Source organism: Bos grunniens, chromosome 11, assembly GCF_055505025.1.
Source record: "Bos grunniens cultivar Pamir isolate PY7600 chromosome 11, Bosgru_T2T1.0, whole genome shotgun sequence".
Lineage (NCBI taxonomy): Eukaryota > Metazoa > Chordata > Mammalia > Artiodactyla > Bovidae > Bos > Bos grunniens.
In genome coordinates this window covers 58,405,378-58,475,705 of record NC_141175.1, presented here as the reverse complement: position 1 = coordinate 58,475,705, position 70,328 = coordinate 58,405,378, and the positions used below count along the sequence as shown (strand labels likewise).

Here is a 70,328-nt window from a genome sequence, read left to right as displayed (position 1 = left end):
ATAAAAGAAATGCACGTTTGGAAAGGATCCTGATGCTGGGAAAGACTGAGGCCGAGAGGAGAGAAGAGGACAACAGAGAATGAGAAAGTTGGATGGCATCACTGACTTAACAGACATGAGTCTGAGCAAACTCAGGGATATAGTGAAGGACAGGGAAGCCTGGTGTGCTGCAGTTCATGGGGTCGGACACGACTTAGCGACTGAGCAACAATAACCACATGTTTATTGTAGAAAATTCAGAAACTGCAGATGAAAAAAGGGTAGAAATCACCCACAATCCTACCAGTCCCAGGAGACAGCTATAGCAGATGGAGACTTTGCCCCTGAACTACAGACTTTTTCAGTCCATCTGGCTATACTCTGGCTCTACCCTGAATGGCTCCACTGTTCAAGCAGGGAAAGCTTATTATACAACCTGCTGTTGAGGCAGGGATGATGGACACAAACCCTTGGCCTCCGAATTTGAAGTTTTAAAGAAGTCTTTTTGTAAATCTATAGTGGACTTTTGTCTTGAATGCCATCACTTAAATTACAAGTTTGATCTCTCTGAGACAAAGAGTGTTTTACATTTTGAAAAAAGCTTGGTTGGGAAGATGAAGATCTACAGCCTGGAGGAGAGGAGGCATTAACTGTTAACCCTGAAAACAAGCATAAGAATGAGCTCCTGATAACCGAAGAGGAGGCTTCATTCAAAAGGTCAGGAACTGGGACTTTCCTGGTGGCCCAGTGGTTAATAATCTGCCTTGCAATTCAGGGGATGCAGGTTCGATCCCTCATCAGGGAACTAAGATCCTACATGCCATGGAGTAACTAAGCCTATACACTGCAGCTACTGAGCCCACACACTCTGGAGCCCATGTGCCATGACAAAAGATCCCACATGATGCAATGAAAATCCCACGTGCCACAACTAAGACCCAATGCAGCCAAATAAATAAATGTTTAAGATCAGGAGCTGATCAGCTGTGGGAGGAGAGAATTGGCAGGAAGAGCCTACAGCTGAGACGCAGGAGTCTCTGAGGTGTGTTCAGCACCCTGCACTCCAAAAGAAGGTGGGAAGGAGAAGCCCTAGGAGGGGTTAGGGCCCCAGTGCATGGGGGTCTTGTTCTTCAGTTGCCAGGGTATGGCCTGAGGAGGACACATCAGAGTGGACTCTGGGAGGGACCTAGGTAGGAGGGCTTGGGAGCCACCTCAGAGGGAGCCCCTCAGTCAGTCAGTTCAGTTTAGTCACTCAGTCATGTCTGACTCTTTGCAACCGCATGGACTGTAGCATGCCAGGCTTCCCTGTCCATCACCAACTCCAACACATCGCTGCTAATTGCTCCATGCTTTTTTTTTTATAAAACATTTTTGTTTTTTAAAGCAACTATTATCAACAATGTTGTGAAGAATAAAAATCCTGGCAGTAACGTCTTTGTTTACCAGTCCAATTATTTCATTAGAATCAATTCCAACTCCAGGAGCCTGCTCAAACTTATGAGGTGATGCCATCCAACCATCTCATCCTCTGTTGCCCCCTTCTCCTCCTGCTTTCAATCTTTCCCAGCATCAAGCAAGGTCTTTTCCAATGAGTTGGCTCTTCACATCAGGTGGCCAGAGTATTGGAGTTTCAGCTTCAGCATCAGTCCTTCCAATGAATATTCAGGACTGATTTCCTTAAGGATTGACTGGCTTGATCTCCTTGCAGTCCAAGGGACTCTAAAGAGTCTTATCCAACACCACCATTCAAAAGCATTAATTCTTCAGAGCTCAGTTTTCTTTATAGTCCAACTCTCACATCCATACATGACCACTGGAAAAACCATAGCTTTGACTAGATGGACATTTATCAGCAAAGTAATGTCTCTGCTTTTTAATATGCTGTCTAGGTTGGTTCATAACTTTTCTTCCAAGGAGCAAGTGTCTTTTAATTTCATGGCTGCAGTCATCATCTGTAGTGATTTTGGAGCCCAAGAAAATAAAGTCTGTCATTGTTTCCATTGTTTCCCCACCTACTTGCCATGAAGTGATGGGGCAGATGCAATCATCTTTGACTTGATACAGAAGAGCAGCACACCCCACAGCCCAGAGGCCATCAGGATGGGCTCTATGCTTTTTTCCTAACAAGAAGGATGGGCTCACAAGAGCCCACCGTTGGCGACGAAGCAGTGAATGTTTCAAAGACCTGGAGAGGATTAGAAGCCATACTTGTGCAGCCAACACGAGATAGCAAAGATAGGCAAGATGAGTGACATTTGGTGGGAGGGACCTGGAGGGCCCAGGAGAGCACAGTTGCCAACATTTCTCCTCAAGACAGTGTAATCTGTCAACCAGTCTCAGGGGAAACATAAGGAGGGCTCAGTGGGTAGTCACCCAAGATGAGCTGGCTGCATTTTAAACAAGAAGGGACTGGGTTGTTTTCAAATGGGAATATTAAGTGTGAGGAACTTACAAGCCAAAACGAGTTCAGTTATAGAGAAATAAAGACAATTATGGTTATGTCCCCCTGCTTAATAACTGAAGTTTTAAATCTATAACACAATCATTGTAACATTTATAACATATATAACATATTATTCCAAACCTTTCTCCACACGTGCAAAGATAGATATAACAGATTTACAAATATGGGAATACCCTATACACACGGTTTTGTAAACTGCTTTGCTCATTTAAAATAATCTTTCCTATAAAATTAACAACAAAGACCTACTATATAGTACAGGGAACTATATTCAATATCTTATAATAACCTAGAATGGAAATATGAAAGAGTATATATATATATGTGTGTGTGTGTGTGTGAAACTAGCACAACATTGTAAATCAACTATACATCAATCAAGGAAAGTAAACAATTTTTTAAATTAAAAAAAAAAATCTTTTCATGTTAATAAATATAGATACCTATCATCACTGCTCCATGCTTTTTTTGACAAAAACTCCTTGTTTTTTAAAACAACTATTATCAACAATGTTGTGAAGAATAAAAATCCTGGAAGTAATATCTTTGTTTACCAGTCCAATTACTTCCTTAGAATCAATGCCAAGACATGAAATTCTGGGGACAAAAACCATGTACATCTTTACTTCTAATATAGTCTGTGTTATCAGTCTGGCTCTGTGCCAGCCATACCAATTTCTGCCTCAACAGTAAACGAGTGCCTTTTTTCCACTCTCATCAACCCTGAATATTAGCAATCTTTCAAATCTTTGCTAAAGTTTAAAAGACCTCTAGTTATTCTAATTTGCATTTCTTTGGTTACTAAGTAAACTATTTTTAGCATGTTTTTTGGCCATTTATATTTCATCTTTCATGAAATGCCTATTTGGGTTTTTGGCCTGGTTTTCTTTTTTTTTAATTAATTGGTTAATTCTTGGCTGCACTGGGTCTTCGTTGATTCCACTTGCTTTCTCCAGTTGCTATGAGCAGGGGCTACTCTTCGTTGCGTGCACAGGCTGCTCGTTGTGGTGGCTTCTCTTGTTCCGGAGCGCAGGGCTTCAGTAGTTGTGGCTCATGGGCTCTAGAGCACAGGCTCAGTGGTTGTGGTGCACGGGCTTAGTAGCTCTGTGACATGTGGGATCTTCCCAGACCAGGGATCAAACCCATGTTGCCTCTATGGCAAGCGGACTCTCATCCACTGCGCCACCAGGGAAGTCCCTTGCCTGATTTTATACCAGGATATTCTTTTTATTATCTTGCCAGTAAAAATATATCAGGTATATTTATTTATTTATTGTCCCGTGCACTGCAAATTTTTCCCTTGTATAGATCTTTCAAATTTGGGATGCGTTTTCCACATGTTGTGACATCCAGCTAAGAAAGCATGGATTTCACTTCTTTCCCATCTGCAATTCCAACTGGCCAGAGTTTGAGGTCTCCAAACAAGAAGCATCTGCTGAAATCACAGCTGTAAAGACACATGAGCCCAGACCCCTGTTCAGACAGTCGTGGTGGAAGCCTACCACATATCCCCCACAAAGGACTGCAAGCTACGGCACACAGGACATGACAGTCAGCCTGAACAGTGGTCCCCAGCATTTCAGACACCTGCATCTACTGTCAACACCTTTGTTGCTGTTGTTCAGTTGCTAAGTCGTGTCCGACTCTTTGTGACCCCATGGACTGCAGCACCCCAGGCTTCCTTGTCCTTCAGTATCTCCTGGAGCTTGCTCAAACTCATGTCTATTGAGTCGGTGATGCCATTCAACATCTCATCAACACCTTGGGAGGGGTGTAAAGAGACCAGAAAAAAAAAAAAAAATCATCTGTGCAAAAGAAGGCTACAGAGAACACACACTCAGCACTATGCCATTTGCTTAATGGACACTATTAGTCATTGACTCCAAGATGTCAAGCATTTCCCTAGAAAGTGAAAGTGTTCTCAGTCATGTCCGACCCTTTGCGACCCCATGGATTGTAGTCCACCAGGCTCTTCTGTCCACAGAATTCTCCAGCCAAGAAAACTGGAGTGGATGGCCATTTCCCTTCTCCAGGGATATTCCTGACCCAGGAATCAAAGCCAGGTCTTTCTGCATCAAAGGCAGATTCTTTACAGCCTGAGCCACCTATGACTAGGCACAAAAGAAAGTTTCTGTCTGCTTTTTTGGAAGTTAGAGTCTAGTTGAGGACGCAGACATTAATCGCAGAATCACAGAAAACAAAATGGGAAACTTCAGGTGCCATCAATTAGAGCTATGCAGGGTATTGAGCAGACACAAGGGCCAGAGAGGTGAATGAAGAGTGGCAAAAAGAGAGCACCCCACGCAGAGGAAGCAGATGGCACAAAGGCCTGGTATCTGGTGGTACATTTGAGCAACAGGATGAAAGCCAGTGAGTCTGGGAATTAAGATCAGGATAAAAGTCCCGAGAGGTGAGACTAGAGAGGCTAAGGATTTCAGTCTGTATTGTAAAAGCCAAGAAGTGTCTTAAGAGGGAGATCAGGGTATGGGGAACAAATGATTTAGTTAGACTTGTGCTTTAAAAGATTACCCTAAGTGCATGTGGGGAGAAATTTGGCAATCACAAACTTCAGACAATCATAAACTTAATCAGATGCTGACTCCAGTGGAAGATGTTGTCCCAGACGTATCAGCATCTTTACTGACCCAGCATCATCTTTGCTGATACTGCATATCTACTGATTTGGCATCTTTACTGATACAGCACAGCCTCTGCCACTTTGTATGCCTCATCCTCCATGCTAGTTTATAAAGGTCCTCAGAAGTCATGTGCTTCTCCCTGGTGGAGCCAACAGTGTACCTTCACATTTGTGCATAAGAATGATGTCAATTTTCCCACTCTCTATCATCAAAAGTCTACAGACATCTTGATCATCTTGATACCCCACAAAACTTAACAGAAGTCCACTATATTGATGACACGGGATGTCATAACATCCAAGAAGCAGGAAGTATCAAGTATTTTATTATTTATTTCAATTTTATTTATTTTTGGCTGTACTGGGTCTTTGGCTACACACAGGCTTTCTCCAGTTGTGGCGAGCAGGGGCTACTCTCTGGTTGCGGTGAACAGCATGGACTCTAGAATGCAGGACCAGCAGTTGTGGCAGGTGGGCTCAATAGTTGCAGCTCAAGGGGTTAGGTGTCCCATATGGAATATTACCAGGCCAGGGAACGAATCCATGTCCCCTGCATTGGCAGGTGGATCCTCAACCATCCTGTATCAAGTATTTTTAAATGTCTTGGTGAGACATACACAATGGCAAAAACCCACACAATATTGTAAAGCAATTTATCCTCCAATTAAAAATAAAATTTAAAAAATAAGACACACACAAACAAGAGAATGGGATTTAACCCCAATACAATTCAGGGACGGTCACCTCAGTGAAGTTTCTTGGGGTCAGTGGTTGAAAGTATGCAAAGCAGCTCCACAAAGGTGCTGGACCTCATGTGACCTAACACACAGACACACACACAGGCGATTCAGTAGGACATTTGAGTTTTGGAGACAACATATATCACATTTGAGTGTGCTATTTTGATCGATCTAGGAGTCACTTGCAGCTGTATAACTATAGCTTCATGGAGACCAGAAAAAGAGAAGATTCTGCAGTAAATTTAGGTGGCAGAACAGATACTCCAGTACTTGGGCCTTATTACCCAGGAAATCTATGATATCTTGAAGTGTTCATGGCAAGCAGGAATGCTGTATGGAGCCTCCAGCAAGGACCAGTAGGAGAATCACAGTGCAGAACTCCAGGATTTTGGAGCAAGGCTATGCCCTTTTCTGCAAATACTTATTCTCCTTTAAGAAATAGTTTATGGCAAGTGGTGGAGATGGAGCACCTAACAACAGGACATCAAGTGGTCATGGAGCCTGGCCCTCCCATCATGAACTGTCAGGCTGCCGTCTGACACCTTGCCACGCTGGGCATGTGCCAACCTAGCACACAAGACCAAGCTCAGACAGGGCCAAGGCCCAAGTTAACATGAGAAGAGCCCTTAAAAAAAAAATTTCTGCGCTGGTCTCCATTGCTGTTGCACAGGCTTCTCACTGTGGCAGCTTTTCTTGTTGCAGAGCACAGGTTCTAGGGTGCCCAGGCTCAGCAGCTGTGGTACACTGGCTTAGTTGCCCGGCAGCACATGGAATCTTCCCAGACCAAGGATCAAACCCATGTCCTCTGCATTGGCAAGTGGATTCTTATCCACTGAGCCACCAGAGAAATCCTTGAGCAGATTCCTGATACAACTCCTGTTCCATTGCCTCCTGGGGTGTTCCTTCAGGTCAGTTGGCCAAGAAAAGACAAAACTCAAGCCAGGTTTATGGATGGATCTGTACATTATGCTGGTACAACCAGTAAGCGGACAGTTACAGCACTTCATCCCCACTCAGGGTGACACTGAAAGACAGAAATAAAGGAAAATCCTCTAGTGGCCACACCTCAAGCAATATATTTGGTTGTTCACTGTTTGGAGTGTGAGATGGCCAGAAGAACAGATCTAGACTAATTCAGAGGCATTTGCCAATGATTTGGCTGGATGATCAGAATTCAGAAGGCATAGGATTATAACATTAGTGAAAAAGAAGACTGGGGAAGAGGTATATGGACGGACAACTTGAGTAAGACTATTCACAATAATAGTTGTGTTCCATATGAATGCCCACCAAAAGGCATCTGCTGCATTAGAGATCCGTAATAGTCAGGGGTACACAAGTGAGATGCTTCGTGGATGTCACCAGCACTTCTTCCTCCAGCCGTCCCTAGCACTTGCTCAATGACCTCATGAGCTATGGTGGCAAGGACAGAGACTATGCATGGGCTCAACAATACAGGCTATTGTGATCTGAGTTGTACTTGTATTGTTGTTCAGTCACTCAGTTGTGTCTGACTCTTTGCGACCCCATGGACTGCAGCATGCCAGGCTTCCCTGTCCTTCATGTCCTGGAGTTTGCTCAAACCCACGTCCATTGAGTTGATGATGCCATCCAACCATCTCATCCTCTGTTGTCCCCTTCTCCTCCTGCCCTCAATCTTTCTTTCCCAGCATCAGGGTCTTTTCCAATGAGTCAGTTCTTCACATCAGGTGGCCAAATTATTGGAGCTTTAGCTTCAGCAACAGCCCTTCCAATGAATATTCAGGGTTGATTTCCTTTAAGATTGATTGGTTTGATCTCCTTGCAGTCCAAGGGACTCTCAAGAGTCTTCTCCAGCACCACAGTTCAAAAGCATCAATCCTTCAGCGCTCAGCCTTCTTTATGGTTCATCCTTCACATAACTACTGTGAATACATGACTACTGGAAAAAACCATAGCTTTGACTATATCGACCTTCGTTGGTGAAGTGATATCTCAGCTTTTTAATATGCTGTCTAGGTCCGCAGATCTGGATCTAATTTGCAAGTCCAACGATTAACACTGAGTGCCCAGTATGGCCACTATTCCTTATGGGGATTGGCCAGCCACCTGGTGCCAGGCTGATTACCATCTTCCATTATTGAAGGAGCAGAGGTCCAACCTCAGAGGAATAGAAATGTTGTTTTGGATACGGATTTACCTTCCCTGCCCATGTTTCTACCAGCACCACCATCTATGGACTCTCAGAATGCCTTATCATCATGACATTCCACACAGCATTGTATGTGATCAAAGAATTCTTCTTTATAACAAAGCAAGCACAGCAATGGGCTCATACCCATAGGATTAACTGGACTTACCACATACATGTCATCTGAAAGTGGGTAGCCTAATTGAAAGAATCACCAGAGAATTGCCTGGCGGTCCAGTGGTTTAGGACTTAGTGCTTTTACTGCCAAAAGCCTGGGTTCAATCCCCAGTTGTGGAACTAAGATCCCACAAGCCACACAGCACAGCCAATTAAAAATAAATGAGCAAATAGGTCCTAAAACAAACAAACAAAAAAGTTATAGTACCGTAGTGCTTGTTCTGGAGAAGGCAATGGCACCCCACTCTAGTACTCTAGCCTGGAAAATCCCATGGATGGAGGGGCCTGGTAGGCTGCAGTCCATGGGGTTGCGGAGAGTCAAACACAACTGAGCAGCTTCACTTTCACTTTTCACTTTCATGCATTGGAGAAGGAAATGGCAACCCACTCCAGTGTTCTTGCCTGGAGAATCCCAGGGATGGCGGAGCCTGGTGGGCTGCCGTCTATGGGGTCGCACAGAGTCGGACACGACTAAAGTGATTTAGCAGCAGCAGCAGCAGCAGTGCTTGTTATACGGGATGTAATATGTGCTTTGAATCAGAGACCACTGTATGGTGTTCTTTCCCCTGTAGCCAAAATATTAATACATGGGCCTAGAAAATACATGGGTGTCAGAGTGACTCCTCTACTGCTCCTAATAGACTTCTCACTGAATTTTTGCTTCCAGTCCCAACAATTGAAAGCCCCACTGGTTTGGGGATCTTAGTTCCCAAAGAAGGAGTTCCCCACTAGAACATGCAATGGTTCCACTGAATTGGAAGATGAGATGACCACCTGGACATTTTAAGCTCTTTATGCTAGTGAACCAACAGATGGCCAGGGGGTGGGGGGAGTACAGTGGGAGAGTATAACCTGTATTTGTCTGAATGACTGATCCTGATTACCAAAGGGAAACTGAGTTGCTTCTACACAACGGAGGTAAGATGGACTATGTTAAATGTGCCTGCATGCTCAATTGCTAGGTCATGTCCAACTCTTTGCGACCCCATGGACTGTAACCCACCAGGCTCCTCTCCCCATGGGATTTCCCAGGCAAGAATACAGGAGTTGCCAGTTTCTTCTCCAGGGGATCTTCCCAACCCAGGGATTGACTGGAGTCTCCTGCATTGGCAGATGAATTCTTTACCACTAAAACACCAGGGAAGCCCATGTACAATAGCAAAGGTTAATGAAAAACTACAACAAGCAAAATGGGGGTTGGGGGGGGTGGGCCGGATGATTAAGGAGCCAGGCCCTTAGAGACTGATGATTCCGGTCATTGCACCAGGTAAATAACCTAAATAGCTGCGGTTTGAACTAAGAGCAGAGTAAACACAGAGGTGTGGTGGAAGAAGCAAGCATTGGTATCAATCACGGCATGGTGACCACTTACAGAAATGAGGACTCTAAGTAGCTTTACTCATTTTCTAATTGCTTGTTACATGTACATGACAATCTGTATGTACTAACCATTTTTTCTCTTCTTCCCATTTTTAAGTTACCTTGTTAACTCTACAACCAAAGTCTTTAGGGAACATAATATTCAGTGTGGCTGTGACTGATTTGTGCAGTAATATATATAACTAGCCCCTTCATGGATCACAGCCTTGGTGGGGCAAAGGGGCTTGCATAACTCATTGAAGCTATAAGCCATGAGACGCAGGGCCACCTAAGACAGATGGGTCATAAAGAAGAGTTCTGACAAAATGTGGCCCACTGGAGGAGGGAGTGGAAAGATTGAAGACAAAAGGAGAAGGGAGTGGCAGAGGATGAGATGGTTAGATAGCATCACTGACTCAATGGACACGAATTCAAGCAAACTCAGGAAACAGCAGAGGCCAGAGGAGCCTGGTGTGCTGCAGTTCATGGGGTCGCAGAGTCGGAGGTGACTTAGTGACTGAACAACAACAAATATGTAACTATCAACGGATACATGACTCTTGGAGCTGCATCTCAGTTTGAGAAAGGTTGGTAACTGTTCTCTTGTAAGAAGGGCAGCTGGTTTTGTAAGGCATAAAGACAGTTGTCTTCTTCATTGCGGTGGTAGTAGTATGCGAGTTCAAGGGTATGCCAAAGCACATATGGTGGCTGAGTCATCAAAGGGATGGGCTGGGCCACTTATCAATGTAGTGGCCCTCAGCTCCAAATTCACCCCTTTTGCCTGCTCTGTGAATGGACTGGAGCCTTTAGATTTTCTCCCCCAGCTGCCACTGAGGCTCTGTCAGGAGAGGGTGGTGGAGACACAGCACTGGAAGAAAGGGCTTGGCTTCCTGGTTCCTGTGGGCTCCCTTGCAGGCATCATGCACAGCTTTCTCAGCAGCAGGCTCTTGCTGTGCTCAGTCTCCAGTGCCTGGATTCAGTGGTGCACGGCAGCCAGCAGCTTCACTGGGCATGTCCCTCCTCCCCAAGCAGTTCGGTAGCACAGCAAGAGGCCTCGCTGTAAAGTTTCCCTTATTGCACTAAAGAGAGCATTCCTGACAGGTTCCAGTGGACAGATTTTCAGAAAAGTCTGGATTTCAGCCTTGGACACTCCACGTCACCCCTAGGGGCAGTAGCTGTTCCTTCTATCTGCTATTCCTATTCTTTTGTGGTGCGTACTAAGTCACTTCAGTCATGTCCAACTCTTTGCGACCCTATGGACTATAGCCCACCAGGCTCCTCTGTCCATGGACTTATCCAGGCAAGAATACTGGAGTGGGTTGCCATGCCCTCCTCCAGGGGATCTTCCTGACCCAGGGATAGAACCCACATCTCTTATGTTTCTTCATTGGCAGGAGGGTTCTTTACCACTAGCCCCACCTGTGAAGCCCTCCTATTCTCTTACTGCTACTGCTAAGTCACTTCGGTCGTGTCCAACTCTGTGCGACCCCATAGACGGCAGCCACCAGGCTCCCCATCCCTGGGATTCTCCAGGCAAGAACACTGGAGTGGGCTGCCATTTCCCTCTCCAATGCATGAAAGTGAAAAGTTAAAGTGAAGTCGCTCAGTCGTGTCCAACTCTCAGCGACCCTATGGACTGCAGCCTACCAGGCTCCTCCATCCATGGGATTCTCCAGGCAAGAGTACTGGAGTGGGGTGCCATCGCCTTCTCCGTCCTATTCTCTTATTTCTAGCCAATTCTTCATTACTCCAGTCCCATTAGTTAATAATTCCTGAAATCAAACTTCCCCTGATCAAATTTTTACACTGTTTCTCTCTCCTGATTGGACCTAGATTAAGCTGGGGCTTGCTGTGACTGCTGCTGCTATCACTTCAGTCGTGTCTGAGTCTGTGCAACCCCATAGATGGCAGCCCATCAGGCTCCTCTGTCCCTGGGATTCTCCAGGCAAGAACACTGGAGTGGGTTGCTATTTCCTTCTCCAATGCATGCTCGCATGCTAAGTTGCTTCAGTCGTGTCCGACTCTGTGCGACCCTGTGGACAGCAGCCCACCAGGCTCCTCTGTCCACAGGATTCTCTAGGCAAGAATATTGGAGTGGGTTGCCATTTCCTTCTCCATAGTTGTGACTAAACAGTGGGGAAAATGGAAAGAAGTGGGGAGATTCAAGAGATACAAGAGAAGTAGGGAGATTCAAGAGATACAAAGTAAAAGACAAGACTTTGTAATGGATTAGACAAGGGAAGTAGGGGTAGACGGAGGATGACTCCTGGGAAAATAACCAGTTTATAGACTAGATGAACAGGGGAACCCTTCACCTACATACAGACTTTCAGAAAGGGGTCACAATTGAGGAGAAAACTTACAAGCTCAGTTTTGAACAATGTTGAGCTGAGTTGTTCCTTTGGTATCTCTGATTTTCTTGAAGAGATCTCTAGTCTTTCCCATTCTGTTGTTTTCCTCTATTTCTTTGCATTGATCGCTGAGGAAGGCTTTCTTATCTCTTCTTGCTATTCTTTGGAACTCTGCATTCAGATGTTTATCTCTGCATTCAGATGTTTATATCTTTCCTTTTCTCCTTTGCTTTTCACTTCTTTTCACAGCTATTTGTAAGGCCTCCCCAGACAGCCATTTTGCTTTTTTGCATTTCTTTTCCATGGGGATGGTCTTGATCCCTGTCTCCTGTACAATGTCACGAACCTCATTCCATAGCTCATCAGGCACTCTATCTATCAGATCTAGGCCCTTAAATCTATTTCTCACTTCCACTGTATAGTCATAAGGGACTTGATTTAGGTCATACCTGTATGGTCTAGTGGTTTTCCCTACTTTCTTCAATTTAAGTCTGAATTTGGCAATAAGGAGTTCATGGTCTGAGCCACAGTCAGCTCCTGGTCTTGTTTTTGCTGACTGTATAGAGCTTCTCCATCTTTGGCTGCAAAGAATATAATCAATCTGATTTCAGTGTTGACCATCTGGTGATGTCCATGTATAGAGTCTTCTCTTGTGTTGTTGGAAGAGGGTGTTTGTTATGACCAGTGCATTTTCTTGGCAAAACTCTTAGTCTTTGCCCTGCTTCATTCCGTATTCCAAGGCCAAATTTGCCTGTTACTTCAGGTGTTTCTTGACTTCCTACTTTTGCATTCCAGTCCCCTATAATGAAAAGGACATCTTTTTTGGGTGTTAGTTCTAAAAGGTCTTGTAGGTCTTCATAGAACCGTTCAACTTCAGCTTCTTCAGCGTTACTGTTGGGGCATAGACTTGGATTACTGTGATATTGAATGGTTTGCCTTGGAAACGAACAGAGATCATTCTGTCGTTTTTGAGATTGTATCCAAGTACTGCATTTCAGACTCTTTTGTTGACATGAAAAGAAAATCAGAGATACCAAAGGAACATTTCATGCAAAGACAGGCTCGATAAAGGACAGAAATGGTATGGACCTAACAGAGGCATAAGATATTAAGAAGAGATGGCAAGAATACACAGAAGAACTGTACAAAAGAGATTTTCACGACCCAGATAATCACGATGGTGTGATCACTCACCTAGAGCCAGACATCCGGGAATGTGAAGTCAAGTGGGCCTTAGAAAGCATCACTATGAACAAAGCTAGTGGAGATGATGGAATTCCAGTTGAGCTATTCCAAATCCTGAAAGATGATGCTGTGAAAGTGCTGCACTCAATATGCCAGCAAATTTGGAAAACTCAGCAGTGGCCACAAGACTGGAAAAGGTCAGTTTTCATTCCAATCCCAAAGAAAGGCAATGCCAAAGAATGCTCAAACTACCGCACAATTGCGCTCATCTCACACGCTAGTAAAGTAATGCTCAAAATTCTCCAAGCCAGGCTTCAGCAATATGTGAACCATGAACTTCCTGATGTTCAAGCTGGTTTTAAAAAAGGCAGAGGAACCAGAGATCAAATTGCCAACATCCGCTGGATCATCGAAAAAGCAAGAGAGTTCCAGAAAAACGTCTATTTCTGCTTTATTGACTATGCCAAAACCTTTGACTGTGTGGATCACAATAACCTGTGGAAAATTCTGAAAGAGATGGGAATACCAGACCACCTGATCTGCCTCTTGAGAAATTTGTATGCAGGTCAGGAAGCAACAGTTAGAACTGGACATGGAACAACAGACTGGTTCCAAATAGGAAAAGGAGTTATGTCAAGGCTATATATTTTCACCCTGTTTATTTAACTTATATGCAGGGTACATCATGAGAAACGCTGGGCTAGAAGCACAAGCTGGAATCAAGATTGCTGGGAGAAATATCAATAACCTCAGATATGCAGATGACACCACCCTTATGGCAGAAAGTGAAGAGGAACTAAAAAGCCTCTTGATGAAGGTGAAAGTGGAGAGTGAAAAAGTTGGCTTAAAGCTCAACATGTAGAAAACAAAGATCATGGCATCCGGTCCCATCACTTCATGGGAAACAGTGTCAGACTTTATTTTTCTGGGCTCCAAAGTCACTGCAGATGGTGACTGCAGCCATGAAATTAAAAGACGCTTAGTCCTTGGAAGCAAAGTTATGACCAACTTAGATAGTATATTCAAAAGCAGAGACATTACTTTACCAACAAAGGTTCATCTAGTCAAGGCTATGGTTTTTCCTGTGGTCATGTATGGATGTGAGAGTTGGACTGTGAAGAAGGCTGAGCACCGAAGAATTGATGCTTTTGAACTGTGGTGTTGGAGAAGACTCTTGAGAGTCCCTTGGACTGTAAGGAGATCCAACCAGTCCATTCTGAAAGAGATCAGCCCTGGGATTTCTTTGGAAGGAATGATAATAAAGCTGAAACTCCAGCACTTTGGCCACCTCATGCGAAGAGTTGACTCATTGGAAAAGACTCTGATGCTGGGAGGGATTGGGGGCAAGAGGAGAAGGGGACGACAGAGGATGAGATGGCTGGATGGCATCACTGACTCGATGGACACGAGTCTAAGTGAACTCCGGGAGTTGGTGATGGACAGGGAGGCCTGGCGTGCTGTGATTTATGGGGTCGCAAAGAGTCAGACACGACTGAGCGACTGATCTGATCTGATCTGAACTCAGTTGACATTAAGACACCCAAAACATACCAAGTAGGCAGTTGGCTCCAAAGTTCAAGAATTTAGTGGAGTCTAAGATTAAGAATGGGTTTCAATGCTGGCTCAGACAGTGAAGAATCCAACTGCAATGTGGGAGCCCTGGGTTCAATCCCTGAGTTGGGAAGATCTCCTGGACAAAGAAATGGCTACCCACTCCAATATTCTGGCCTGGAGAATTGCATGGACAGAGAAGCCTGGCGGGCTACAGTCCATGGGGTTGCAAAGAGTTGGACATGACACTCCAGTACTCTTGCCTGGAAAATCCCATGGATGGAGGAGCCTGGTGGGCTGCAGTCCATGGGGTCGCTAAGAGTTGGGCAGGACTCAGCGACTTCACTTTCAATGTTCACTTTCCTGCATTGGAGAAGACAATGGCAACCCACTCGTGTTCTTGCCTGGAGAATCCCAGGGACGGGGGAGCCTCGTGGGCTGCTGTCTATGGGGCCGCACAGTCAGACACGACTGAAGTGACTTAGCAGCAGCAGCAGCAGAGTGACTTTCACTTTACACTTACTTTAAGATTAAGAGTACAGTCATCTGGAGTTTCCTGGTATTCCAGTGGTTAAGACTCCATGCTTCCACTACAGAAGGCATGGGTTAGATCCCTGGTCAGGGAAGTTCCACATGCTGTGAGGTGCAGCCAAAAAGAAAAAAAGAAAAGACTGGGATCATCTCCCTTAAATTGGTAAATAAAGCCACAGGCATAGCTGAAATGGCCCAGGGAAAAAGTAAACAGTGAGAAGAGAGGGCCTGGTGAACCTGCAAAGGGTTGCTGGAGCTATAGGAGGTGGAGGAACACAAAGACGGTGCAGTCGGCCCCCCACATCTGCAGGTTCTGCACCTGTGGATTCAACCAACCTCGACTGAAAATATTCAGGGCGAAAAAATTCCAGAAGTTTCCAAAAAGTAAAACTTGAACTTGCCATATGCCTGGTAACTATTTACCTAGCATTTACATTGTATTAGGCATCATAAGTAATCTAGAGGTGACGTAAAGTAGACTGGAGGATGTGCACAGGTTATGTGTAAACACTATACCATTTTATATAAGGGACTTGAGCTTCCTCAGAATTTGGTGTCCAGGGCTGTCCTGGAACCAAGGTCCCGAGGATACCGAGGGATGACTCTATTGTGTCCTGGAAGCAAAGAATGGCAGCCCGAGGTGCAGGGCTCCGACCTGCCACACAGAGAACTTGCTGCAGTTGACTGGCTGCCACCCACACTTGTATCTCCAGATCGCTGTATCTTCAGGTCTACAACAGTGCCCAAGCCTAGGCCACACTTCCTCCCTGAGTAAGTCTGGCTGAAAACCACTTCTGCTTGATGTTTCTGTGCTCCGAGCTCCCCGCTGGCCTGGCTGAGACGTTCTCAGAGCTGTCCTGTGGTCAGACACTCTTCCTGCCTGCTTCCCTGTCATTCCTCACGGAGCCCTGCACTGCAGGCTGAAAGTGCCCACTTCCAGAGTTCCAGCTAAGACTGATAGTGATTTATCTCTTTGTCAGATTCTGTCTTACTCAGAGGATGGATGCACCCTAACTGACACACCACGCACAGGCTGACAGGAAGAGACAAGCGTGATGTCCACCAGATGAAAGATCATAGGGGAGACAGTTCGTGAGGACTTTCTTTTTAAACCCCCCTTAGGCAGAAGCCCAAGAGAATGATATGAAACAAGAGGCTGGTTTAAAAACAGGAAAACATTTAATCCATCCCCAAACACATATCAAGAAATGAAGAGAACCACAGGAAAACTACCTATGATGGAAGAAGGGTGTTACTGGCTTCAAGCTCTAAATCCTATAATCCTGAGGCTTTGATGCTTCAAAGAAACCCATCTAGTCCTTTAGTATTCCTGGCTATTCGGAAATAAATTACATACATCTGTAAAAGAGTTCTGGCCTGCTAGAAGGGAGCTAGCCAGGGAGGAGAAAGGGACACCAATCTACTGTAAATGATCAAAGACCAGCTGAGTGACAGCATGGAGCCATCCGAGGCAGATGGACCACTGATGCTCTGGTGAGAACCAGAACACAGCGCTGGTTCAGGGGCTTGTGCCATCCACCTGTGCTCACAACAACGTCGGCCAAAGCCCCGGGAGCAAAGTTCTAAACGCCTCCTTCATGCCCCCTGCTGGTTGGTTTCATCATTATCTCGCCTCTTCCAAATCTGTAAGAAATGAATACAATGGATACTTAGGAGCCTGTGTTCCATCCACAAATATTTATCATGCACCTAAATCTGTGCTAGGAAATGAGCAAACTGTCACCCCAACTGCGTATTTGCTAAGTCCCCTAAAACTAACTCAAAATCTTTCAGAAAATTCCCTTTCATTTAATTTTCACTTTTCTACCCATCCTTCTCTTCCCATTCCAAACTCCTTTTCTGAAAAAGGACTAACAGTCAGGCCTGCAACTTCAGTCACCAAGGAAAGAGTTCTTCTTGGAACAAGCACTATCTCTCTCCTTTTTTATAAAGCTGTGGCCTTCTCTTAGCCTGTCTTCCTTCTCTGCAGAGACTAGGACAGTTAGAAAGAGAAGACAGGGGGACTTCCTTGGAGGTCCAGTGGTTAAGACTCTGCGCTTCCACTGCAGAGGGCATGGGTTTGATGCCTGGTTGGGGAAATAAGATCCCATATGCTGCACAGTGTGGCCAAAAAGTAAAAATTTTTTTTAAAAAGAAGAAAGAGAAGATAAGAGCCCCTCAGCTCCTTGAACTCCCAACACAGTGGAGAGGACAGTTAAAACATGCAGCTGCTGCTCCATAGACATGGGACAATGCTGTGGGGTCACAAAGAATGCTGACTTTGCCTAGGGAACTGGGGAGAGCTTCAGAGATGACTCCAGATGATTCTGAGCTCTTCCTCCTTGAAATCAGACCACACACTTGCAAACCTGACCTGGTTGACCGCACACAGAGAACCTCCTTGCTCACTAATAACTCGTCCATGCTTTCCTGTCCTTCTCTTCACTGAAGATCACTCCTGGCCCCGCCTCTTTCCCCACTGCATGTCGAAAGGCACCCAAGCTAACTCAGTCCCACTCCCTGCCTTCACCCACAACACTTCTCTCACCAGCCCCCACACCCCATCACCTCCACGCTCATCGAGTGAAGCCAACCCACCTGAATGTAAGCCTCTGACAGTGTGATCATCTGAGGAAGGATGTCGGTCACCTGGAGGTCCTGTAATTCATACCATTTGCCTGTCCCCTGCAAGGAGTATGAAGGGCTAGGTCAGTTTGCTCCCAGAAACCAATAGAGTTTTAGAGGGAAAGAGATGCAGCCAAAAGCTAGAAAAGTCAGAATAGTCACTAGACCATCACCCAGCAAGAGTTCTAAGAAAGAAAGTACAAGGCCTCTGCTGGGCATCATTCAATGTCAAGAGCTTTTAGGGTGCTGATCTTGACAAACAAGTCCTGCTGAGGACTCCTTAAAGCACAGTGGAGTCTCAAACACTGTTCGTCTTTTAGGAAGAGACTAGGAGGACAACACAGAGAAAGAAGAGGAAGCCCCTACTCCTCACCTGAGATGTCCCCTTGCTGCTCTGAAGTGACAGATCAACACATTCACTTAGAAGGTGCAGCATTAACCAAAAATGGACATTCCCACCCCCGCCCCAGAGGACACGGCAAGAGCTGGACAGAAAAAGACTCCTTGGTGGACACTGTCCCTCATACTAACCTGTTTCCTTTGGCCTAAGAAGCAGTGCTGCAAATATAACAACATCTACCTCACTTCATTCTTCTATAAACAAAGAGGAAAAGAAGTTTCTGGATTATGGCAGAGATACTTCTGGAAGCTCACCTGCCTCATCCATCCAAACTTTCAAGAAATGCCAAAGACAAATATATTCCGGTTATTCTGGATATTCCAGTAGTTCAAATAGGATACACAACAAAAGCTCAGGATCCCATAATGAAAACCCCTATTCCTGGTGTGAGGACTGGTTAATAAGAACACAGTAAAACCGAGTATTCAGGTTCCAATGCCAACTCTTCTAACTTCAGATCAGTTACTCCAACTCTAAGCTAGGTTCCTCACTTGTAAAAAGATGGTATGAACACCTGTCCTGGAAGTGTGTTTAGGGATATAAACAAGATGAACATACATGAAGTATGTGGCATACTATCTAGCACACGGCCAAGTGCTTGGCAGATAGAAGCTGGTTACCATTAAACCCAGATTCTCAGAAGACTCATCAAGTTAGAACAATTTGTGCCAGTAATCTGTATCATACCAAATACATTCTAAGCACATGTTTCCCCCATTTTCAGCAAATTCACAAAATTAGTTTTAGCTGAAAGGGAACCTCTCTACCAGTGCTTTGTAAACTTTAATTTCATACCCTTCAGAGGGCCTTGTTAAACCAGTAGACTGTGATTCAGGAGGTATGCGAGGGGTCTGAGATTCTACAATTTCTAACGAGTTCTCATGTGATGTCAATGCTGCGAATCCAAGGCACTTTAGGTGGCAGGTGCTAGTCTAGGACAGCGCTTCTCAATCTTAGCTACACACTGGAAACCTGAGAATTTTAAGACCATCAAGACGCCTGGTTCTCACCTCCAGATAATCTAATCAAGTCTTAACTCCAACATTTTGGACCGGAAAACTCTTTGCGGTGGGGGCTGCCTGTGCATTGGAAGACATTCAGCAGCATCTCTGGCCTTTGCCCCAGTGGAAAATCAACAGGCACAAATCACACTGTTTTCACGTAACTGGTCTGGGATGGTCCAGGCTTCAGCAGTCTAAAACCTGCCCCCAGGGAAGTCCCACATGTAGCCAAAATTGAGAACAGCTGCCTTAAACTGGTCACTGACAACTCTGTTTCTCACAGAATCCCAAAGTCAAGGACAAGAAAGAGCAAACTGAAAGGAGCTGCCTTCCAAAAGGCCAAGGGAACACCACCGGCTTCTGCCACTCTGCACAGTGAGAAGTCAGCCCTACTCACATGGTGGAGCACATGGATCCGGTAGGAGCCCTCGGAGGGTTTGCCGTCGTGTACAATGTTGGCGATGAGGTCGTAGGTGGTATTCTTGTGCACTGCCTGCACTTCTTCAGACAAATACTCTCTCAGGTCCACATTTCTGAGGATGATGAAAATAAAGTGAAGATCAGACAAAGCCTATGAGGTTAGCCCTGTAGAGGTTAACTGTCCTCCCTAAATGGACCACGAAGCTGTGGAACCCTATTTCAGGAACTTGGATCTAGGTGGGCTTGAATAGCTACGGAGCCCAGGTTTGTGGAAATTCACAGTTTGCTACAAAAATGGGTCAAACTAGGAAGACTGGCTCTATGGGAAAAGCGTATTTTAAAAGCATGCCTAGGAGGAGAAGGGGACGACAGAGGATGAGATGGCTGGATGGCATCACTGACTCAATGGACGTGAGTCTGAGTGAACTCCGGGAGTTGGTGATGGACAGGGAGGCCTGGCGTGCTGTGATTCATGGGGTCACAAAGAGTTGGACACGACTGAGCGACTGAACTGAACTGAACTGAGGGCTTCCCTGGTGGCTCAGTGGGAAAGAACCTGCCTGTCAATGCAGGAGACACAGGTTCAATCCCTGGTCTGGGAAAATCCCACAAGCCACGAAGCAACTAAGCCTGTGTGCCACAACTATTGAGCCCACAGGCCTCAACTACTGAAGCCAGGTGCCCTAGAGCCTGTTCTATGCAAGAGAACTACGAAAGTGAGAAGCCAGCCCACTGCAACTAAAGAGTAGCCCCCCTCTTACTGCAACTAGAGAAAGCCCATATGCAGGAATAAAGACCCAGTGCAACCATAAATTAATTAATTAATTAAAAGACGTTCCTGGTGGTCCAGTGGCTAAGACTCTGCACTCCCAATGCAGGCGGCCCGGGTTCAACCCCTGGTCAGGGAACTAGATCCCACATGCCACAACTAAGAGTTTGCATGCTGCTGCTAAACGTCCTGCAACTGAAAGATCCTGCATGCTGCAACTAAGACCCTGCACAGCCAAATAAATAATATTTTTAATTAAAATTTTAAAAATAAAAAAATAAAAGCATGCCTAGGGGAGTCATGCCTGGTGGTCTTGTGGACGGACTCCATGATTTCACTGCTGAGGGCCCTGGTTCAATCCCTAACCGGGGAACTACAATCCTTCAAGCCACAAGGCATGGACAAAAAATATTCAAAAATAAAAATTAATGCATACCTGGCAGTCTAAAGTACACAGCTTGGAGTCATTCAGACCTGAGCTGGAATCGAGGCTCTGTCACCTCGGAGCTGTGTTTAAGTTTAAGCAGGTGACATAAGCTAAGGCTCTGCTGTATGAGAATGAGAGTCACCATCTCCTCTGAGATGAGAACAAGGGTAACCGCCTCACCCTCTGCTCTGTCAGGGAATCGGATGCAGTGGCAGTGTTCAGGGGGTACCTGGTCTCTGGACTCAGCCTATAGAAGCCTGCTCACCTGAGCATGTCAGTTATAACTGTATACAATCACTGTAACAATTTCAGTGCGGCAAAACAGGACTTCCCTGGTGGTCCAGTGGTTAAGAATCCACCTGCCAATGCAGGGGACGTGGGTTCGATCTCTGGTCCAGGAAGATTCCACGTGTGGCCAGGCAAGTAAGCCACCCCTAAGTTGTGATCTGCAACTACTAAGCCCACGAGCTGCAACTGAAGCTCTAGAGCCCGTGCTCCACAACAAGAGAAGTTACCACAAAGAGAAGCTCCTGCGCCGCAACCAGAGTAGCCCCTGCTTGCGACAACTAGGGAACGCCCACGCACAGCAACAAAGGCCTAGCACAGCCAAAATAAATATGTCAATTAATTTTTTTAAATATGGCAAACCAGGCAGATCATTCAGATTTGTTTTTTTCTTTGATTTCATGGGACTGTGTTTATTTGATTATTTTGCCTTTAGTCAAATAGGCAGAATGGTTACAAGTAACAGAACACCTTGGGCAGCCCAAGTACAAAAGGGGGATTAATTGATTCAAGGTTTCAGACTAGGAGATGCAGCAGAAACCAGGCACTGGAGAAGCAGCAAGATCCAAGAGTTACCTGCCCTCTTTTCTCCTTTGAAAAGCTTTATCCTTTTCCCATCCAGCTTTCTCTCCTTTATGGAACCCACCTTGACTCCCCCACAGCTTCCAAATTTCTCAGTTCTGGTTGTCAATAGAGACTACTGACTAGGTTCCTTCAATTGGGACTTAAAAACATCAAATTTATTTTTAACACTTGAACACTCATTTTTTAAACACAGAGAAGCATTCTTGATGTACTTGGAATAAAACCTCCTTTTGTGTTTTATTTGTTGAATTCTATCAGTTGATGTATAAATATGGTATAAATGTGTACCAGTTTTTATGAAGTCAAGAGCTATAATACAGGCTTACTGTGAAGACTGCAATGACAATTACCAAGAACTTTCAAATAGGGAAGTAGATTGACAGTTAACGTAACTATTAAGAGAAAGCTAACTAACTACACTATTTTCAGGAAAAATATAACCTGACGCCTACAAATATTTATAAAAATTTAAATACAAGATAGAATAAGAAGAGTATGTGTGTGCTCAGTCACTCTGTTGTGTCCAACACTCTGTGACCCCATGGACTGTGGCCCGCCAGGCTCCTCTGTCCATGGGATTCTCCAGGTAAGAATATTGGAGTGGGTCGCCATTGTCTTCTCCAGGGGATCTTTCCAACCCAAGGATCGAACCCACATCTCCTGCACTGGCAGGCAGATTCTTTACTACTGAGTCACCTGGGAAGCCCAAGAGAGATTATATCCTTTTTCTCATCTCTAGAACTGTCGGCTGTGCTACCACTCATAACATGAAACACAGTGCTATCATCTCAAGAAGGCTTTACAATAAATGCTAACAGTGGTCACATCCGGGGATCATTTCTAGATATGTGTCTCCTTTTGAATTTTACACTATGAATTTATGAATATATCACCTGTCCAAAAATACAAAAAAATTTCAGTGTAAACCATGTATTAATAATAAGCAGGCAACTTTGTTCTAACTGTATTATGTAGCTTTCCATGTGTTAAGGATAGCTACTTATTTCCACAGACTGACAGCGAACCATGTAGATTACAATAAATAGTCATTGTTGTTTTGGGGCTTTTGGGATTTTTTTTTTGGACCTGCCACACAGCTTGCAGGATCTCGGTTCCCTATCTGTGGAACACAGTGAAAGTGCTAAGTCCTAACCACTGGACTGCCAGGGAAGTCCCTAAACAGCCACTGTTAAAATACATTTTAGATATGAGTCTGAGGAAACCGATGAGGGCTCACGAGAGCCAAAATGCCTGCCAGCTGCTAAGAACTGACTTCTCATACTGTCTTCTCAGCTTTAACAACAGCTGTTTGGACTTCTTTGAACAAGTCCTAGAAAAGTCTTCAGAAGTATATATACTCAAAAATTTCATGACTGAACCCAAACTGTCTCAGTGGCAAAAGGGAATAAATTGATGTTAAATCATTTTGCTTTAGAAAACAGTCAATGGGGAAAACCCTATTTGTCCCCCCATGAAACAGTCCAATGTTGAGACCACCTAACTAGCTGGAAGTGAAACTTTACACCTGTGCCCAGAAACCCTATCTCCAAACAAGCAGGGGGCCGCTAATCACTGCACGTCTGATGGATCTCTACTATGAATAAAACACAGGAGAAGAATTAGATCTGACGAAGGGTTTTTCAAATGGGGACTTGAGCATAATGAGAACTGTATTAGTCTAAAAGTGATGACGGTGCATTAATAATCAAAGTCTAGGTTTCCAGGAGAGTCACACAGTGTGATGGTCTCCATCAGACTAGTGGAAAAGTCATCTTTTTCTCAACTTCTCCAAAGCTTTCTGATAGACAAGCTACTGAAGGCACAGTGACCAAAAATCCAAATGTAACTGGTGGCAAAATACACATATTCCAGGTCCCTAATATAAAAGAAACTTCCTACCAGTGAAAGGAAATTTCTGTGCTGACTGAGCAGGAACTACCATCAACACACAGTCCTGCCTTGGGAGCTGCCCTAGAGTAAAGAGGGCTCCTTCCTTCCAGGAACAGACTGGTGACTGCAGCAATTCACCAAAGTCCAGCTCTGAATTAAAACCCCTCGTCTTTCAGAGAAAGCCCCTCTGTGATCCTACTCAAGTTAGCAGACAGCTGGCCTTCATATTCCCAGATTTCATTCTACTTGTCACATAAACAAGATATTGGAGAAGAAAAGGAAGAAAAATGCATGAAAAGAGAGAAAGACATTCTCCTGTAACCCTAACTACTACAAAGGTTTTCTCTCCTCATCCACCACTGTTCTCAGAGTCTTGGTGATGATGGAACCAGAAATAATAAAATGTTACACTTGGAAGGATCCCTAGGGCTCGTCTAGTCCAGGCCTCTCATTTAATCCAGAAGAGAGTATACAAATGACCTGCGCAAGGCCACCTGGCTAGGACAACACAGAACTCAAGACTTCTTTAAGCTGCTACCCTCTTAAACGCTACACAGAATTAAGAATTGGTACTATTTTCAAAGGAAAACACTGGCAGCTCAGTCTGGGCAACTGGAGGGGATGGAGGGAGAAAGACAAGAGAAGGAGATGCCCATTTGCCCATTACAGGCCCCAAACTACTTTCTGAGGTTTAAAAATAACTACACTTCTGAGCTAAACAGCATGGTAATCCTATCTTCTAACCATTCAGATCCTTCCAGTAAGAAATCATGTTAGGGCTCCTACCTTATCTAAACGCCCACACACAGATGCACCTTTCTTCCTGCCAGCCCCACCACCAAGCCTCTCTGTGGTCTCCTCTCTTGGGAACTAAAAACCAACTGTCTACCCCCAAAAGGGTCCTGCAGGAGCCTTCTACCGCTCCTCCAAATTCCCCATTAAAATACTCATAAAAAAAAAAAATTACTCATAAACAGAGACGCAGATGCAGAGAGCAGACACGTGGACACGGGCGTGGGGGGAGAAGAGGAAGGAGAGGATGGGATGAACTGGGAGATTAGGACTGATGACATAAATACACTGCCATTTGTAAACAGCTAGTAAGAAGCTGCTCTATAGCACAGGGTGCTCAGCTCCATGCTCTGTGATGACCTAAAGCAGGGGATGGAGTGGGATGTGAGAGGGAGGTCCAAGAGGGAGGGGATATATGTATGCACATGGCTGATTCACTTCACTGTACAGCAGAAACTAATGCAACACTGTAAAGCAAATATATTCCAATAAAAAAAAAATAAAGGACACACACTGAAAAAAAAACACATATAAATATCTGCAAAAAGACAACTGAATGGTCAATTAAAAATAAGACTATACATCAAAATGTATAACTTTCTCATCAATAGGCAGAAATTGAACATATTCCAGACTTTATCATCTAGGGAAGAAATAAGATAGTAGAGTTCCAAGAGAGTAAGGCAAATCTAGAGTCATCCCCACTGTCCACACTTAACTAACCATAGCACACAAGATGCAATGATAGGCAGACAGACATACAGACTAACTATTCAAGATTACCTTCAAAGCCAGGAAAAGCCTACCTGTCCTACTTTTACCGTCTGTTCATCCTTATACTGAAAGACTACAATTCCCAGCAGGCAACAGGAGAGAAGACAAAAGGGGAATTGCCTCCAAGTAAACATTCATCTTTGAGGTCCCTAAAATGTTTGTATCCTTCCCATAGAAACCTTAACTTATATAGTGTAGGTAGGTTCCTTACAATCTCCAACTAAGACGGTCCAATATTAAGAGTGGCACAAAGAAATAAAAAAGGAACTCAAGCTCACACCCCTAATAGGAAGTGTGGGAGGGGAACACTCACGTAATCGGGAAGTTGACAATAGTAGGATTCTTCTCCACAAAGAAATTGTTCTTAGTGAATCTCTTAATACAAAAGATTAGATATGGAGGCAGCTTGGTGAGCTGGAAGCGCTTCAGAAAGTTCTCCTTGTAGGTCTTATATTCCTAGAGAGAGAAAAGAAAATGATCAAGTTAATGTTGGAGCATTAGAGCAGGAACACAAGTTTTGTTTTGGCTTGGCTTGGGTTTTTTAATAGAATTTTGTCTTCCAATAGAATCCAGAAGACACCTGACCCCAGCAACCACCTGCAAGGGTTAAGAATAGCTGTTTGGCCAAAGCTGAAATACCTCATCTGTGTTTCAGCCAGCACGTGACCAAACTGTTGAACTCTAACCATATAATATAGGTTTTTGTTTCTATAAGGAAAACAAAAATGTCAAGTGAAAAAGAGGATTTGTTAAAAGTTCAGAATTTAAAAACCATGAGTTGTTGTTTGTTTAGTCCCTCAATCGTATCCGATTCTTTGTGACCCCAGGGACTATAGCACACCAGGCTCCTCTGTACATGCGATTTTCCAGGCAAGAATACTGGAGTGGACTGCCATATCCTTCTCCAGGGGATCTTCCTGATCCAAGGATCGAACCCATGTTTCCTGCATTGCCAGACACATTCTTTACCACTGAGCCACCTGGAAAGCCCCTAAAAAAAAAAAATAAGAGTTTCACTTAATTCAAAATAAAGAAGAATGTCCTGACCATTTGACCATCAGACACATGCACCATGGAACAGGCACCTGTGACCAACAAGGAGCCCTTTAACACTGAGGGTTTTCCAGAAGAGCAGTCAACTGACATTCCACGTTCCTTCCTCCTCCAAGGCCCCAAGACTCGTAGGTCAAGTACAGTCTGTTGAGCAACACTTAACTGAGGCCTCACTCAGGACTTGAATATCTCACTTTCAACAGTGGACAGACAACCAGGCAGAAGAAACAGAAGACCTGAGCAACATTATAATTAGGCCTAAAGTTGCACCGCCAGCAGCATAATGTACACTCTTCTCAAGTGCACACGGAATGGTCTCCAGCAAAGACCGTATGCCAGCCCGTAAAACAAACTTCAACAAACACAAAATACAGAAACAATACAGAGTATGTTCTCTGAGCACAATGGGGTGACATTATTAACAGAAGTCAGCAACAGAAGGAAACGTGCAAAACTCACAATGTACGGAGATTAAACAATACATTCCTTAACAAGCAATAGGTTAAATAAAAAAGAAATAAAAAGGGAAATCAGGAAAGAATTCAAGATGAATAAAAATGAAGACACAACATATAAAAACTTATGGGATGTAGCTAAAGCAGTGGTCAAGAGGTAAACTTAGTTGTAAATGCCTAGATTGAAAATCAAATCAATAACCTTCCACCTTAAAACATTGGGGGAAAAGCAAACTAAACCTAAAGCAAACAGAAAAAAAGAAAAAAAAATCAGACCACAAGTTAAAAAAACACAGAGCAGAAAAACATTTCAGAAAAATCAACAAAACCTGTTTCTTTGAAAAGACAAGCCTTTAGTTAGTTGAACAAGGAAAAAAAATTCAAATTACTAGAATCAAAAATGAAAAAGGGAACATTACTAGCAACTTTACAGAAATAAAAATGATTATAAAGGAACACTATAAACAACTGTATGCTAAAACAGTAGATAAGTTAGATGAAATGGATAAATTCCTAGAAAGACTCAAACTACCAAAACTCGAAAAGAAACAATCTGAATAAACCTACAACAAGAAATTAAATTAGTTGTTAAAAAACTACCCATGAAGAAAAGCCCAGGCCCAAATTTCTTCACTGGTATTTTCTACCAAACATTTAAAGAAATTACACCAATTTTTCAAACACTTTTCCAAAATAAAAGGAGGGAATACTTCCCAACTCCTTTCATGAGGCCAACATTACCCTGATACCAAAACTAGGCACAACTACATATCAGTATTTCTATGAATATGGATGCAAAATTCCTCAACAAAATACTAGTAAATCAATTCCAACATAAACAACAACAAAGAATTATATACCAATTATACATGACTAAGTATGATTTATTCAGGAATACAAAGGTGGCTTAACATCCAAAAATCAATTAATATAATATACCATATCATATAATAATAAGAAAACAAGGCAATAAATAGCAAAATAAGACAACAAATAGCAATAATCGAAACCCACACAATCATCTCTGTAGATACAAAAAAGCATTTGACAAAATCCGACACCTTATCATGAGAAAAACACTCAATAGAGACAGAAAGGAACTTCCTCAACCTGATAAAGGGTATCTATGAAAAACAGATATGTGATGTTATCCACAGCTAACATCATACTTACCGGTAAAAGCCTGGACTCTATCCCTCAAGATCAGGTACAAGATAGGATATCTCCATTTTCCACTTCTATTTAACCCTGTACTAGAGATTCCAGCCAGAGCAATCAGGTAATAACATTTAAACAAATATGAAGCATCCAGATTAGAAAGGAAGAAGAAGTAAAACTATCTCTGTCTGCAGATGATATGATCTTGCATATGGAAAATTTTAAGAAATACACTTTAAAAGTTTGGCAAGGTTGCAGGCTACAAAAATCAACTTCGGGGGCTTCCCTGGTGGTCTAGTGATTGAGAATCCGCCTGCCAATGCAGGGGTCATGGGTTCGATCTCTGGTCCAGGAAGATTCCACAAGATCACAACTAAGCCCATGAGCCACAACTACTGAGCCCACGAGCCTTAGAGCCTGCACTCTGCAATTAGAGAAGCCACTGCAATGAGAAGCCTGCACACCACAACGAAGACCCAGTGCAGCCAAAAATTAAAATAATAAAAATTTATATTAAAATAGTTCAAAACTTATACTCCAAAAACTATAAAACACTATTGAAGGAAATTAAAGAAGATAAATAAATAGAAAAATAACCCATGTTTATGAATCAGAAGACTGCTATTATTAAGTTGGCAATAACTCCCAAACTAATCTACAGATTCAACACAATCCCTGTCAGAATATCAATTGGCTTCTTTGTAAAAATCCACAAGCTGATTCTCAAATTTGTAAAACTGCAAGGAACCTAAAATAACCAGAACAATCTTGTAAAAGAATAAAGTTGGAAAGTTCAGTTTATAATTTCAGAACTAACTACAAAGTAGTAATAACCAAGACTGTGTTCTAGACATATACATCAATGGAACAGAATTGAGACTCCAAAAATAAACCCATGTGTATATGGTCAAATGATTTTTCAACAAGGATGCCAAGACCATTCAATGCGAAAAGAATTGTCTTGTCAACAAACAGTGCTAAGACAACTAGACAGCCATATGCAAAAGAATAAAACTAGACTTTGTACTTTACACCATATACTAAAATTTAACTTAATACACTATTGAGCCCACGAGCCATATCAGTATGTTTCTAGAGAGTGATACAATAAATACCACCATGTGAAGTTGTTAGAGCTTCAAATCGATGAAGGGTTCATTACACAACTTATGATTGTCATTAGTATTAATATTTTGCTCTGTTAGGTATTTGTTCCAATGAAAAATTTTCAAAAATGATGCATCATGAAATTTTGAGTGAAGAAGAATCTTTCAGTGAATTTTATGAAGATATTTTCTCTGATTGCCTGAGCGATATATATACTAGTGCCTCAGAAGATGACAGTTCTTCAGAATATAGTTCTGATTCAGATGATGTGAATATTAGACCAACAAAAAGACAAAAAACCTTAGTCATTGATTCTGATACAGAAAGTGTAAATGAAATTCATGGTGCTGGAGAGGGTTCCTTTGCTTCTACAGAAGAGTGGACTGAAGACAACATTTCAATTCAATTAAAAGATTCTACAGGTGTGTCAGGTGTAACTATTGAATGTAATAACTCACAAAGTGTTAGTGAAATAACAGAATTAATCTCAGGCTAACCAAAATAAACTTACTGACCGCAGGCATTAGTTAGTTTCTGCAAAAATCCCCCAATCAATGGAACTTTCTTGGTGGCTCAGATGGTGAAGAATCCACCTGCCAATGCAGGAGATGTGGGTTCTATCCCTGGGCTGGGAAGATCCCCTGGAGAATGAAATGGCAACCCACTCCAGTATTCTTGCCTAGAAAAATCCCATGGACAGAGGAGCCTGATGGGCTACAGTCCATGGAGTCACAGAAGAGCTGGACGTGACTTAGGGACTAAACAACAACAACAAAGGCCTGAAATGTAAAAGCTAAAACTATGAAAGTCTTAGAACAAAACACAGAAGTAACCTTTCATGACCTGGGATTTAAGAATGGATTCTTACATATGATAGCAAAAGCCCACACTATAAAAGAAAAACTAAGTAACTTCATCAAAGTTACAACCTTTATGCTGCTAATGATACTATCAAGAGAGTAAAAATGCAACCTACAGAATGGGAAAAAATATTCGCAAATCATACAATTTGATGAGTGACTGGTATTGAGACTATATACAGAAATCTTACAACTCAATAATAAAAAGATAAACTAATTTTTTAAATTCACAAAGGATCTAAACAAACATTTCTCCAAAGATGCTATACAAATAAGCACATGAAATTAGTCACCAGGGAGATACAAATTAAAACCATAATGAGATACCATTTCACACCTACTAGGATGCCCCAAACCTGAAGATAAACAATAACAAACGCTAGTGAAGATGCAGAGAAACTGGAACACTCGTACACTGGAGGTGGGAATATAAGACAGTGCAGTCACTTTGGAAAACAGTTCTTCAAATGGCTAAACGTAAGAGTTACCACCCAGCAATTCCACTCCCCGATATCCAGCCAAGAGAAATGAAAACATGTCCGTAACAAAAACTTGTAGACTGACCGTGATCTCAAAGTTTGTTTCAAAATTTGCAAGCATCAAGTGTCATTCAAAAATGATTAGTTGCTGTTTAGGGCAGGGGGACACAAAGGGGTTAAAATGATAACTAAAGGGTAATTAAAAAAAAAAAAAATCAATGATGAAAGTATTCTAAAGCTGACCAGATCTGTGGTAGCTCATATCTATGAATATAGTAAAGCAAAAAAAAAAAAAAAAAAGACAAAACAAAAAAACCTGCACTGTAAACTTTGAATAGGTTAACTGTATGCTGCTAAGTCGCTTCAGTTGTGTCCGACTCTGTGTGACCCCATGGACTGCAGCCTACCAGGCTTCTCTGTACATGGGATTCTCCAGGCAAAACACTGGAGTGGGTTGCCATTTCCTTCTCCAAATTGTATGCTACTGTATATTATATCTCAATAAAACTGTTCCTTTTTAAACAATTAAGTTCCCTGCCACATGATGAATAATCTGAGAGCACTGGAGAAATAAAAACCTTCCATCTCTAGTACACATACCAGAGCCACACCTTCTTTCTGGTAAATTTCTCATCATCTATAGGTATAAGCCCTATAGAAATAAATGTCTTTTTGGTGATAGGAAGTAACTCATCTCTGTGTGGTTGAAATAAAATATTGTGCTAAACCCTCCCCCCACTCCAAAAAAAGAAATGTTCTTAATCAAGTAAACTCCAAGAAATTTCACTGCCCACATCTGTGTCTATGTACAAGCTGGCATCAAGAGGCACTATTTTTAATTATCTCAGAGTAGTGAAGGACAGAGTTAACACTTAAATACCACCATAACCTAACATGAAAAGGTTTCTCTGAAATTTACAAGGGAACACTGGGAGCATGGGGTGGAGGGAGGGGAGGAATTACACTGGACATCAGTACGGTCCTCACACAGCAAGGTTTTAGCTAAACCCACATAACAATAGTGCTATTAACCAGTTTTATTGATTTCAAAGTTTTGTTTACATAAAAGTTAGTTATAATTTAGTACTTTCCTTAAAAGCTATAGGTATGAAAAGTGTATACCAACATTGATGTTTACACTGATTTAAGTAATACTATCATAACAATAAACGTAAACCAATACTGAGGGTCCACAGGAATCTCAATATTGCTTATATGTGAACAAACAGTAATAATAGAGACCATGTGGTATAGTTGAAAAAGTCAGAGAAAAATCTGACTTTAGATCCCCAGCTCTGTCACGTAAAATTGGTATAAAATAAAGCCAAATAAAATAAACAGATTTAGATAAGCCCTAAGGTCTTTCACCTTCCCCAAATGAAATGAGTCTAAAAAAGAGAGGGAAAAGGGTTCAGAATGAGGCATTGAGGTAAAAAAAAAAAAAGTTTAAGTTTAAAAGAACGAAAAAGGATTAAATTTATCTACGATGAAGAAAGGAATTAAACCAAGAAACAGTTAACTCTGCAGATAAAAAGAAACTTTCAACTTGATGAAAGGTAATGTTATAGTAAGAATACATTTTTTCATTTTATTTATATTTTAGTGTTTTTCTTCTGCTTTAATATCTACATTATATTTTTTAAAAGATAGGAGTTTTTCATACCTTTGTGAGTTTCTACTCTCCTAAATACCCTGTCCTTTCTCCATACTACCCAGAGGCACTTTAATTCAAGTTGAAGTGTGAAAGTGTTAGTTGCTCAATCATGTCTGACTCTTCATGACCCCATGGACTGTAGCCTGCCAAGCTCCTCTATCCATGGAATTTTCCAGGAAAGAATACTAGAGTGGGTTGCCATTTCCTTCTCCAGGGGATCTTCCCAACCCAAGGATCAAACTCACATCTCTTGCATCTCTTATTTTGGCAGGTGGATTCTTTACCAGCTGAGCCACCAGGGAAGCTCCCAGGTAAAGAATCAACCTGCAGTGCAGGAGACCTCGGATTGATCCCTGGGTTAGGAAGATCCCTTGGAGAGGGAAATGGCAACCCAGTCCAGCATTTTCGCCTGGGAAATCCCATGGACTGAGGAGCCTGGTGGGCCTCAGTCTATGGGGGCACAAAGAGTAAGAAATGACTGAACAACTAACACTTTTACTACACTTTCAACTCAAGTTGAGTTGAGGGTAAAACAGCAGAAAGTCTGGGAGGCTCAATAAACACCACACACTTTAAAATAGCATTACACACATGTGGCGATTTTCAAGTATAAAAAGAAAAACGTCAAAGTGAAAAGGTTGGACTTTCATGGTAGTCAAGAATCCACCTGCCAATGCAGGAGACACGGGTTTGATCCCTGATCTGGAAAGATTCCACATGCCATAGGGCAACTAAGAGCCACAAGCCACAACTATTGAAGTCCATACGTCTAGAGTCTGTGCTCCACAAGAGAAGCCACCACAATGAGAAGCCCACTCAACGCAACAAGACAACAGCCCCCACTCACCACAACTAGAGAAAGCTCACAGGCAGCGACAAAGACCCAGCACAACCTCACCCCTCATAAAATGATATATTAAAAAAAGAGAGAGGAAGAGAGACAAAGGATTATGAGCAGGGCAGGTGTGCAAATGGGTCACCTTCTCAGTGATGCCGTTGAACTTGGCCAGGATGTTGAAGAGAGGCACCTGGGGGATAATGAGCTGCTCCTTCTCGTCCTTGTACAGGGGGGCAGTAGGAAGGTCCAGTGTCAGGTACATAAATGTGGACTCCACCATCGTCTCCTGGTACTCGTCATTATGCAGCAGCTGCTCTTTCTCTTCCGCTGGCTGGAAGTGAGGAAGAAGGAAAAGGAGGGAAGGAGTGTGAGCAAAATAGAATACCACAGCTGGAAAGAAATGAGGTTTCAGGGACGCTTATATTTACTTCATTTAATATTAAAGGGAGAAGGGGTACCCAAGAGACTGTGCAATTCCACAGGCACTTGCACAACCTGTTTGCATGCGTGGGTGCTCAGTCATGTCTGACTCTGAGACCCTGTGGACTGTAGCCCATCAGGCTCCTCTGTCCATGGGATTTTTCCAGGCAAGTGTACTGGAGTGGGTTGTCATTTCTTTCTCCTAGGGATCGTCCCAACCCAGGGACTGAACCCACATCTCCTGCGTCTCCTGCATTGGCAGGCAGATTCTTTACCACTGAGCCACCTGGGAATTCCTAGAGATTAATGCAAACACTGGTCTTTCATCTTCATAGAGATATTATTTAAATATCAGACTATTTGAAATCTAGAAAGTTTATCTGAGCTTTAGGGGAAAACACACTAGCACCACCTAGTGGCCAGAACACTGAAATCAGTCATCCCTCCTTATCTATGGTTGCCTCCAGGACCTGCCTTGGATACCAAATTTCACGGATGATCAAGCCTCAACCAACTGCTAAATGTAAATAGAGTGCTTTTATATACTGAAAAAATTCCATGTATAAGTGAACTAGTGCAGCTCAAAACTGTGTTGTTCGAAGGTCAACTGTACAATCAACCACCACCTCCCAAACTTAGCACACTGGTACACAGGAACCTAAGGGACATGCCACTTGGCAGGCGCCTTGCAGAACCTCTTCCTGGAGCAAAAGGCTGTTCCAGTTATCTAAGCATCTTTTTGTCAACTCTGAATCCTCTCGGGCAATATAAACCAGTCCAAGCCACTCACCAGATCAGGATGAGGCAGTTTTTTAGTGAAGATCCTCATGGACCCCTGGAAAACGTCAGTTACAATTGCTGTACAAACAGAAATCAAAATGCAACTTCTGTGTTGAAAGTATTTCCAAAATTCAGTTCTAACTCCTACATTTTTAAAATAAATCAGCATCTTCCAGCATAAGACCCAAAGCTCTCACTTAAAAACAGACATATACCACCAAATTATACCTTTTTACTTATTTGTGTAAATAATTACTCTAGAGGATTTCTACGACTCTGTGCTCCCAATGTAGGGGCCTTGGTTTGATCTGGGTCAGGAAACTAGATCTCACACAGCAAAACTAAGAGTTTTATGCCACACGCAACTGAGACCTAGTGCAGCCAAATAAATGAATATTTTTTTAACAATTATTCTATGTCTTTCTTCTCCCCAAGATGGATGGGGCGGACAGACTGAAGACACCTAAAGAGGGGGCAGGGCCACCTGGTAAAAAGAGCATCAGGCCACAATCCCACATCAAGAAACCAACACCATCAGAACACAGAGAGAAGAAAACTGCGTTAGGTCTCCAAAACAACTTACCTGGTTCAGCAGTCTCTAAGCTAAGTTATTTAAGGCATTCATGAAAAATGTCCAACTACTGCTAAGCCAACCTGGATGCTAAGAACACAGGGACTCGAGGTCTGAGCCTCTATAAACTAGCTTTTAGTCTGTTATTCCGAAGAAGCAGCCAGGCCTAAGGACTATCCACTAAGTCTTCACTCGGCTACCACCAGCCCACCAGCATGTCTACAACACATTGCCCAGCCCCTCAGTTTGAAACTAGGTCAGGATTTCTAGAGCACAATCATATCCATTTCTACTTATTAAAAATACCATTATATACAAGCATGCTCTAATAAAGAAAAATGGAAAGGAAACTATTCAGGAACAAGATTTAGCCCATGTGTACAGAGACTGTACCCTAACACAAAAAATACACAGGTAAGAAGAAAGGATGAAAAGTTGCAAAGTGTTTCCAAAAGGAAGCAAACAAAAAAGTGCTCTCCGTCATAAAATAACACAACTTACTCTTTTTTTTCTTCTTTGTGCCCCCCAGAGCTGAGTGTAGAGCATTCAAAAACCAGGACAGAAAATCAACTCCATCCCCTGGAAAAGGAGAGGTGGGACATCAGACTGAATGAAAGTCCAAACCACACGCTGGTTGGCATGACTCCACATTCTCAGTTTTCCTCCCTCCTCTCCAGCCATCCCATCCTGTGGGCAACCTCCTCTATCTGGCCACTACACACTGACACTCCTCAAGGCCAAGATCTTAGTCTTCTGACATTACTCACCCCCTAGACAATCTGGCTCAACCAGAATCTTCACTTATCAGCTCTATTCCAACCCTGAGTCTCATCACCCATCAAAAATCATTACTGGGAGTTCCCTGGGGGCCAGTGGTTAGGAATTGGCATGTTCACTGCCATGGACCGGGTTCCAACCCTGGTCAGGTAACTGAAATCCTGAAAGCCACACAGCTCAGTCAAAATATTAAAATAAAAATAATAGCCATTACTGAATTTCTAAGTCACTCCTCAACAAGAATGTTTTAAGACAAACATGTGACAGCGTATCTTCACTTAAGGGCCTTCACTGCGTCCCCGCTGTTATCAGGATGTAATCCAAGTTCCTTATAGCAGTGGGAAATAAACCCAACCACTTGGTCCATCTCAGCACTCACTGTTGGATCCAAAGGTCCAGCTACAAGCAGTCCTCTCTCTGTGCCAGGCACCTCCATGCTCCTGTCCAGTGTCCTCTCTGCCTGGAATGTCCACCCCCACCGTGTCTCCCCGCTACCTAAAACTCAGGTGTCTTTTCCTTCTCTCTGAATCTCAGCTCACCTCGCATGTGTTCCCACAGCATGCTGTGCTTCTGCTCACAGCACTTAACACATGTAATCATCTTTCTACAGAACTGTCTTCCCTACTAGAACAGGAGTGCCTGGAATGAAAAAACTGTGTTTTTTAACCCTGCAGCATTAAAACCTAGCACCATGAGTGAATAGTCAATCAACTGACCTGGAAACTAGAGAGTATCATATCACATCCTATGAGCTACTATGAGCTACTCATGTGGCAATAAATCACTGGGTTTGGAGGGATAAAAATAGTCAGAATAGAACAGTCTGCGACATGACAAAATGAGAAGCAAAAGTGGCAGGCACTTAATAATGGTTGGTGCCTTTTCCAGCCTCCTGGTTTTCCCAAGTCGTAGTTTAGTTTAGCAAATCAGACAGACTGCCTATCCAGCTGACCACGCCTGGGACTCTGGGCAGGGCAGGCTGATGAAGGACGACTGAGACACCTGAACACGCTATGCACTGGACACTCGCTCCAGCTACTGCAGAGTTCACTGCAAAGCAGAAGTAAATGTGCCCACCAGACTAGTGCTATTGCCCAAAAGTCAGAAGACACGAATTACTCCTTCCTTACCCTGTTTCGTGATCTGAAAAGTCTTCTTGCTACAGAGGACAACAGCCTGCAGCATCTCATGGGGAGAGACATGTGCTTTGAAATTGCGAGGGTTCCAGAGTTTTCTCATCAGCTCTCCGAAACGCTGGACCAACAAGAACATGATATCCCCTGGAGGACGTTTGATGTTCTTATAATTGTCTTCTTCCAGGAAGTAGTTCCGGAGAGGAGGAACGTTAGACAGAGCCTGGAAATCAAACATTCCGATTCCGATTAATCCACAGCCCTTCTGCTGGACCCCTGGGACTCAGGCTCATCTACTTAAGCTCTTCTAAAAACTGTTACACCTTAAAGAATCAGAAGTAAAGGTGTCTTTCCCGCATGTGGTTATTAAGAGTGTGGTAATAAAGCCATACAACTGTATATAAAAATGAATGTACTCTGTTATGATGGAAATAGTCAAAGACTTTAAGAGAATAGAAATCAATTTTATCTCATTAAGCAAAAAGATAAAGACCTACCATGTTAGTTCAGGAAGAAACATATGCTTATTAGTGTGATATATGAAACTGGGAAGGAGACCACAGAACAGACCCTAAATAAATACAGTCTCAGGTCTTTTCTGATAGGGTCATGAATCCTCATCAGTGCTGTGCTTACCATGTGCACAACTTTCTTTGACAAGGTAATCCCTTTAGCAAGGAGTAAGGAAAGATGCTGCTAAATATATAAACCCAGGCATCTCTGGGGAAAACAATTCAGGGGGCAACTCAGGATAATGATAGAGGTGACCAGGAAAGCCTCTACAAGTTTGGGGCTTCCCTGATGGCTCAAGTAGTAAAGAATTTGCCTGCAACCCAGGAGATGCAGGTTCAATCCCTGGGTCAGGAGGATACCATGGAGAAGGAATGGTAACCCACTCTGGTATTCTTGCTTGGAGCATCCCATAGACAGAGGAGCCTGGCAGACTACAGTCCATGTGGTAGCAAAGAGTTGGACATGACTGAAGCAACGGCCTGAAAGCCTACAAGTTTAGCTCAGCTAAAGAAACAAGGATTTCCTGCTGAGATACTGAAAGTAAAAGTTGCTCAGTCGTGTCCAACTCCTTGCGACCCCATGGACTGTAGTCCATGGAATTCTCCAGGCCAGAATACTGGAATGGGTATCTTTTCCCTTCTCTAGGGGATCTTCCCAACCCAGGGATTGAACCCAGGTCTCCTGCATAGCAGGCGGATTCTTTACCAGCTGAGCCACAAGGAAAGCCCTTCCTGCTGCGAGTTACTCTCAAAAGGAAAAGCATGTGGATAAAGTTTATCCTAGCTCTGTTATCCATGCCCCACTGTGGAGAGAGGTTGCTCCCTGACTTCAGTGACAAGACAAATAGCAGGTGTCCTCAGAAAGAAATTAATCAGCCTCTGTGGAGTACTTGGTCCATTCAGTAACATTTTAGTGGAAACATCACAGAGGATTTGTTCATCTACTTACATGTATAAATAAAAAGAACTTCCTATGGGGGCTAAAACCCATCACAAAGTCACAACTTCCCTGATTGTATTCAAAACCCTATCTGTCCTCAAACAGTCTTCACAAAGCCATGAGAGACTGGAAGAGGCAAAGTCAGCAAAATCTCTCTCCATCTAAGAATTCAACCTTTCCAGGGACCAGAAACATTCAAATACTAAGATCATGGAATCTGGTCCAAATACTACATGGCATATAGATGAGGAAACACTGAAAACAGTGAAAGACTTTATTTTCTTGGGCTCCAAAATCACTGCAGAGGGTGACTACAGCCATGAAATTAAAAGACACTCGCACCTTGGAAGAAAAGCTATGACAGACCTAGACAGCGTATTAAAAAGCAGAGATATCACTTTGCTGACAAAGGTCTGTATAGTCATAGCTATGATTTTTTTCCAGTAGTCATGTATGGATGTGAGAGTTGGACCATAAAGAAGGCTGAGCGCCGAAGAACTGATGCTTTCAAACTGCAGTACTGGAGAAGACTTCTGAGAGTGACTGTAAGGAGATTCAACCAGTCCATCCTAAAGGAAATCAACCGTGAATATTCATTGGAAGGACTGATGCTAAAGCTAAAGCTACAGTACTCTGGCCACCTGATGCAAAGAGCCAACTCACTGGAAAAGACCCTGATGCTGGGAAAGATAGAAGGTAGGAAGAGAAGTGGACAACAGAGGACGAGACGATCGGATGGCATCACCGACTCAATGGGCATGTTTGAGCAAGCTCCGGGAGATGGTGAAGGACAGGGAAGCCTGGCGTGCTGCAGTTCATGGGGTCACAAGGAGTGGGACACAACTTAGCAACCAAACAACAAGGGACCAGGCATGACACAAACGGCAGACAGCAAAACTCAGAGATATGTTTTTGCAATGTTTTACCCAATTCTTTATGCAAAAACACCATACACAAAGTTTAAAGGCCAACCAAATGAGAACTAGAATACGTGCAACACACACACATATACATATAAATATATACATACTTTTAAAACTCAATATAGTGTAACACTAATAGAAAGATGAGCACATAAGGCCCACAACTCATGAGAAAATATAAGAATCAACTTTAGAAATGAATTTTTAAAAGTAAGTTAAGATGGAGATACCTATCAAAATGGAAGAACTTTTTTTAACGGTAACAGTGACAATGCAACACCCCTTTGGAAATCCTCCTACACTGCTGGTAGGAATGTATCAATAAACTGGTGTAGCGACTAAGGAGAACAGCATGAAGGTTCCTGAAAAATCTAAAAACAGAGTTACCATAAGATCCAGCAACTCCACTCCTGGGCATACATGCACCTAATATACATGAAAGCACTATATACAATAGCCAAGATACGGAAACAACCTGAATGTTCATTGACAGATGAATAAAGATGTGACACATACACAGAATACTACTCAGCCGTTTAAAAAAAAAAAAAGAATGAAACAATGCCATTTGCAGCAGCATGGATGGACCTAGAGATTATCATACTAAGTAAAGCCAGAAAGAGAATAATACCATATGACATCACTTACATGTGGAATCTAATACACAACACAATTTATCTATGAAACAGATTCACTGACACAGAAAATAAATTTATGGTTACCAAAAGGGATAAATTAGAAATTTTGGATTAGCAAATAAAAATTACTATATATAAAATAAACAACAAGGTCCTATTGTATAGCACAGGGAACTATATTCAATATCCTATAGTAAATCATAAGAGAAAAGAATATGAAGAGGAAAATACATATCTATAACTAATTCACTTTGCTGTTTATCAGAAACTAACACAACACTGTAAGTCAACTATCAGATCAGATCAGATCAGTCGCTCAGTCGTGTCCGACTCTTTGCGACCCCATGAATCGCAGCACACCAGGCCTCCCTGTCCATCACCAACTCCCGGAGTTCACTCAGACTCACGTCCATCGAGTCAGTGATGCCATCCAGCCATCTCATCCTCTGTCGTCCCCTTCTCCTCCTGCCCCCAATCCCTCCCAGCATCAGAGTCTTTTCCAATGAGTCAACTCTTCGCATGAGGTGGCCAAAGTACTGGAGTTTCAGCTTTAGCATCATGCCTTCCAAAGAAATCCCAGGGCTGATCTCCTTCAGAATGGACTGGTTGGCTCTCCTTGCAGTCCAAGGGACTCTCAAGAGTCTTCTCCAGCACCACAGTTCAAAAGTGTCAATTCTTTGGTGCTCAGCCTTCTTCACAGTCCAACTCTCACATCCATACATGACCACAGGAAAAACCATAGCCTTGACTAGATGAACCTTTGCTGGCAAAGTAATGTCTCTGCTTTTGGATATGCTATCTAAGTTGGTCATAACTTTGCTTCCAAGGAGTAAGCGTCTTTTAATTTCATGGCTGCAGTCACCATCTGTAATGATTTTGGAGCCCAGAAAAATAAAGTCTGACACTGTTTCCACTGTTTCCCCATCTATTTCCCATGAAGTGGTGGGACCGGATGCCGTGATCTTCGTTTTCTGAATGTTGAGCTTTAAGCCAACTTTTTCACTCTCCACTTTCACTTTCATCACTTCAATTAAAAAAAAAAAAAACAGCAGCCTTTTCTGTGGCTGGTGGGTTCATAAACCACAACAACTCCCCTATAGCCTAGAATCAAGGCTCACAGTGCATTAATACAAGAAGTGAAGGTTGAATGAATCAAATTCAACAAAACAGAATGACGTGTAATCATTAAGGATGCTGCACAAGAACATTTATTGATCTCACAATAGGCTTTTAAGTTAAAATATATACAAAGATATACACATATACTATGTTACTTTCTAGATTAAAAATCCAAGTATTTGAAAAGTCTAGAAAAGAAATAAAACAAAATATAAGAGGGTCACAAAAAGTGCAAGATGGATACACACTGCAACACTGGTAACAAAAAACCCTGAGACAAGTGAAATTTTATCTATCAATTGAGGAATAACAAAATAAACCATAATATTGCCACATGACATTATGCCTGTGTGTGCGTGTGAGTGTGCGTGTGTGTGTTTAGAATAGTTCTGGAGCTTTCTATACTGTTAACTATCCCAGGGCAGAGCACTAGGGAAAGGAATAAAGTTCTCCTGTTACACTTTCTGTATCTTTCTTCCCCACTCTCCGCAATTTGTTTATAGTAATCATTTTTTTTTGAGTGAAGCAGAATTACTGTTAATTTTCTTATTTACGCTTATCAATATTTTCTACAATGTACACTATTACTCATGTAATTTTTTTTTAAAGCAAAACTTAATTGCAAACAGGACAACTTTGGCTTTCTGCTTTTCTCATTTCAGGGTTTATACACAGGGGCAGGACAGACACCTCAGAGCCAACACAGTGAACATCTACACCATGGAAGAAAAGCATCACCTAGCACATGTGCCTCTTTTTGGGTCCTCCAGGCTACATGCAGATTCCACTCCCTGTACACTGCAGAGGCTGAAACAGGCCCACCATTTACCAGCAGCCCTCAAGCAGACACAGGAGTGTTCTGCTTGGTGCAGAACAAATAGGCCAGCAGAGTTTCCAGCAAAGAATCAGGATCTGAGGACCACTAGACTCCACCAGAAAGCAGTCATTTCCTGGCTGACCTTCAGTATTCCTGGGTTGCCCCCTCCCGCACAGTTCCCATCCCATCCTACCCTACCTGAAGGACGGCGTTGGCGTAGTCATTGGCCTTTATGTTATTCAGGCCCACGATACCTGGCAGGTAAGTGGTGCCATCATATGCCCGGGATAACTTGGCTTGCTTGTCCAAGTTAGCAATCTGCTGCTTTGTGAAAGTGGGCTTCAACACATACTGCAAAACAAAAGAAAATTCCAAGTTGTTTCAGGACAATCTATAGAGCTGACAAGACATATTTGCAACAGCAATTTTTGCAAAAGCAAAAAATACTTTACCATAAACAGCCACCCAAAGAGTTCCCAACAGTAGGGCTAAGGACGGAGGTGACATGGAACAGGCCCACTACACACTGCTCATCTATAAACAGGTGATTATCAAAAACCCAAAATCACCGAGTCCCAGGCCTTCCCTTAGAGAGCATGTCTGGCCAACCCCATAACAAACAACAGTGAGAAACTGCAGGATACTCAAGTCTGCAGGCGGCACGAGTCTGAGTCCCAGGTAGGAGCTCACGCAGGGTCAGCACGTGGGCTGCTGCGTAAGCAGGAATGTCGTTCTCCCTCTCTGTGGAGGTCTGCAATGCTGTGATTCCCTGTGACTGGAGGGGCAGGATCAGACCCTTCCCAGTCCTACAGCTATGAGGGTCAGTAGGTCACAGGCTGGTCAGAGGGCACCACTGACTCACTTTGTTTCTATTTTACGTTTTGGTTTTTTGGCTGCGAGGCATGTGGGATCCCAGCTCCCAGACCAGGGATCGAACGTGCATCCTCTGCATTGGAAGGCATAGTCTTAACCACTGGACCACCAGGGAAGTCACCATTGACTCACTGTGAAAGCTTGAATTTAAAAAAAAAGCTTGAATTCCTTTCAGTTTCTCCCTCTGTGCATAACCACTTAAAACTTCAATTTTAAGAGGACTATGAAACTTATGGAAGTGGGGTAAGTAGTGTTTCAAACACTCTGAACACCAAGCTTTCCTTAAATAGAACATTTCACTCTACTGAACATGCAGCCACTTGCTGAAAAGGAAAACAATAATCAACAGTTCCAACAGTAATCAAAGCCCAAGAGGACTTCCCAGGCTCCCCACTTAAGTGCAGGGACTCCTGGCATAAGGCACAAATCGGAGCCTGCAGGTGGAACATGCTGGCCATTTTGGCCACATCATGTCAAAAGGAGCCGTGCATGTGTGCTAAGTCACTTCAGTTGTGTCCAACTCTTTGCGACTCTATGGACTATAGTCCACCAGGCTCCTCTGTCCATGGGGATTCTCCAGGCAAGAATACTGGAATGGATTGCTATGCCCTTCTCCATGGAATCTTCCCCACCCAGGGATCAAATCCGTGTCTCTTAGTCTTCTGCATAGGCAGGCAGGTTCTTTACCACTAGGGCCACCTGGAAAGTCCAAAAGGAGCTGTGAGCTGGTATAAATCTCTGTCCTAAACCTGGCTACCCCAGGCTCAATTCACATCACTACACCAAAGTGTGGAAGGGTAATTTATTTCATAAAAATGCTTTCACCCCAATTACAAAGGAGCCCTATTTCTTCAGTCCTAACTAAAAACAGAAACAATAGCTAAGCTGCAGACCATGGGCCATGACTACGAATTGTGGGGCTACCCAGGCGGCTCAGTGGTCAAGAATCTGCCTGCTAATGCAGAAGAAGTAGGATTGAGCCCTGGGTCAGGAAGATCCCCTGGAGGAGGAAATGGCAACCCACTCCAGTATTCCTGCCTGGATAACCCCATGGACAGAGGAGCCTGGTGGGCTGCAGTCCATGGGGTCCCAGAGAGTTGGATACGACTATGAGACTGAGCACACGTGACCTCTTTCTTCAGTTTCCCTGGTTCCTCCCAGAGGGAAAGGAGATTCTCCAAGTCCAAAGGACTGAGACTCTTTCCTGACCTTCAGTAGGGAAGACCCCCAGGAGCCCTGGGGTAGCTCCCAGGAGAACTAGTTCCAAACCAACCCTCTTGGACACGCACCGTGATGTCCTCTAGTGAGGAATCAATGATCTCATAGTTGTCAGGGAGGCAGTAAAACTTGAGGGTGTGGAGGTTGAGGAAGACATGGTGACTAAACTGGACACTGTGAATGTAGGCATGAGACTTCAAACCCCGGCCTGCAGGAAGGAGGAAACGCTGTGAGAGAAGCATAAACTCCAGAAGCACACAGATCATGTATAATTTTCCCTTCTTCATTTTGTATCAGAACATGTTAATATCAGCAAAAGCAAAGTACTAAACCATTCCTGAAAATTCATCTCCGCATGAACTCCTCTCATCATACAAGTTAGCAAGAAAGAACAGCACTTTATTCTCTAGATAGCATAAAACATAGGGGGACTAATTTCATATACACAAATATGGAAAACGTGTGGGTATCTGTATGTGCATATGTGTACGTATATATGTGAGTATGTATGTGTGTATGTATACAAGCTAGTTTCATGTGCTATCAGAAACTAGGGATATGCATGTATATATTATAAATAATACACGTACATACACATATGTACGTGTCCCCATCATCACTTAGTCCTAATTTTCCAGCTGCCCACATTCATGACAATCTCATATCTACGTAACCTTTGTTCATGTTACCACTCCTTTCTAGAATATTTCACCCTTTACCCATTCAAACTCTGTATATCCTGCATACAGAGAACAAGTTCCTCCTTCACCTCCTTCATGAACTTGACACAAACATTCCAGCTAACAGTGATCTTTGCATATTTCAACTCCTATTGTCCTTATTTATTTATACTCAGTGCCACATGGGCCAGCAGTAATCTTTATGGTCTTAAGAGAGTTTGTTGATTGTTTTATGTGTTACCCTTGACTATTTATAAGATCCTTATAAGAGCAAGGAATGTACTTTACATTTCTTCTAAATCCACCACTATACTGTGCAAATAGCACTAGCTTGGTCTGAATAAACTGAATACAGTTAATTTTCAGAAAAGGACAGAATGAAAAAATTCCTGACAGTAAAAGGATTCTCAGAAAAAGACACTGAGTATAGAAAAATATCAGAGATTCAAAAACCCAGAGCCAGTCAGCACCAGGGGCCAGCCAATCCCAGAGCTCTTCCCCGCAGTCGGTTCACAGGCCAAACAACCAAACAGAAAAGTTAAATAAATAGCAGCAGGGCCAGAGGCAGTGGGGCTGGAGACAGCAGGGCTTCAGTGGTCCTGCCTGTGCTCCTTCACTGGCGACAACCAGCATTAGGCAGAGAAAGCCACCACCTTAAAAAAATAATAATAAAACTAGAGCTTCTGAGATTTCCCACACAGTCTCACATGTGGTGAGATCTTTCTCCCTTTCACATGTGTTCAGATTCTGATAAATAGAGAACCTCCTATGGATTTTCTAAGAGTATTCCAATTTCCTGGGAACAAAGATAAAAGTTTATTAGACATGACTCTTAACAGCAACTTACTCTCTTAAAAAAAAAAAAAACACAACAACAAAAACCCACAGACCTGTGGCTAGTGCTGAAAACACAATACAAAATATTTATTTACCTTGAAAGTACTTGCCACACACCAGACAAGCATATGCATTGATGTGGGAGAGGGAGATGGAACACAATTTCTCAAAGTCGAAGTCCAGCACACTCCTAAGAGGATGAAAACAAAACAGAAACAGTTAACGGTGATGGCTGCCCAGGTAAGCACCTGAGTAAAGCAGCACCGCTGGCTCCATGCTCCCCAGCATCATGCAGCATCCTTCCAAGAACAGGTCAACAATCACATGCAAATTGTGGGGAACGTTAACTCTTCCTTACTTAGACATTCGGGCTTTCCTAGCGGCTCAGATGGTAAAGAATCTGCCTGCAGTGCAAGAGACCGGGGTTCAATCCCTGGATTGGAAAGATTCCCTGGAGAAGGGAATGGCTACCCACTCCAGTATTCTTGCCTGGAGAATTCCATAGACAGAGAAGCTAGTGGGCTACAGTCCATGGGGTAGCAAAGAGTCAGACACAACTGAGCAACTAACAATTTCACCTAGACATTTAATATAGTGCCCCAACCCACCAACCCCCAGAGTAGTGCAAAGGTATCTCTACCAATGACCCTCTTCGAGTATCCACAACCAGTTGAGAATCTCCCATTACTTTCTCTGGAGGAAAAGCCACAAGTAGGACTAAAGTAACAGGACACCAACAACATTCCAAAGTAAAAGGCATAAAATAAAGGACACAAAAAGAGTGAATAACCCCTTTCATAAAAGAAAATTTTATTTTTGTCCATTAAAAAAAGTCAGAAGCCTGAAGAATTTTAGAGGAATACCTACAAAAAGATCTGTTCAAGTGCAAAGTCACGGTGAGTACCAGGCAAGTTAAGTGATTTAAAAAAAGTTACCTCTACTAAATCCACAGGTGGCAAGGGTTTTCCTTCTCAAGCATCAACTCTAATTAATCGTTAATGGTCCCTGGAAAGCTGCACTGCCCACTAAAGGGGCCACTAGCCACACACAGCTATTGATGTAAAATAATTAAAATAAAATTTATGGAGAAGGAAATGGCAACCCACTCCAGTATTCTTGCCTGGAAAAGTCCATGGACAGAGGAGCCTGGCAGGCTGCAGTCCATGGGGTTACATGACTGAGCATGTGTGCATGAGGGTGGAGGGTCACGGGTTGGTAGCAATAAACTGGTAGAACTAAAAAAAAAATAAATAAATAAATAAATAAAATAAAATTTAAAATTCAGTTCCTCAAGCCACATTTCAAGTGCTCAACAGCCACAAGTGGTTTGTGCCTACCACATGGACAATTCCACTGTTGCAAAGAGCAATTCCAATGTTGCAAAAACAGTCTAGTAGTCAAGGCTACACTAGAGCATAAGTGAAAAAACCATCCTATAATGATCTGGGGGACCAAAGAATGCATTGGGATGAGATGACCACCTGTGCTTTAGGACATGTCTTTGTCTGTTTTTCCTTTCCTGAATCCCAGGCATCAAGAGCAGTACCTAGCACATCATGTGTGTGCGTGCTCAGTGATGTCAGATTCTGCGACTCCAGGCTCCTCTGTCGGTGGGATTTCCCAGGCAAGAATATTGGAGTGGGTTGCCATTTCCTCCACCAGGAGATCTTCCTAATCCAGGGATTGAACCCAAGTCTCCTGCATCTCCTGCACTGGCAGGAAGATTCTTTATCCACTGAGCCACCTGGTAAGCCCTAGCACATACTGTTCAGTTCAGTTCAGTTGCTCAGTCGTGTCCGACTCTTTGCAACCCCATGAATGGCAGCACGCCAGGCCTCCCTGTCCATCACCAACTCCTGGAATTCACTCAAACTCATGTGCGTCGAGTCAGTGATGCCATCCAACCATATCATCCTCTGTCGTCCCCTACTCCTCCTGCCCCCAATCCTTCCCAGCATCAGGGTCTTTTCCAATGAGTGAACTCTTCACATGAGGTGACCAAAGTATTAGAGTTTCAGCTCCAACATCAGTCCTTCCCATGAACACCCAGGACTGGTCTCCTTTAGAATGGACCAGTTGGATCTCCTTGCAGCCAAGGGATTCTCAAGAGTCTTCTCCAACAGTTCAAAAGCATCAGTTCTTCGGCACTCAGCTTTCTTCACATCCACTTCTCACATCCATACATGACCACTGGAAAAACCATAGCCTTGACTAGACGGACCTTTGTTGGCAAAGTAATATCTCTGCTTTTTAATATGCTATCTAGGTTGGTCATAACTTTCCTTCCAAGGAGTAAGCGTCTTTTAATTTCATGGCTGCAATCACCATCTGCAGTGATTTTGGAGCCCCAAAAAATAAAGTCTCTCACTATTTCCACTGTTTCCCCATCTATTTCCAATGAAGTGATGGGACCAGAGGCCATGATCTTCATTTTCTGAATGTTGAGCTTTAAGCCAACTTTTTCACCCTCCTCTTTCACTTTCATCAAGAGGCTTTTTAGTTCCTCTTCACTTTCTGCCATAAGGGTGGTGTCATCTGCATATCTGAGGTTATTGATATTTCTCCCGGCAATCTTGATTTCAGCTTGTTTCTTTCAGTCCAGCGTTTCTCATGATGTCCTCTGCATATAAGTTAAAGAAGGAGGGTGACAACATATAGCCTTGACCTACTCCTTTTCCTATTTGGAACCAGTCTGTTGTTCCATGTCCAGTTCTAAGTGCTGCTTCCTGACATGCAAACAGATTTCTCAAGAGGCAGGTCAGGTGGTCTGGTATTCCCATCTCTTTCAGAATTTTCCACAGTTTATTGTGATCCACACAGTCAAAGGCTTTGGCATAGTCAAGAAAGCAGAAATAGATGTTTTTCTGGAACTCTCTTGCTTTTTCGATGATCCAGCGGATGTTGGCAATTTGATCTCTGGTTCCTCTGCCTTTTCTAAAACCAGCTTGAACATCTGGAAATTCACGGTTCACATATTGCTGAAGCCTGGCTTGGAGAATTTTGAGCATTACTTTACTAGCGTGTGAGATGAGTGCAATTGTGCGGTAGTTTGAGCATTCTTTGGCATTGCCTTTCTTTGGGATTGGAATGAAAACTGACCTTTTCCAGTCCTGTGGCCACTGCTGAGTTTTCCAAATTTGCTGGCATATTGAGTGCAGCACTTTCATAGCATCATCTTATTGAGCACATACTGAGTGCTCAATAAAAAAGTAAGTTGGTGATTGCCATTGATACCACATATCCTTTTATTTTCCTCATACAAATTCAAAACAAGCTGAAAGCTCTTTCTGCATGTGGCACCCTAAAACAACATGCCCTCTGATGACAGTTTAAACTGAGGGGAAAGATTAAAAAACCTGGCAAGAAGCACAGTTTTCTGGGCAGAAAGCTTTAGAAGAGATAAAGTTTCTGAACATATCATACAATACAAAGAACTTTCTACAAAGATTCCCTTGTATGTCTGCTGTCCCAGCCATCCGTGTGCTACCCACCTGTTAATGGTATCCAGGTACGGGCAGTGGCGGCTCCTCCGGTCCTCAGAATCCACTCGGCCATTCTTTGCTGAAAGGAAAATCATCAAAAGTTCTGAAAATGGGAAACACATACTCAGGGTCAACTACCAGTACAAACAAACACAAAAATGGGAAAAACAAATCAGGACGAGTTCTGTTACAAATAGCCTGAAAACACCCCAAAATGCCCACTCTAACAGAAAGTGAAAGTGTTAGTTGCTCAGTTGTGTCCAACTCTTTGCGACCCCATGGGCTATAACCCTCTGTCCACGGGATTTTCCAGGCAAGAATACTGGAGTGGGTTGCCATTCCCTTCTCCAGGGGATCTTCCCAACCCAGGGATCGAAGCCAGGTCTTTTGTGTTGTAGGCGGACTCTTTAGTCTGAGCCACCAGGCTACAAACTGAGGCAATATACTTGAAACACATAAAACCAACAAAGAAATTGCTTGCAATTAATAAAGAAATCTGGTGAAGAGTTTTGAAAAAAGACAACCCAACAGAAAATGAGGAAGACAGCCCACAAAAATATGAAAAGATACTCAACCTCACCAATAATCAAAAAAATGCAAATTCCCTTGCACAATAATATACCACTTCACACCTACCAGAGAGGATAAAACAAAATCAAGCAATTCCAAGTGCTGGCAAATATGAGGAGCAATGAGAAGTCTCATAGACTGCTGGTGGGAATGTAAACTCTTACAATTACAAAATACTGCAGCTAGACTGAAGGTGAAAATACACAGACCCTTTGACCCAGCAATCTCTCTTCTATTAAAACTTGCATCTACCCTAGAGAACTTTTGCACAGGTGCATCAAGAATATTTTACTAAAAAATATTTATAGCTACAATATTTGAAAGAGATCCAACTAGAAACAAGCAAAATGCCTACCACATACCAAAAATGGGAGAAATCAGGTTTGATCCCTGGGTCGGGAACAGAAGAAATGGCAACCCACTCCAGGATTCTTGTCTGCAAAACTCCATGAACAGAGGAGCCTGGTGGGCTACAGTCCATGGGGTCACAAAGAGTTGGACCGGACTAAGCATACACACACTATCATCAATAGAATACTTTGTTGCCATGAACATCTATCTGAATGAACCTCAACAATATGACTAGTTAAAAAAAAAAGGGCAAAACAGAAGACTATACATAGTATGATTTCATTTGTAATAAATACAAAATAAAATACAGTTCTACTTAGGCATATATATAAGGTAAAACTATAATTTACCTCATAAATATATGAGGTAAATATATATAAACTATAAAAGTTTATAGTTTATTATATATAAAATATATAGTTTATAGTTTTACATATATATAAACTATAAAACAATAAAAGTAGAAACAGAAAAACTTCAGAACAGTGATTACCCCAGCAAGCAAGGAAGGCGGATGCAACTGGGAAGGGGCCTGTTGGACCTTCTAAGGTACCGGCTTAAACTTCAACATTCAAAAAACTAAGATCATGCCATCCAGTCCCAACACTTCATGGCAAATATATGCGGGGAAAGTGTAAACGGTGGCAAATTTTAGTTTCTTGGGTTCCAAAAATCACTGTGGAAGGTGACTGCAGCATGAAATTAAAAGATGATTGCTCCTTGGAAAAAAGCTATGACAAACCTAGACAGCATATTAAAAAGGAGCGACATCATCTTGCTGACAAATGCCTGTATAGTCAAAGCTATGATTTTCCCAGTAGTTATGTACAGATGTGAGAGTTGGACCATAAAGAAGGCTGAGTGCCGAAGAATTAATGCTTTCAAACTGTGGTGCTGGAGAAGACTCTTGAGAGTCCCTTGAGAGCAAGGAGACCAAATCAGTCAATCCTAAAGGAAATCAACCCTGAATATTCATTGGAAGGACTGATGCTGAAGCTCCAATACTTTGACCACCTAATGCAAAGAGCTGACTCACTGGAAAAGACCCTAATACTGGGAAAGACTGAGGGCAGGAGCAGAAAGGGGCAACAGAGAATGAGATGGTTGGATGGCATCACCGACTCAATGGACGCGAGTTTGAGCAAGCTCCGGGAGATGGTGAAGGACAGGGAAGCCTGGTGTGCAGCAGTCCATGGGGTTGCAAGGAGTCGACACGACTGAGCAACTAAACAACAACAAAGTACTAGTTAAGCACTACTTCTGAAGCTCAACAGTGTCAGGAGGCAATTCTGCATTGCTCTCTCCTGTTTCTGCATATACTGTGACCAGAGGTACCGACCACCTCCAGACTATCTCGCCAAAGATGTTGGTATAGTGAAGTTTGTTTGTACAGCCTTGGAAGTCAGAGATGGTGTTTCCTTACAGAGCAAAGGCGAGGCAAGCTCAAGGCCCACTGTAGAAGATTTGGGTTCTCTAAGTTCAGAGCTGTTGTCCCGTGCACCCACTCCCTGTGTGTATGGATTTTCATCATGCTGCACTACAGGAACTGACTCAGGAAACGATGATAATGCTATATTCTGGCTACTGTTATTGCTGCAGAATGCTGTCTGAGGCCCAGTAGTTCAATGTCTTCCAACAGCATCCATGAAACCGTGGCAGGCTAATTTGGTAGTGTACAAATAGGGTCAGACCCTTCACAATCTTTGACAAATGGTAGATTTAAGGCTATATACCCACACTCTTCTTTAAACTATACATGTGCATGACATTTGGTCTATCTTAGTACCTATGATCTATTTCACAATAAAAATAAAAGGAAAAAAAAAATAAGACAGTAACCACAACTGGTATCCTAATCTGTCCCAGAGAAAACAATCTCCTGACCACAACTAAGCAAAATATCTGAAAAACAACTTCTCTTTCAGAGAAAGGGAAACCTGAGGCTGACAGAATATATAAGTAAAAGAAACCAAAGAATATCCTGAAATTATTAGGTTATTCAAAGAATATTTATCAAGTACTTTTCATGAGCAAGGTGGGATCCTACACCTTGTGCATAATACAAAAATATGTCAAATGCAAAACCTTGAGCAAGAAATTTAAGAGTTAACATAAGAGTAAGATCTTTTATTTATTTGGATGTGCCAGGTCTTAGTTACGGCATGCAGGCTCTTGGATCTTCACTGCAACATGCAAACTCTTAGTTGTGGCATGTGGGACCTAGTGGCAGGTTCCCTGACCAGGGATCAAACCCAGGTCCCCTGCATTGGGAGGGTAGAGTCTTAGCCACTGGACCAGCAGGGAAGTCCCCAAGAATATAATCTTATACAGATAAACAGGCACAGAGACAGAATTATAGTCTTGGAGAATGAATAATCCTGGAACAAAGAACACTGCCCCTACAGTGTAGCCTAGTGATATGTTTACCTGCTAACTCACCAGAAAACAAGTATATGGGAAACATGTTCAAATCAGAAGTCCCAAGTTCAGATATGGAAAAGATTAACTGAGCTTAAACAGGAAAAGCTTCAGACGTGATGGAAACCTACTTAGTAACTGGTAAGATATCAACAAGTTGGAAAACAGTGTACACACTCCAGAGTACCAAGGCTGGGCCAAAAGATCTCCAGCAATTACCAGGAAAAGCAGAATGCGTCCAGCAGAAGGCAGAGGGTACAGTCACAGAAGTGACTGACAAGGCTCTCAAAGCTCATGGATTCCAGTATTCCTTCCATTGACTTAAAGAGGGACAGACACATGAAACCCACATTCCCAAACCAGTGACCCAGTCTCAGAGGCCGGATTAGAATCCAAACCTCCTGGCAGCTACAACCCCAAGTGACAGGGCAGTGTAGTCCAAGTGCCCAGAGTTCAGGCTCTCCACTCTGAACGGTCTGATTTCAGGAATTACAGCAGGGCTTATTCCTCAGGTGTTTTGTAAAAACTCAAGGAGGTAACACCTGTAAAACAACGAGCCTGGCCCCAAAGCTAAGCATCCGATAAGGGAAAGCTGCTGTTATTATTAAAGTTGCTAGAAACATTAGAGCTACGATTACCAAGACTAGTAAAAAGCAGTCCTCATTAAAAAGCAGTCGAGTCGAGCAGGATCGCGTGTAAAGTATGACTTTCCCGCGGGGAGAGAAGGTTGGACAGAGAAAAAGAAGAACGCGAGAGAGGAGCCCGCGCCCGGCCCCGCGCACCTCGCACCTCCCGCTCAGGTTCCGAGTCCTCGTCGGCCTCGCGCTCCCGCTTCACCCGCACCGCCGGGACTACCGGCGTCGGGGCCTCGCGCGCGCCCGGCGGCTCGACCTCCCGCTTCACGCGCACTGGGCTGCACCGGGCGCTCGGCGCCTCGGGCTCCCGCTCCCGATCTCGTTCCCGTTTGACGCGAGCCGAGCTGCTCCGCGACTCGGACTCGCGCTTCCCGCGGGTGGAACCGCGAGAATCCCGCTTGGACCGGCTGGACATCGCCACTACCGGCCGAGTCGCCGGGCGCAGCCTCCAGACAAGACCGAGCGCGCGGCAAGCAGCCAATCAGAAGCGGCGCTGTTATGGGAGCCAAGGATCTCTACGAGTCGCCGACGGGGACAAATCACGCCGCAGAGAACTTCGGGGAAGTACTGCCTTTTGTGGCTTCTTTGCTGCTGCGTGCGCATCGGGGACCGGTAGGCGGATCTACTGCACTTTACCCTTTTCCGGTTTAAAGAGGTAAGAACCTTTTACTGACGGGATTTCTGGATAACAGAAGCTGTCGTTGGACCTCTTGTGTCTTCAAGACACTTTTTGTCCCGAAACCAGAATTGGGAGGTCGTCTCCAGTCTCCGCGCCTCAAAGATCAACACCCCTGCACAGAACCAGGCGACATTCCCGTCATACCCTTCTTGAAGCAACCTGGCGACTCTAATTCCACATTTAGAGGAATCACAGAAAAATGCGAATGACGAGCAGAGAGAAACTAGGGAATGGAGCCAATGAAGCCGAAGCTTCAGGACCTTTGACTTTCCACAACCTTCCACAACCCTGAACTACTTCACAGTTCTACTAAGGTGTGATATACAATAAAAAGCGCGTTTAAAGTGTTCAGTTCAGTCGCTCAGTCGTGTCCGACTCTTTGCGACCCCATGAACCGCAGCACGCCAGGCCTCCCTGTCCATCACCAACTCCCGGAGTCCACCCAAACCCACGTCCATTGAGTCCGTGATGCCATCCAACCATCTCATCCTCTGTCGTCCTCTTCTCCTCCCACCTTCAATCTTTCCCAGCATCAGGGTCTTTTCAAACGAGTCAGATCTTTGCATCAGGTGGCAAAGTACTGGAGTTTCAGCTTCAGTATCAGTCCTACCAATGAACACCCAGGACTGATCTCCTTTAGGATGGACTGGTTGGACCTCCTTGCAGTCCAAGGGACTCTCAAGAGTCTTCGCCAACACCACAGTTCAAAAGCATCAATTCTTCGGCGCTCAACCTTCTTCACAGTCCAACTCTCACATCCATACATGACCACAGGAAAAACCATAGCCCTGACTAGATGGACCTCTGTTGGCAAAGTAATGTCTCTGCTTTTTAATATGCTGTCTAGGTTGGTCATAACTTTCCTTCTAATGAGTAAGCATCTTTTAATTTCATGGCTGCAGTCACCATCTGCAGTGATTTTGGAGCCCAGAAAAATAAAGTCAGCCACTGTTTCCACTGTTTCCCTGTCTATTTGCCATGAAGTGATGGGACAGGATGCCATGATCTTAGTTTTCTGAATGTTGAGTTTTAAGCCAACTGTTTCACTCTCCACTTTCACTTTCATCAAGAGGCACTTTAGTTCTTCTTCACTTTCTGCCATAAGGGTGGTGTCATCTGCATATCTGAGGTTATTGATGTTTCTCCTGGCAATCTTGATTCCAGCTTGTGCTTCATCCAGCCCAGCGTTTCTCATGATGTAATCTGCATATAAGTTAAATAAACAGGGTGACAATATACAGCCTTGACGTAATCCTTTTCCTATTTGGAACCAGTCTGTTGTTCCATGTCCAGTTCTAACTGCTGCTTCCTGACCTGCATAGAGGTTTCTCAAGAGGCAGGTCAGGTGGTCTGGTATTCCCATCTCTTTCAGAATTTTCCACAGTTTATTGTGATCCACACAGTCAAAGGCTTCAGCATAGTCAATAAAGCAGAAATAGATGTTTTTCTGGAACTCTCTTGCTTTTTCGATGATCCAGCGGATGTTGGCAATTTGATCTCTGGTTCCTCTGCCTTTCCTAAACCAGCTTGAACATCTGGAAGTTCACCGTTCACATATTGCTGAAGCCTGGCTTGGAGAATTTTGAGCATTACTTTACTAGCATGTGAGATGAGTGCAATTGTGTGGTAGTTTGAGCATTCTTTGGCATTGCCTTTTTTGGGATTGGAATGAAAACTGACCTTTTCCAGTCCTGTGGCCACTGCTGAGTTTTCCAAATTTGCTGGCATATTGAGTGCAGCACTTTCACAGCATCATCTTTCAGGATTTGAAATAGCTCAAGTGGAATTCCATCACCTCCACTAGCTTTGTTGTACATTTTGCTGAATATTGATGGAGATATGTATACACTCTGAAACCACCACCACGATCAAAATAATGAACTAGGGATTTCTCTGGTGATCCAGTGGCTAAGATTCAGCTTTCAAAGCAGGGGGCCTGGGTTTGACTCCCTGGTCAGGGAACTAGATCCCACATGTCACAATTAAGATTCGGTGCAGCCAAATATATATATTTACTTATATAAAATGAATTTAGTCACCATTCAACAAAAGTGTTTTCCTGCCCTGACCATTGATGTGCTTTCTGTTGCTACAGATCAGTGTCACTTTCTAGAGTTTTATATAAACGGAAGGACACAGCGAGTCCTCTTTTTAATCCCTGGCCTGTTTTGCTCCGCCTATTTGTTTTGCGATTCATCCACCTTGTTGGGTACCTTGTTGGGTATATAACAACTCACTTCAACTCAGCAGCATTCCACTGTGTGGATGTACCAGTCTGTCCCTGTTCTACTCATGAACTCCCAGTTTTGTCTATTTTTAAAGAGGATCCAAAAATGACACAGGCTCAGGTATTTGAAAGGCCCCAGGGCCACCCACGGGGAGAGTTAAGACACCGGTCCGGTGAGCGACAAGATGAACCGGGTGGCGGGGAAGTACGAAGTCGGCGTTGGGCGGGATGGGAGGGGTGGCCGCCGCTGGTGGTCTCCTGGAGGGCCGGAGGCTGGGCTGCGCGGCCAGGGCGCTGCTGTGTGCCCACCCTGGGCACTCGCCTCCTAGGATCTCTTTGAAGGTAGCTGCTGTCAGTGCCCCCACTTACAAATGAGTAAACTGAGGCACGGCTGGTGATAGTGTCACACATTCCAGCAGAAGAAAAAGGAAGGGAAGGCTCCACAGCGAATTCTGAGTGGTGTGATGGGTGCTTTGCGCTTTTCTGGATTTTCTGATGTATCAGCTGCTGCTGCTGCTAAGTCGCTTCAGTCGTGTTCGACTCTGTGCGACCCCATAGACGACAGCCCACCAGGCTCCCCCGTCCCTGGGATTCTCCAGGCAAGAACACTGGAGTGGGTTGCCATTTCCTTCTCCAATGCATGAAAGTGAAAAGTGAAAGTGAAGTGGCTCAGTCGTGTCCGACCCTCAGCGACCCTATGGACTGCACCCTTCCAGGCTCCTCCGTCCATGGGATTTTCCAGGCAAGAGTACTGGAGTGGGGTGCCATTGCCTTCTCCACTAAGCCTAAATCCTGTTTTCCTATTGATAATGTCACAAAAGGAAAACCCCCGGCCAGGAAGAGGAAGTTGAGCTTGTAGTATTTTCGTCCGCCCCGCCCCTCCGCCCCGCCCCTCCGCCCCGCCCCTCCGCCCCGCCCCTCCGCCCCGCCCCTCCGCCCCGCCCCTCCGCCCCGCCCCTCCGCCCCGCCCCTCCGCCCCGCCCCTCCGCCCCGCCCCTCCGCCCCGCCCCTCCGCCCCGCCCCTCCGCCCCGCCCCTCCGCCCCGCCCCTCCGCCCCGCCCCTCCGCCCCGCCCCTCCGCCCCGCCGCGTCCCTCCGCTCCGCCCAGCCCCGCCGGTGCCTCGAACTCTGCGCACAGAGAAGCTCGGCCCTGCCCTCCTTTTCCCGACGTCACGGCTAGTGGCCGAAAGTCGAGCGAGGGGCGGTGCTGAGCTCTCGGGGCGGGAGGGTGACCGTTGGGGGCCTTTAGGCAGGGACGGCGGCGGCTCCGCGCACAGGGGTTAAGATGGAAGCGGCGCCAAGTCCCGGGTCGGGACTCTGCTGCAAGCCTGGAGGGCGACTGGACATGAGCCACGGCTTCGTGCACCACATCCGACGGAACCAGCTCGCCCGGTACCGCCCCGCCCCGCGCCACCGGCGCCAGCCCCGGCCTGGCCTGACCCGGCCGTCCCTGACTCCCGCTCGGCTCCCCGCAGGGACGACTACGACAAGAAGGTGAAGCAGGCGGCCAAGGAGAAGGCGAGGAGGCGGCACACGCCTGCGCCCACTCGGCCCCGAAAGCCCGATCTGCAAGTGTACCTGCCGCGACACCGAGGTGAGGCCGCCCACCCGCCTGCTTCCTCGAGCCCGCGCGCTCTTTTGGCCCTGGCTCAGCCTCAGTGCACTCTTCTTTCCTATATGGGAAAAAGCTACTTCTTAGCCTCCAAGGCTCAGTTCACCTCGTCCCTTCTCGGAACAGCAACCTCGATGGTCCCCAATCGCCGCTAGTGGTTCTCCCCGTAGAACAGAGAGGGCTCAAGTTAAGCATCACTATTACCGGACAAAGCTGGGAGTCGGCAAGAAGTTGTCTTTCGCTTCCTCTCCACCACACTATTTTCGTATTCCCGTCACCTAACAGAAAAAAAGTTTGGCGCTGCTCTAGGCGACAAGGACATACTTGTGGAATGAAGCCCAAACCAACTTAATGGCCTTTTTTCCCCAGCTTCATTTCGATCCAGCAATTACAGTAGATAACATATGATGCTAAATTTGTTGATCTTCCCTAAGAGTGCCTTTAGAGGTTGTATACATTTCATTCATTTAGCTTTCAGAGGACCCCATAAGATGGGAACCATTATCATTTGTGTTTCACAGTCTGCAAAACGGATACAGAGAGGTTCAGCAACTTGCCTGAAATCTCAAGGAAGTAAATGGCAGAGCCTGGATTTGAACCCAGGGAGAGCACAGTCCACCTCTCTACCACCTTCCAACACTGTAGACAGATGTGTGTTGTGTACCTCCTGTGTGATGTGACTGTGCAGAGGTGCAAAGGTGAATAAAATCCCTGATAGGCGGCACATTTCACACACACATTCTGGGTCCATGAGAAGACTGGTGCTTTTTTTTCCCCCTAAATTCAGCTTTTTTCTTTTTTTAATTTTATTTATTTTTGGCTGTGCTGGGTCTTCGTTGCTGCCCACGGACTTTCTCTAGTTCCAGTGAGCAGGGGCTCCTCTCTACTTGCAATGCTTTGGCTTTTTATTACAGTAACTTCTCTTGTTTTGGGGCTCAGACTGTAGAACACAGGGCTCAGTAGTTATGTTCTAGAGTGCACAGGCTTAGTTGGCCTGAGGCATGTGGGATCTTCCCGGACCAAGGATCGAACCTGTTGTCCCCTGCTTTGGCAGACAGATTCCCAACCACTGGATCACCAGAGAAGTCTGGGGTTTTCTTTACAGTCTGTTTTCCTGTATCATCTCTGGGCAAGGGTTCCAGAAGCCTTCCTTTCTTCCCTCTCCAGATGGCTCTACCCACCCAAGCAACCCAGACTGTGAGGAGTCCGGTGAAAGCAGCAGTAGTGGCAGCTCTGAGCCAGAGCCTCCTGGCCATCAGCTTTTCTGCTTAGAGTATGAGGCGGACAGCGGAGACATCACCTCAGTTATCGTGTATCAGGTACGCCTGGTGGAAACAGCTGCAGCCTGAGGGTCCTGGGCCGTGGTGGAAATCACTGTGACACCCGGAGCCACTGTTTTCCTCAGGGACTGGTGGGAAGTATCTGTCCCACATGGGAGCACAAACTGCTGGGCGATGCTTTTGAACACAAGGCACTCCCATCACACAGTGCTTCTCAGCGGGCGATGGGAAGGGCACATGGCCCATGGTCGAGAATCACTATTAAGGGGACACCTGGGCAATGGCAGGCACTGGCAAGAAGTTGTGAGTCCCACGGAGATCTGTGAGAGTGTTGTCTAGGGACAGGGCAGGCCACCTTTCCAGAAGAGGCTGGGCCCTGAGCTTCCTGACTCTTCCTCCACGTAGGATGATGATCCAGGAAGGGTGAGCGAGGAGGTGTCAGCTCACACGCCTCTGGAGCCACTCATGCGAGAGGCCCTCAAGTTGCGCATCCAGGAGGAGATTGCAAAGCGCCAGAGCCGACACTGAACAGACTGGAGTCGCTGCCCAGGGAGCCATCCCTAGTTTGGGGGTGCGGGGACCAGTCTGAGCTGATCTCAAGACACCCCTGTACCCCCATCCACAGGAAAAGGGTGTCACAGGGACTGGACCTGGCCATCTCCCTCGTAGCCATTTTTTCTTCTATGTTGGCCCATTTGACCAGCCTAATATTCTGAAAATTTGAGAATTTTGTTTGGTTAGCTTGGTTTTGTGGAAGCAAAGACTCCGGGGAGAGTTGGGTTTATGAAACCCTGTGCCAAAGTGCTGCTTTCTCACCAAGGTCACGTTCCCCAGGGCACCTGGCCGCTGCTACTCCACCCAGCTCTTTGAGCCCTGTTTGCTATTTTATAGCTCCTTACTTCTGTACCTCCTGTTCACTTCTATGTCTGCGTTTCCGAGATCTTTTCTGGCGTTTCTTTGTTCTCTTCTTTCATTCATCTTGTCTCCCAATGCATCAGTCGCATCCATTCCCCACCCCCACCCCGACCTCCCACCTTTAGCTGCTAAGGATTTTGGATGTGGAGGTTCTGGCCTCTGCCTTTCTGGCAAGCTCTCCCAGTAATTCTGATACCAGTCAAGGGAGACCTCCTTTGATGCCTACTTGCAAGCATGTCTCCCTCCCCTTACATGGCTTTTGCAGGTTTCTCCCATGCTCCATCACTTCGCCCAGTCTCGAAAGATGATGCCAGAACTCAACTGTGAGGATTTTTTGCCGCAAAACCTCCTGGGCTAGGACTACATAATTCCAGCTTCCCACCTGATCCCTAGCTGTGAACAGGCCATCTGTGCTCAGGCTAAAGGAGAACTATCAAAACAAGCCAGAAACTGTGTTTCCAAATGTGATTTAACAGTCTTGAATGTACGTACAAAGGCAAAATCAAAATGAGCAATTATTGCCTGTTTGGAGCCCTAGGGCTTAGACAGTAAAGAATCCGCCTGCAATGCAGGAAACCCGGATTCAATTCCCTGGGTCAGGAAGATCCCCTGAAGAAGGGAATGGCAACCTACTCCAGTATTCTTGCCTGGAGAATTCCACGGACAGAGGAGCCTGGCAGGTTACAGTCCATGGGGTCGTAAAAGAGTCAGACAAGACTTAGCAACTAACAGTTCCTCTTTCACTTGGAGCCCTAGTTGGGAAAAGGAGGGGAGCCTGAAAAGTGTCCTGGAGGGAGCTAAGCAAGCCTCTTTCATCTTCCCTTCCCCTGCTCTCTTCTCTCTCCCGTGCTACCTCCCAAGAGTATATAAAACTCCTAAGAAACCCTAATACTAAAGATACCAGGAAATCACTGCTTTCACTGAAGCGAACATTCTTCCTAACGAGGGTTGGACTAAGGTCTGAGAAATCCACCAGCCGTCCCGTACACGACGGTTCCAAGCCTCTGGTTTTCCAGCAAATGGGCCTAAACTCAGTGACTTGAAGTATGGGATTTAAGTGAGCCCATGAGCACTGGGACTTCTTCAGACCAACACTCCTCCTGCCCCAGAGGTTTCACCTCAGGGTCTCAAGATCAGTCTGGCTGGTCCCTCTCAGCAACTTTTCTCGTAAAGGACATCTAAGGGCATTTTTGTTTGTGCCCTACAGCCCTGAAAATCTACCAGCTCAGAAACGGGGCAATGTACTTCAACTACATTATTAAAATGCAGCAAGTCACAGCTTGCTGGGAAGATGAGTGAGGTGGATAAATTAGAAGGGCCTGGTTGTGAAGGCAGACAAGGACCAGCATGATCCTGACTCGCAGAGCTGGCCCAAAGTCAATGCCTTAAACTAGCCGGTCCTGGGCTCAGTTCTCTTTCAGCAAGTCTGCCCCCATTCGGCCAGGCTGGAAGTGCCTTTTGACTCTTAAGGTTAACTACCCTCCAGAGCCGCCCAGGTCAAGGAGACTGCGCCATACTCTGTCCCCTGTCTTCCTGCAGCTCAGAGCACCAGGCATTTTAGTCTTGCAGCTCTTCAGCTGATTTTCTGACTTGGACATAGGATTTCACCAAAACTCTTAGGCTTCCTAGTCTGGAAATACTTTTTTGGGTTTGTCTTCTCATAGCTGGATGGCCTGTTTTCCTGGATTTATTATAGAATTTAGAAACAAGTCCATGGGGGCATGACCTCTAGAGTTTAGCTTCCAGCCCTGTGTTGTGAGAATCATGTACCAATTCTGTCCTTCTGTGTGTTGACTGTGTAATCCTCACACTCTCAGGTAAGAGACTGATGGGAACATCTCATGTGTAAACCTGTTGTTGAGGCGCTTTGCTAATCCAGTGCATATAAAATATCTTCCACCCAAGAAAGCATTCTAACTGTTAGCTAGTTTACGCTGCACAACTACAGGAAGTACTAAGCCTGGTACTTAAATGAGAGGCTGGCCTTCAGGGCAGGCCTAGTGGTGGTGATGCTGCTATGGCTCCTGAGGTGTCCAAAACGCTTCTCTACTGACAGCTCTCAGCCCATCGACAGCCTTAGAGCTCCGCTCATTGCTTCTCGCCCCTCACTGCAGTCCAAGATGGTGTCATACTCTCTAGTATATTTACTGGACTTGCCTCCTGATGTCTTTTCAGCTATTTCCAGTTGTTGGTGCCTTGCCCTCAAGGAGCAGTTTCCAGGGCATTTCCCAGAGGCCCTAGAGCTGCCTCAAAGAGGACTGTCCCTGCTGTTTTGTGCACTGGCTGCAGCATTAGACTAACTTTCTGGCAGATTGCTTCAGGATCAGCACTTTTTTGATTAGATATAATCTCAGCCGCCTGGGGAAAAAAAAGTCTGGGAGCCTAATAAGCATATTTCACGTTCATCCAGAATGAAGCGTTCTTCATTTACTGAGGCTAAGCCTTGGATGTTAAGGCATTGTGTGTCCTGGGCCACAGTGGGTGATGTTACTAATAGAAGGAAGCTGGGTTTGCAGGGGTTTGGGCCTGTGCGAGAGTAAACACTAACACTTGAGTTCCAGCCAGCTGGCAAGGATGGAAGTCTTTGAAGAATGTAATACAAGATGGGAAAAGGAGAACGTAAAGCTTTTTGTCCTGAATGAGAGTAGGAAACCAGCCAGTGGGACCAGTGTGGGCAATAAGAAATGCTTCTGTCTCTGGACAAGCCTTAAAGGGACATTCCATCTCCACTGGTCCACTCCCAGGGGCACTGCCATGCAGAGATTAGCCCACGAAACTGGAAGAAACCCTTTGGAGTGGTGGGTATCCAGCTTACTGTGCATGTGGCACCGTCTGTTGGTGGTAAGGTAGGGTCCCCAACTGGTTCGCAAATGTAAATGCAGCCTTTTGCAGACAGAAGAGTAAGGACAGGTGGCTTTCCTACCTCTGAGCCTTCTTTGGGGAGGAGCATCATGGAATGTTGACAGTTATCTGAAACCTTTTAAGTTCCCTCATTGAATTCCTATCCTGTCCCTGAGGAATCATATGACCAAGAAACCACAGGCACCCACCCCAGATTTCCCCAGGAGGTGGAGTGATGCCAGAAGGGAAGAGAGTGAATGGCCCCTCTGCCTTCCCAGGGCCACCAGAATGAGGAACTGGTTGCACTGGTTGTATAACGTATCAGAAGCCATATTTTGTTCTGTTTTCTCATTTCCAATGTTCCTGCTGTGTGGATGAATAAAATGACATGTTGCAAATTTATTTGAAAATCCTTGAAGGAAGGTACTTTGCAAATACAGTATTCTTTTTAACCAATAAACGTACTATTTTTATAAGCACTGTTTTTGCCAAGAGTTGTGAAATCACTTGTGTACATAGGGAAGTGAAGACTATGTGCTGCCCTAAAGTCATTCAGCACAGAATCAGCACTGAAAATCTCATCTCTTGTTCTGCCTGACTATTTTAAGGACCGTCCTGGTTGGAGCATAACAAGTAGATTCACATGGCATTGGAACTGGAAGGGCCTTTTAAAGACATCTGGTCCTACTTTCTACTGATACGCAACTCATCAGCATCCCTTGAAGAGCCCTTCTGTCTTGGGCTAATTCTCTGTTCTAGGGACTACTCAGATTGTTGTATTAAGCCAAATCTGCCTCCTTGTCAAGGCTCTGGAGTGCTTGCCTTACCCCCACTTTAGGATAAAATAGCCAGTTTAGAACCTGAGTAGTCCTCCCGGGCCTTCCCCACAATCAAGGCTAAAAAGGAACGCAAACCCAACTCAACAGGAGATAGTAAGTGTTGATTAAGAATCGCCAAGCTTCCAAAGAGGTAGGAAATGCTGACGGCTCACGGCACTATTGGGCAGATGAGAAAAAGTGCCTGCTCCCAGGGGAACACCCCTGGGCAAGAAGATGGTGATCTCGATAAATTAGACAGAGGCACTCCTTTGTCCTGGGGCACAAAGCCTGGCCAGCAGAAGGCGGACTGGTTTTATACCTCCCTGGTTCTTCAGCCAGGTGTTCTTGTACAGGGTCGCTCTGCACCACCATGCTTCTTGACCCGGTTTTAACTACTTACCCTAATGCAGTTTGGAAGAGGGTCCTCCAACAGGTTTCCTGGTTCCATTTTTACCTTCCACTAGGTTCAGAAACGGAGAAGGAAATGGCAACCCACTCCAGTACTCTTGCCTGGAAAATCTCATGCGCGGAGGAGCCTGGTAGGCTGCAGTCCATGGGGTTGCTAAGAGTCAGACACGACTGAGCGATTTCCCTTTCACTTTTCACTTTCATGCATTGGAGAAGGAAGTGGCAACCCACTCCAGTGTTCTTGCCTGGAGAATCCCAGGGACAGGGGAGCCTGGTGGGCTGCGGTCTATGGGGTCGCACAGAGTCGGACACGACTGAAGCGACTTAGCAGCAGCAGCAGGTTCAGAAAGGTTTCTCCTTCCTCAGGCCATTGTCCAGTGTAGTGTAACTACTCCATTTCCCCCACAGTCCAAGGCCATTTCTGACTATTACCTTTGCCTCACCAGTCCTGCTGAATTTAAGCTCCCTGGTTCCTGGCAGCATGGGCACAATGCTCCCTTCAGTAAAGGTCTGTGGGCCCCAGTGTTGCCTCATAGGGACTCCAACAGATGCTGGACTGCCAGTTTGAGTACTTTCCTGCCGTTTTAATCATGAAAACAATGTCCAAGAGGGCACTCTTGGCCTTAAAGTGTGTATGGAGTGTCACCTGCCCTATCAGTAAACAAAGGATGTGGCCATCAAGGCAGTAGCCACTGTAGCCACCCCCAACTGCACCCTGAGGGTATTCAAGGTGGAGAAAAGCTGGCTATTGGCCCCAGATAGTTGAGGTGCATATCAAAGGAATGCTTTCAATGTGCCCAGACTCTTGTATCTTCCCATACAAAGAAAAACACTAAATTCATTATGTCTGGTTACTAGTCTTTAATTAACAGTAAAGCTTTTGATATTCCAACTACCTGCTTTTTGTAATCTCCTTTATATCCTCACTTCTCCCTTGCCTCTTTGGAGCACTTCCACAGAGCTATCTGAGAGGCTCCCTCCCCGGTTGGAATCCTTAGAAAGTTTGCCAAATAAAACACAATTCTCAACTTGTGGGTTGTGCTTTTTTTTTTTTCCAGTCAACATAAAGTTTGGTGAAGCTGTTGGGTAATTTATCACACTATCCTGTTTGCTTTTTCCCATATTGCTCTGGATCTCCAGCCTTCCTCTCCTCATTTCCCTCCCAACCCCTGGCCATGGGGGTGTCCTTAGAATGGATATTGTTTCAAGCCAGTGCTCAGCAGTCAGGAAACATGTTTTGGACGCTGACTTCTGGACGGTACTCCGTATACTTGTATACTTGTACCCTTGAAAATAAAATGTATCTGATGAACGTAGGTCTCCTCCAGACTTTGCTGAGTCCGAGGAAAGCAGAAGCCAAATGCAGGGCGCTAGAATTTCTTAAGGAACAGCCAGGGCTTTGTGCTCTCTGCTCTGCAGACCGGCCTCGCCTTGGACAGAGGCAGGCACGGGGCGCCACACTGAGGGAGGCTGTCCGAAGTCCCCGTCGGCCAGTCCAGGTTGCAAAATGTGCCCGGCGGCGGCGAAGGAAGGCATCCTTTAGCCACGTGTGCAGTGACAATCACAGGTGCAGCTGGAAGGAGGTGCAGAACCCGGAGCTTCCCGCCTTCCGAAGCTTCCACCACAGGAGCAGGGAAGATGGGGTTATCCTTTTGGTATCTCCGCATCAGATGCTCCCCGGCTGGGGTCCCACGCCACCGCCCACAGAGCCCAGGTTCCCCCCAAGTCGGGGCACCACCCACCGTTCCCGCATGACGCGGGCGCGGGGACTCGGGAACTGTAGTTCCCGGCTCGGTTTGCGGCGCTGGGGCGGGGCTCGTGCGGACTCCAAGTCCCGGCTGGCGGCGCGGCTCGGCCCGGCGCGCTGGGGGCGGGGCCGCCCGGCCCTTTAAACCATTCAGGGTCGCTCCGAGGGCCGCAGCCGGGGACGGCGCCACGCGGGGGCCGAGCAGGACGCGGCGGCGGGACGCTCCGGGGAGGTGCGTTTGGGGCCCCTTCCTCCTCTAGACCTCCAGAGATCACCTGCGAAGGCGCAGGTGCTGGGGACTGCGGGCCGTGGGCTGCGGGCGCGCAGGCGGGCGGGCAGGGGACCAGGGTGGGCTTACCGCGTGAACCCGCCCCTTCCCGCGGCGCCGGCGCTCAGGTAGCTAGCTGCCTGCGCCCCGCTGCCTCTCCGCCCAGTCCCGGACCCCCTCGCAGGCTTTTCTTGGCGTGACCCGCTCGGGACTGTCCTGACTGCAGACCCTCTCCCAGTCCAGGACCCTCAGGCCAGGGAGGGTGGCTTCCTTTCCAGAGCTTAGGGCCCCGCGGCGTCTGAACATCTGGCTGGAACGCGGAGGACCCCCGGTGAATGCCGGAGGGTGTCCACGTTGTGGTGGGGGCTCAGCCCCAAGCGTGGGCGCTCAGAGCCGCAGAGGGAGCCCTGCGTCTGGTGCTGACCACCTTTCTCTCCCCCGCACCGGCTTTGGCCAGTCACTAGACCCTGGACTTTGACCTGTCTCTCTTCACCAGGCCCGGGCAGCCGATGGTTTTGACGAAGTATCTTAAGGTTGCCGGCCCATCCCCTCTTCTCCTGCTACCTCTTGTCCTCCCCCCCCTCCCCATCACCACCACCCTGGCTTCCCTCCCTCATGACCGCCTGGATCCTCCTTCCTGTCAGCCTGTCAGCATTCTCCATCACTGGCCTATGGACTGTGTGAGTACGGAGGGGGATGGGCGGAAGGCAACGAGGAGACAAAATGTGAGGGACAGGGCCCAGCCAGGACCCAACAGGAGCCTGATGGCACATAGAAAGCCCCCTTGTCCTGTGGCAGGCTCCAGGGTGGTACCCAGGGTCACTCCGGCTGTCTCCAGAGCCTGGCCTGGCGCCTGGGCCCACAGCCCCTTGGGACAAGCTGGCACCACTGCTGTCCAGCAGGGTGGCGCGGACAGACACACTTCTGGCTGGGGTAACTTCCAGAATTGGGACTAGGCTGTGGGTTCTCTAGAATAGCATCAGGCCGCAGGGCCACCCCAACTCAAGCCCCCAGAAAGGAGAGTGAGACTGAATGAAGGAAGAGTCGGTGGGGGAAGGCTGGGCGCGTCGTGGGGCGGGGTGACAGTTGTGCTCCCGCAGGTATGCCATGGCCGTGATGAACCACCACGTGTGCCCCGTGGAGAACTGGTATGGCGCACTCTACAGACAGCCTCACTCTAAAGCTCCCTTCATCTCTGTTCCCTCTTGGGCCGGGGCTGCCTCGAGCCAGACGGAGACACTGGGCCTCACTGCTCTTCTCTGACATTGGCAGCGCCTGCCCCCTCCCCAGGCATGGCTTCGTGCCCACCTACCTGCTTCCCACTGTCATTTGCCCCTTTGGCTTCTGTCTCGGGGGGTCCTGGGAAGTGGGCTCTTCTGCCCCTGCCAAGGGAGGTCTGGGAGGGTGTCTCCCAGAGACCTGAGGGAACCCCTTCCCCCCAGGCTATGCTCTGTCCTACCTGCCAGGTCTTACAACGAATCTTGCTCTCCTGACCCCACGGAGCAAGGGGGCCCCAAGACCTGCTGCACCCTGGATGACATCCCCCTCATCAGGTGAGGCCTAGAGACCTGGCAGGTCACAGAGACCCAAGGCCCAGCTAGACTCCCAACCAAGTGTCTCAAGCCAAGGCATGTCCCTGGGTCCCAGAAATAATAATTCCATTAAGAGCACATATGCCAATACTGCTTACCATTTAGGATGAGCCAGGCTGTGCACTGAATCCTTTACCCACCTAAGGTCACTTCACCTTCCCAGCATTGAGGCAGCTATTGTTTTCACGACTTTATAGGCAAGGAAACTGAGACTGTGCTATGTCATCCATCCAGGTCCCTCAGCTAGTGAGTGGAGGCACCTAGATTTAGGTTCCAGCTCTCTGCCCAGCCTAAGCCCTGGCATAAGGGAAGTCAGACCCACTGTGGACCTTAACAGTCTCAGGGATCCCAGGGAGCCTTGGGGTCCACTTGGCAATCCTGGGCTCTCCCAACTCCAGCAAACACCCAGCGCTCTGCCTTAGGGGGAGGTGTGGTCAGCCTGGGGCCACTTGTTTGTATGAGACACTGGCCTTTATCCATCAGGGTCTGGCCTGTAAAGGAACAGGTGCAGATAAGGCTAGAGAGAGCAAGTGGGCCAGGAGGGGGGCTTTCCAGTGCTTCTGCCCCTCTCACTCTGTCCCCACCCCCTCCTCTCAGCAAGTGTGGCTCGTACCCCCCTGAGAGCTGCCTCTTCAGCCTCATTGGCAACCTGGGTGCTTTCATGGGTGAGTTGTGCCCTCGGCGCCCCATCACCACCCCACCCAGTCCGCCTACCCTCACCTCCACTCCCCAGGAAGCCCTGGCTTTGTGCAGCCCACCGCACCAAGGGCTAAGGCCAGCGGGGCCACTTCACTTCCATTCCATGAAGGCCCAAGGCTGACTCCCACACAGCCACCCTGGTATAGCACACCCCCTGCCTGTCCATTCTCTTCCGGCCCTCAGAGCATCTGGGGAAAGCTAGCTGGGCTGGGTCAGGGCCAGAGAAGGTGCCAGAGCCGGCCCCCGCTGTGCTCTCCTCCCCCAGTGGCCCTGATCTGCCTCCTGCGCTATGGGCAGCTCCTGGAGCAGAGCCGTCATTCCTGGGTAAACACCACAACGCTCATCACAGGCTGCACCAATGCTGCGGGTCTGGTGGTGGTGGGAAACTTCCAGGTACGCCCGCCTGCCGGCCTTTCAGCTTCCTCTAGAGGGACAGCGATGGGGGCAGGGGATGAAGAGGTGGAGGGGAGGGGCTGATCTGTGCTCCCTCTCCGGGCCCAGGTGGACCACGCTAAGTCTCTGCACTATGTCGGAACCGGTGTAGCCTTCACTGCTGGCCTGCTCTTCGTTTGCCTGCACTGTGCCCTCTCCTACCACGGGGCCACGGCCCCCCAGGACCTGGCTGTGGCCTACCTGCGGATTGTGCTGGCAACCATCGCCTTTGTCACTCTGATCCTCAGTATCCTTCCAGGATGGGATGGCCAAGAATTCCTCCTGTAGCCCAGACCCTCTACCACCCAGGATGCTGGGGGTGCGGGGGGAACAGACACCCCTGCCCAGTCTGGTCTTCTGCCCCCTACTCCTGGGAGGTGAGACTTGGTCCTCTGCCCCAGCCTATATCCAGGAAGGCAGGAAGGGTGTCACCAGGCTCCCATACCTCCTCCCAGACGTTTCCTTAGCCCCCTCCCAGGTGGGGTCTTCTTCATCCACGAGAGCTCTCAGCTGCAGCATGGGGCAGCCCTGTGTGAGTGGGTGTTCGTCATTGACATTCTCATCTTCTACGGCACCTTCAGCTATGAGTTTGGGGCGGTCTCCTCGGACACACTGGTGGCCGCGCTGCAGCCCACCCCTGGCCGGGCCTGCAAGTCCTCTGGGAGCAGCAGCACCTCCACCCACCTCAACTGTAGTCCTGAGAGTGTCGCCATGATCTGAGGTCTGGGGAGAGTGGCTGGCCCTGCCTCCGCAGCTCCCTGCATCTCCTTTGCATTTCTTTTGTACCAAAAAAACCCGATTTTGTGAAAAGTATTCTGTTGGGACACAGGCTGCCTCGTTCCTGGAGGAGGGGCCATCCCACACCTGTGCCATAGAGGAGTGGGCCTCTTGGCAGGCTGCCCAAGCCACACAGCCCGCTCCCCACACCGCAGTGTTGTCTTTGTTTTAAAGGTCACGTGTCATTCACCCAGCCAGCCCTTCAGGTGCCTTCTACTCCCTCAGTGCCAAGGCTGGACCACTGGGGTCTCCTGCTGCAGGAATTGGGGGCTGGGAACAGCGAGAGGGCTACCAGTCTCGGGGGTGGGGGTGAGCACTCCTTAGTCTATGGGAAGGCCCCCTATGGGCCCACTGAACTGCACTGGGATTCTTCACTCTGCCCCTTTCTTTAGGGCAAATAACACAGCAGAACCACGTGGGTATTTTAGTACTTTTTTTTTATATATATCTATTAAAAGAATTCTAATTTGCATGTTTGTAGTCTGTTCTGAAGAAAGGAAGAGGGCCTTATGCAAAACAGCTTCCCCTGGACAAAGGATGGGAGAAAGCCCCTGCCCACAGGGAGGGTCCTGAGTGCCCATCGAGCAGAGCTGCCAAGAACAAAGGATGCCAAGTGCTATCCAAGTACCCCTGAAGGGCCTGAAGCCCTTTCTGGGCCTCTAAACAATCTGAAGAGCTGACCTGATTATTTCACACTTCCTACCCTGCTCAGGGGCTTCCCTAGTGGCTCAGACGGTAAAGAATCTGCCTGCAGTGCAGGAGACCCCAGTTCAGTCCCCGGGCTGGAAAGATCCCCTGGAGAAGGGAATGGCTACCCACTCCAATATTCTTGCCTAGAGAATTCATGGACAGAGGAGCCTGGTGGGCTATAGTCCATGGGGTCGCAGAGTCAGATATGACTGAGCAACTAACACTTTCACTTTTTTTCACCCTGCTCAATTGTCTGGCTTGAAGACTGATTCCAGACTAAGGGATATGACGAAGGACGGAGTACAGAGGATAACTTGAGAATAACTTGAAAATGTTAGAAGCAATCTGCAATGAAGCTAAAGAAAGCCCTGGGGATCTAACACTGACTAAAGATTGCAGTGGGAAGGGAGAAATGTTAGCTAGTTTTTGGTTACCATATTTAAGTCACTACTAGGTGCCCTGCCTGACACATTTTGTCTTCCAACCACAGACACGTAGGCCCAGGCTGGGGCTGGTCTGGTAGCCAGGTTCTTGACCTGGGCCCTATTATCCTCAGGCCAGCAGGCTTGGTAGGGAGGGATACCCAGCCTGGGACCTTCCACAGTTTAGGACCCCATCCCAGTAGAGATCCAATGGAAGATCCAGGCAGGAGCCCCTGCCCAGGCCTGAGAGCAATGCAGCAGCAGGATAAATGAAGAAACCTTTAATGAGAACTCAAGATGCAAGAGGAACATGTTGCAGAGGACCAGTGTCCAGCCCTAGCCGCCTCATGTGTACATGGCTCCATGGAGGTTCTCGAGGCGGTGCTTCTGCTGCTGCTTGCGAGCCTGAAGCAAAGAGTGCACACTGGTCGGGGGCCATCCCCAAAGGCCTGCAGGTGAAGGGATAGGGCAGCCGTCGTGGGGCTGGCTCACTGTTTTCAGGCCCCTAGCA

General features: G+C 45.7%; 4 protein-coding genes across 13 annotated transcripts in view; 2 read left to right on the top strand and 2 right to left on the bottom strand.

The window, feature by feature from the left end:
* Positions 1–16,305: 16,305 nt before the first annotated feature.
* On the bottom strand, positions 16,306–52,845 carry USP39 (ubiquitin specific peptidase 39). Its single transcript, XM_086326500.1, has 13 exons — positions 52,559–52,845; positions 48,447–48,516; positions 45,051–45,145; positions 43,510–43,646; positions 41,546–41,698; positions 36,396–36,621; positions 34,990–35,067; positions 33,928–33,995; positions 32,860–33,048; positions 25,427–25,569; positions 19,569–19,704; positions 17,744–17,830; positions 16,306–16,789 (listed from the first exon to the last, which is right to left on the bottom strand). The coding sequence occupies exons 1-13, from the start codon at positions 52,824–52,826 to the stop codon at positions 16,742–16,744; spliced, it is 1,698 nt and encodes a 565-aa protein (XP_086182626.1). The 5' UTR covers positions 52,827–52,845; the 3' UTR covers positions 16,306–16,741.
* Positions 52,846–56,231: 3,386 nt separating this feature from the next.
* Positions 56,232–62,443, top strand: C11H2orf68 (chromosome 11 C2orf68 homolog). The gene is made up of 4 exons (XM_086326495.1): positions 56,232–56,708; positions 56,792–56,910; positions 58,096–58,247; positions 58,614–62,443. Exons 1-4 carry the CDS (start codon positions 56,602–56,604, stop codon positions 58,734–58,736), a joined length of 501 nt encoding a protein of 166 aa, XP_086182621.1. The 5' UTR covers positions 56,232–56,601; the 3' UTR covers positions 58,737–62,443.
* A 2,600-nt stretch (positions 62,444–65,043) lies between these two features.
* Positions 65,044–69,177, top strand: TMEM150A (transmembrane protein 150A). Of its 8 annotated transcripts, none has more exons than XM_086326485.1 (8): positions 65,044–65,169; positions 65,702–65,885; positions 66,306–66,353; positions 66,672–66,758; positions 67,395–67,462; positions 67,762–67,889; positions 67,998–68,175; positions 68,407–69,177. In XM_086326485.1, exons 2-8 carry the CDS (start codon positions 65,821–65,823, stop codon positions 68,646–68,648), a joined length of 816 nt encoding a protein of 271 aa, XP_086182611.1. In that variant the 5' UTR covers positions 65,044–65,169; positions 65,702–65,820; the 3' UTR covers positions 68,649–69,177. The 8 variants fall into 8 exon arrangements, with proteins under 8 accessions (XP_086182611.1, XP_086182610.1, XP_086182612.1 ...); XM_086326484.1 differs by having other exon boundaries at positions 66,648–66,758; XM_086326483.1 differs by having other exon boundaries at positions 65,058–65,169; positions 66,306–66,495.
* Positions 69,178–70,083: 906 nt separating this feature from the next.
* The window catches only part of RNF181 (ring finger protein 181), a 13,769-nt gene continuing 13,524 nt past the window's right edge, over positions 70,084–70,328 (bottom strand). For 2 of the 3 annotated variants that reach the window (XM_086326491.1, XM_086326493.1), the window contains one exon: positions 70,084–70,266. In XM_086326491.1, coding sequence (XP_086182617.1) covers positions 70,099–70,266 — 168 coding nt within the window. In that variant the 3' untranslated portion in view covers positions 70,084–70,098. The remainder of the gene's footprint in view (positions 70,267–70,328) is intronic. The other variant, XM_086326494.1, reaches the window with a different exon arrangement.

Bases quoted from the DNA above. Each gene is read 5' to 3' on its own strand.
- USP39 (XM_086326500.1), bottom strand. From the start codon at position 52,826: ATGTCCAGCCGGTCCAAGCGGGATTCTCGCGGTTCCACCCGCGGGAAG. The intron at 36,622-41,545 runs GTAGGGTAGGAT...TTTGATTTCCAG, and splicing joins ACGCCAACGCCGTCCTTCAG to GCTCTGTCTAACGTTCCTCC. The intron at 33,996-34,989 runs GTAAGTTGTGTT...CTGTTTGTACAG, and splicing joins CACAAAGAAGAAAAAAAAGA to CAATTGTAACTGACGTTTTC.
- C11H2orf68 (XM_086326495.1), top strand. From the start codon at position 56,602: ATGGAAGCGGCGCCAAGTCCCGGGTCGGGACTCTGCTGCAAGCCTGGA. The intron at 56,709-56,791 runs GTACCGCCCCGC...GGCTCCCCGCAG, and splicing joins CGACGGAACCAGCTCGCCCG to GGACGACTACGACAAGAAGG. The intron at 58,248-58,613 runs GTACGCCTGGTG...TCCTCCACGTAG, and splicing joins CCTCAGTTATCGTGTATCAG to GATGATGATCCAGGAAGGGT.
- TMEM150A (XM_086326483.1), top strand. From the start codon at position 66,356: ATGGCGCACTCTACAGACAGCCTCACTCTAAAGCTCCCTTCATCTCTG. The intron at 67,463-67,761 runs GTGAGTTGTGCC...CTCCTCCCCCAG, and splicing joins CAACCTGGGTGCTTTCATGG to TGGCCCTGATCTGCCTCCTG. The intron at 67,890-67,997 runs GTACGCCCGCCT...CTCCGGGCCCAG, and splicing joins TGGTGGTGGGAAACTTCCAG to GTGGACCACGCTAAGTCTCT.